The 69605-nt window shown below is 37.5% G+C and overlaps 9 protein-coding genes and 1 non-coding gene across 17 annotated transcripts; 4 read left to right on the forward strand and 6 right to left on the reverse strand.

The window, feature by feature from the left end:
- Positions 1 to 1994: 1994 nt before the first annotated feature.
- On the forward strand, positions 1995 to 9447 carry LOC147491140 (MAC/Perforin domain-containing protein). The gene is made up of 7 exons (XM_086565262.1): positions 1995 to 2458; positions 4817 to 5055; positions 5869 to 6052; positions 6653 to 6721; positions 6833 to 7019; positions 7168 to 7334; positions 8364 to 9447. Exons 1-7 carry the CDS (start codon positions 2192 to 2194, stop codon positions 9042 to 9044), a joined length of 1794 nt encoding a protein of 597 aa, XP_086421388.1. The 5' UTR covers positions 1995 to 2191; the 3' UTR covers positions 9045 to 9447.
- Positions 9448 to 9790: 343 nt separating this feature from the next.
- Positions 9791 to 12250, reverse strand: LOC147491141 (uncharacterized). The gene is made up of 4 exons (XM_086565263.1): positions 12064 to 12250; positions 11454 to 11520; positions 11123 to 11381; positions 9791 to 10898 (listed from the first exon to the last, which is right to left on the reverse strand). The coding sequence occupies exons 2-4, from the start codon at positions 11486 to 11488 to the stop codon at positions 10749 to 10751; spliced, it is 444 nt and encodes a 147-aa protein (XP_086421389.1). The 5' UTR covers positions 11489 to 11520; positions 12064 to 12250; the 3' UTR covers positions 9791 to 10748.
- Positions 12251 to 21673: 9423 nt separating this feature from the next.
- On the forward strand, positions 21674 to 24696 carry LOC147491142 (protein CYSTEINE-RICH TRANSMEMBRANE MODULE 13-like). The gene is made up of 3 exons (XM_086565264.1): positions 21674 to 22056; positions 22134 to 22311; positions 24298 to 24696. The coding sequence occupies exons 1-3, from the start codon at positions 22005 to 22007 to the stop codon at positions 24341 to 24343; spliced, it is 276 nt and encodes a 91-aa protein (XP_086421390.1). The 5' UTR covers positions 21674 to 22004; the 3' UTR covers positions 24344 to 24696.
- Positions 24697 to 25279: 583 nt separating this feature from the next.
- TRNAT-AGU (transfer RNA threonine (anticodon AGU)) lies at positions 25280 to 25353 on the reverse strand. Its single transcript has one exon. It is a non-coding gene; the product is annotated as a tRNA-Thr (tRNA).
- A 347-nt stretch (positions 25354 to 25700) lies between these two features.
- On the reverse strand, positions 25701 to 27744 carry LOC147491144 (putative glycosyltransferase 7). Its single transcript, XM_086565698.1, has 2 exons — positions 27066 to 27744; positions 25701 to 26581 (listed from the first exon to the last, which is right to left on the reverse strand). The coding sequence occupies exons 1-2, from the start codon at positions 27692 to 27694 to the stop codon at positions 25894 to 25896; spliced, it is 1317 nt and encodes a 438-aa protein (XP_086421824.1). The 5' UTR covers positions 27695 to 27744; the 3' UTR covers positions 25701 to 25893.
- A 1685-nt stretch (positions 27745 to 29429) lies between these two features.
- MC9 (metacaspase 9) lies at positions 29430 to 30725 on the forward strand. Its single transcript, XM_086565839.1, has 2 exons — positions 29430 to 29824; positions 30002 to 30725. The coding sequence occupies exons 1-2, from the start codon at positions 29479 to 29481 to the stop codon at positions 30580 to 30582; spliced, it is 927 nt and encodes a 308-aa protein (XP_086421965.1). The 5' UTR covers positions 29430 to 29478; the 3' UTR covers positions 30583 to 30725.
- Positions 30726 to 31122: 397 nt separating this feature from the next.
- LOC147491146 (F-box/LRR-repeat/kelch-repeat protein At2g27520-like) lies at positions 31123 to 32554 on the forward strand. The gene has a single exon (XM_086566798.1). It carries the CDS (start codon positions 31338 to 31340, stop codon positions 32415 to 32417), a length of 1080 nt encoding a protein of 359 aa, XP_086422924.1. The 5' UTR covers positions 31123 to 31337; the 3' UTR covers positions 32418 to 32554.
- Positions 32555 to 33369: 815 nt separating this feature from the next.
- On the reverse strand, positions 33370 to 38546 carry LOC147491147 (TATA-box-binding protein-like). Its single transcript, XM_086567191.1, has 10 exons — positions 38533 to 38546; positions 37826 to 37906; positions 36398 to 36485; positions 35317 to 35388; positions 34917 to 34970; positions 34593 to 34637; positions 34372 to 34464; positions 34004 to 34105; positions 33760 to 33912; positions 33370 to 33648 (listed from the first exon to the last, which is right to left on the reverse strand). The coding sequence occupies exons 1-9, from the start codon at positions 38544 to 38546 to the stop codon at positions 33835 to 33837; spliced, it is 627 nt and encodes a 208-aa protein (XP_086423317.1). The 3' UTR covers positions 33370 to 33648; positions 33760 to 33834.
- Positions 38463 to 42771, reverse strand: LOC147491148 (serine carboxypeptidase-like 18). Of its 7 annotated transcripts, none has more exons than XM_086565538.1 (14): positions 42504 to 42765; positions 42218 to 42363; positions 41843 to 41919; positions 41641 to 41763; positions 41451 to 41553; positions 41085 to 41122; positions 40810 to 40911; positions 40412 to 40498; positions 40130 to 40312; positions 39620 to 39691; positions 39303 to 39418; positions 39100 to 39213; positions 38816 to 38861; positions 38463 to 38719 (listed from the first exon to the last, which is right to left on the reverse strand). In XM_086565538.1, exons 1-14 carry the CDS (start codon positions 42602 to 42604, stop codon positions 38636 to 38638), a joined length of 1392 nt encoding a protein of 463 aa, XP_086421664.1. In that variant the 5' UTR covers positions 42605 to 42765; the 3' UTR covers positions 38463 to 38635. The 7 variants fall into 7 exon arrangements, with proteins under 7 accessions (XP_086421664.1, XP_086421661.1, XP_086421660.1 ...); XM_086565535.1 differs by having other exon boundaries at positions 39096 to 39213; positions 42476 to 42764; XM_086565534.1 differs by having other exon boundaries at positions 42476 to 42752.
- A 1292-nt stretch (positions 42772 to 44063) lies between these two features.
- On the reverse strand, positions 44064 to 51531 carry LOC147491149 (serine carboxypeptidase-like 7). 2 transcript variants are annotated; one of them, XM_086565542.1, is made up of 14 exons: positions 51049 to 51531; positions 50815 to 50960; positions 50636 to 50716; positions 50426 to 50544; positions 50228 to 50330; positions 50107 to 50144; positions 47161 to 47262; positions 46724 to 46810; positions 46447 to 46626; positions 45597 to 45668; positions 44978 to 45096; positions 44765 to 44887; positions 44518 to 44563; positions 44064 to 44416 (listed from the first exon to the last, which is right to left on the reverse strand). In XM_086565542.1, the coding sequence occupies exons 1-14, from the start codon at positions 51210 to 51212 to the stop codon at positions 44333 to 44335; spliced, it is 1464 nt and encodes a 487-aa protein (XP_086421668.1). In that variant the 5' UTR covers positions 51213 to 51531; the 3' UTR covers positions 44064 to 44332. The 2 variants fall into 2 exon arrangements, with proteins under 2 accessions (XP_086421668.1, XP_086421667.1); XM_086565541.1 differs by having other exon boundaries at positions 50426 to 50548; positions 50640 to 50716; positions 51049 to 51330.
- Positions 51532 to 69605: the final 18074 nt, after the last annotated feature.

The following is a 69605-nucleotide window of genomic DNA, read 5'->3' on the forward strand; positions in this document are numbered from 1 at the left end:
GTACGAAATTTGTAAACCCTAAACCCTAAACCCCAAACCCCAAACTAGTTTATGATTCACAATTGAAAAAATAATAAAAAATAACAAGTTTAGATATAAAATAAATTATTATTTTAGATTTTAACATGTTTGATTACATTATTTTAGATTTTGGCATGTTTGATTATATGTTTTAACTTGGTTATATAGATACTATTTCATAACATATAAAGAGTGCAGATTGCATGTAATTGTGTTGGTGCAACTAATTATGTTGTTCCTAACCCAATTTTTTTAAATTAGATTTCAATTTTGCTAATTCAATTGGGATGTGTTTATAATTGATTATTACTAATTCAATTTTACATATCATTATTTAAATAAATTATTATACAATTATGATCGATTAATGATTTTGTATTATAAGAAAAGTGTTCGGTGTTTATGTATAAGAAAAGTGTAATTGGTGTTTATGTAATCAATATTTATTGATTGATCAGGCTAATAATTGGTTAATCAGGAATTTCCTTGGTTTAAAACTTCTTAATTAGTTTAGTCCAAACGACTCCCCCAAGTTGCCCCATAGAAGCCCCAAACAACCCAGCGTCATACCGCTTGCATATGATACCAAACAATATGTTCAAGTTATTTGAGTGTACACTCAAACGACATGATCAGACCATTCCATGGAGATTCGAGGAGGCAATTCTCAAACGACAGGCTCAGACCACGTGGATGCACACTAGAACGACATGGTGGTATCGTTTGAGTGTATACTTAAACGAAATGGTGAGACTGTTTGAGTATACACTCAAACAACCCGGAGGTTTCGTTATGGCGAGACCAGTTGAATTGGTTGTTGGGCTTGGGCTTTAATGGCAAACTTGGAAAATTTCTTTTTTTGGGGTGCCTAATCCAATTTGATGAGTGCCTAATTAAACTAAGTGATTTAATCGGGCACTCATCAAATTGCATTGGGCAACCTCCGACCCAAGCCCGATAACTAAGTCCAACAACAATAGCCCAATACACCCCCCCCTCCTCTCTTAACGCATACCGGCCGCTACCATTTTTTTCAAACCTTTTGTAGCCGGTATCATCTCTCTCGCGAGAATGAACCCAAAAAAAAAAAAAAAAAAAACTTTGAGTTTTCTATCATGTTCATACTTCGAGTGTTGAGTTGTGAATCAACAATGGAAATTGAAGTTGACGATTTCACCCAATTCGAGTCGTGTCCCATTTGAGTATATACTCAAATTTGGTTGGGTTGATTAAACTCGATTATGTTGATTAAATTTGATTGAGTAGAAATTGGATTGATTAAACTTGATTGGGGTGGAATATTGGGTTAATTAAACTTGATGATTTCAAACTTGATATTTTTTGTCTCAAAAGCGACACGACAGACTACTGAGACTACTTCAAAACTACATATGGTGAGGTCGCTTCATTGTACATGGACTTTAATGGCAAACTTTAATATGACGAGGGTAAATATATATATATTTTTTGGGTTGCCCAATCCAATTTGATTGTTGCCCACTTAACTTTAATGGCAAACAAACAAAATGACAAATTTCAATAATATATATATATATATTTTTTGGGTTGCCCAATCCAATTTGATAAGTGCCCACTTAAATTATCATATTTTTCAGTCAAACACAAACCAAACGCCAGTATCGAAATCCAATACTCTATCTATTCCCAACCACCACTTTCCACTTAAAAATAATATATACTAACTTAATAGTAATGGCACTCACTACAGTATAAGTTAATTGAGATTTGAGGCACAAACCAAATATCTACCACTTACTACTCAACATCTATTAGTCAACCACTAGTTCTTTCGGCTGTTCAATCCGCTTTCTGTCTATTTGTCGGTGTAATAAAACGTGGTTTACAAGTTCAAAAAAAGTCAATTAATCTAGACATTTGACTTTTAATTGGTCAACTTAAGACAGAATAGCCTCCGGTCAAAATCGATCCCACTCAAAGTGCGGCTTCAACATATGTCACAACTTGTTAACTTGTAAACAAACACAAAATTTTAAACTAATAATTAAACTTAACACTGTCACCAAAACCAACTTGCTTTCATTTTTTCCACTAAACAAAACAAATAAAAATAAAATCTAGGGTTTCATTTTCTACTCAAAATTGGTTTTCAAATTTCACTAATGAGGGAAGTGATTTGAGTTTTAATAGGATGGCACTTAAAGTATCAGCATTAGAAGCAGCTAAAATTGCTATAGATTCAATAGGTTTAGGTTATGATGTAGCTGAAGATTTAAGATTGAGGTATTGTAAAAGAGATGATAATGATAATAATCCACATTTAATTGAGCTTGATAGAGATCAAGGTCGAGATGTTGTTTTACCTGGTGGGATTTCGATACCCAATGTTTCCAAATCGATTAAGTGTGATAAAGGCGAAAGGATGCGGTTTAGTTCTGACGTTTTATCGTTTCAACAGGTATGGATTGTTTTCTTGATTTATTGCATGTTTTGTGCTTCATTTGTGAATGCTTAAAGTAGATTGGAAATTGTTAGAAAGGTAAAATGTGTAGTGATAGCTACATATTGCTAAGTGATTAGTTTTAATAATTTATGAGTAGAAGATTGAATAACGGCTCGTGGAAACTTGGTAGTTAGTTCATATGATTTAGCACCACCACTTTGTAGGAAACAATTGGGAGACAAGTCAGAGGACTGATTTTGAAGCTTATGGAAGCTAAGGGAATAGTTCATGTGGTTTTAATTTATATATTGACTTCTCTCTAGTTGAATTGCCTGTAAAAGAAGTATAATGGTGGTTCTACAATGATTGACAGACGTGAGGAACATGTATGGTCTACCCAAAGGCCCTTGATTTCTCTTGGTTTGGTTTGACCTGATTTTGTTTCTAAATGTCATTCCTTTGCAATGGGATTCTGGTTTTACGGCAAAGCTATGTGGTGGCAAGCTTCCTACATACCTTGTTTTGATTTTCAGTGGTTACAAATGAAGCAACGACCTTTGGAAAACAGTTATTGGAAGTGTTATTACTGGAATGGCAGGTTAAGATACTGGTTTGGTCATTAAAGGAGGTTATTTAACGCTGGTCATAAAGATGCTCAGAAGTTTGCAGTCCTTATTCAAAGAGACTATCTGATCCAATATGGAGAACCATAAATAGGCTATTTAGACGGATTCCATATGCCTTGTCTTTCGATAAAACCAAGGTTGTGTTGACTTTAACCATGTCCATCTCATGAAAATGGCCTTTCCTGAAGGTACGGAAAGAAACAAGGAGCCTATGAGTCGAATGTCTATTCTAGAGGAGTATGCAAATTCTTCCTATAGGTGGAGCAACAAGGCTTGAGGAATTCTAAGAGTCTTAGGAGGAGGCGAGGAGCATTTTCTGTACACTGGAGGAATTCAAGAATGCCAATGCCTATCAATCAACTTCGGACTATTCTTTTGTTAGGATGAACAATGAATTGGTTTTACACCTTTAGTTAGAATCTATCTAGGATATTGACAGCGCTCCACTAGTCAGTCTATGAGGCACATCTTTTAGTTCTTGAGGAATATAAACATAAACTCTTCATTAATGAAAATTCTTCCGTAACCATTAACATGTATTGGGACAATGGAGGTCATTACATTATTTAGAATGTATCCACTAGATGAGAGGTCCCCAGTTGGAAGAATCATGACTTTTTCATGTTGTTTGGGATCATCAATGGAACTACTAGCATGCTTAGGAGTGAAGACTCTGGAAGATGTAATTGGAACCCAAGTGGAGAACTTTTGGAAGACCCTGTGTTATAGCACTGGATTTCGATTTTGCAGAATTGTAGTCATTCCACTATTGCAGGCGGCCTCTCACTCTTACATCTAAAAGATCTGGATCTCGATGACAGCAGTCTTGGCTTCCCAGCAAACAGAGTATGCAAAGCACCCATTCCATTCAGAAAGGCTCTTATTCTTTTGGACGCTACACTATCTTGACTCAATTAAATATTGCTTTGTTGGGGTATGTACATAAGGCATATCTGCTTACTGTTCCATATTTCTGGAAGAAGCAAACCTTGTCTTATTTTACTTGCCTAATCATAGTTGAGATAAAACAGATATAACACCCGGGAACTGATACGCCTCTCGACCTTGTTACATCCATGACTGTTTTGTTAAGTTGGAAATTGAGAGCACTTTTTCTCAAGAACAGGTTGGCTGTGGATGATATCCCCATGGCATTTGTTGGTTTCTTTGGATTGCAGACATTCCCACGTTCAAAATCCCATAAAGTAGTTGGGAAAGGTCAATATATCATTGAAATCGCTCTCTTTTATTGGGGTCTAAGACGATGGCGTTTTTCAAGGAATTAAACATTTAGGACTTATTTGATGCATTAGCGAGTGTTCTCACTGTTTACGCCGTCATTCAGCAGAGGATTTGATGTACTCAAGGTTGAGGTATCTATCACACTGTCACATGGACACGCCATATTTTGAAAAAAAATCCGTGCGGATACATATCCATGTGTCCGTGTCGAACACATATTGTATGTGATTTACCTCAATTTTTAATATTTTGTCGTGTCGGACACTTCATATCCGTGTCAATGTAACTTAGTATCATAGGGTTCACAGGGTATGGGGTACTCATGATTTCCCGCCACGTTTCACATTCCTTGGATTTATTACCTTCTTTATACCCTTTTATTAGACAAGTGACTTTTTTTTTTTAATTTTTTTTTTCTGCTCCACAATTTGGTAAAATTGTATTAATATTCACTTACTACCCATATTTGCTCTTGGCCTTTGATACTTAATATTTGTTGTTTCAGATGTCTGAGCAATTCAACCAGGAAATATCCTTGTCTGGTAAAATTCCATCAGGCCTGTTCAATGCCATGTTCAATTTTTCAAGTTGTTGGCAGAAAGATGCGGCCAACACGAAGACTCTTGCTTTTGATGGGTGGTTCATTACACTATACTCGATAGCGCTAGCAAAATCCCAGATAGTACTACGTGATCATGTTAAACAAGCAGTCCCCTCATCATGGGATCCTGCTGCATTGGCAAGGTTAATTCTACACTCGTATAGTAGAACTTGATACTGCACGAACAGTTAAAAGTTGTCTTTAGTTGTTGGGTTCTGGTGAATCTTCTTTGTGCTAGTCACTGAAAAATGAAAAAAGAGAAGGAAAATTCTTATGTTGATGTGTAGAAAATAGAAATATTTATTGTTGTTTGCTATCACTGAGATACATGCTGACTGCTGCTGCAGCTCTCTCTCTCTCGCTCGCTTCTCTCTTTTGTTGTTTATTGTACTTGAATATTTGCTTGTTGAAGGTGTTCTTAGGAAGAGAACATGAATGCATTGTATTAAAAGCTGTTTTCAGCATTATCAAAAAAAGAAAAAAGAAAAGAAAAGCTGTTTTCAGACAAGCAATCAAGTTGGCAAAAGAACTAAAGAAAATTAGAATAGCTGTATTAGTTGGAACCCAACACTCCGTATGAAGTACTTTGCTTCTGTCTCCATCTTTTCTTTATATTTAGCACTAAGAATTAAAGAATAAGGATGCATTTGTGTGTACCATACTCTTTTATCTGGATCCACAGTTACTGTGTAGTCATGGATTCACCATGCTGTGTAAAAGTGGTTAAAGGTGTTTTCATGTACAATTTCAAGAATTAGCTAATTATATCGTTTTCGATTATAATTAGTCCGTTTTCATTAATTTCTCTCCGATGTCATGATACATATCTTCCATGTATCATTAATCTAGTTTTACTGATTAGAAAAAGGAATGAGGGAAGAATTAGTTGTCCTTTTTCTTACAGTATCTATAATTCTTCCGAGTTCCTTTGGTTGTAACGTATCTACTGATTTCAGGTTCATTGAAAAGTTTGGTACCCATATTATTGTTGGTGTGAAGATAGGAGGAAAAGATGTAATATATGTTAAGCAGCAACATTCTTCCAATCTTCAACCTTCTGAGGTGCAGAAAAGGTTAAAAGACATGGCAGACAGGCGGTTCAAAGATGCAGACCCTGAAGAAATTTATGAGCAGGGCAAGGTGTGTCCCTGAAGAAACTCATTAGTTCCCCCCCCTCCCTCTCAAAATAAAATAAAATAAAATAAAGGAAATTAACGTCCAACTTTGAGAACTTGAATCATAGAAAGGTGTTGATTGGTCTTAATTGTGCTAGTGAAATGAACCTTGAATGAAGCTATGTATATAATTTACTATGTCAATTAGATTAGCATGTTTTTCAAGCTACCCAGCACTTGCTACCTATTTTATTTTGAATCTTTAAAATGGGTCAGCAGTCAGTTGTGGTTAGTAAAGTGGATTCCCAGGTTTAACTTAATTAAGTGGGTAGGATTCGATTCAACAACGTAGTAGCTATTCTGGAATGTATATGGATCTCGATATACTTGCTATCTTCGAATCATTCTTTTCCTCGGATATGCGATTTGATGGTAATATATACTGAGAAATGGCGGTTCATTTTGTTAATATAGAAGTTGTTTGCTCCTTAAATTCACCACGACCAATAAGACATGCTTTCTTGTCAATTTAAGAAGTTGTTGGTATCTATCTTTGTGTGTGCCTGTGTAGTTGGATAAATTAACTCTTACCTATCTTATATTTTGTTATTCTTTCTTTTCTCAGTTTGAGATTCAGAAGCAGCGACTGAGGTTTGTGGACACTGGCCCATCAGACTCTTACTCACACAAGGAGGTATGCTGATAATATCTTGCTTATACAGTTTGATTTTGCTACTCTCGATTTATGTCTATTGCCTTCAAAACTCTCACACAGTTGTTTCGGTAATTGTTATTTTGGTTGCAGGATATTGTAAGCACTTACAAGAGAAGAGGAGGAAATGAAATTACACTTCTTTCGCATAGTGACTGGATACACACGGTTCAGTTAGAGCCTGATGTGATCTCCATGGCCTTTGTTCCAATCACGTCTCTCTTGAATGGAGTTCCCGGGAGTGGATTCTTGAGCCATGCCATCAATCTCTATCTACGATGTAAGCAATCTCTGACGATCTATATGAGATTTTTGGCGCTGATATGTTTCCAGGAATGCAGTTCACCCTTTTCTTAATTTTGTTTGAGGTGCATATCAAATTTAGGTTGTTATTTGTATCTAAGTTGCATTTTGGCATCTGGTTGCAGATAAGCCACCAATTACAGAGCTCCATCAATTTCTGGAATTTCAACTTCCGCGGCAATGGGCACCAGTGTTTAGCGATCTTCCTCTTGGTCCACAGAGGAAGCAGCAAAGCATTTCATCATTGCAGTTTAGCTTTTTGGGTCCTAAGCTTTATGTCAACACTAGTCCGGTAAAAAACCTTTTCTTTTTCTTTTTTTTCTTTTTTCTTTTTTTCTTATGGTACATATAGTTATATGTTTGGCTTTCTGGTCTAAATATCAGACATATTGATGATGGAAACCCTGTTACGCTCCATTTCTATGAGAATCTTGTAGTGAATTCTTATAGCAAAATGATGATGGAAACAATTCCATATTTATATGTGATGAACTGATGATCTTGTCGTAAATTCTTTGACTAAACTCATCTGGACAACTGTGTGTCCGTGTCTTAATTTTGTAACTTCTGCCACGGTAGATTTGTCCACCCTCTGCCATCAGTAGTGCATTCGTCTAATAGCTGTTAGTTGCAGACCTGTTACTGAAGTTCAGTGGCAGTGTTTGTTATAGGTAACAAAATCGTGTTGGATTGTCAGCAGGATTGATAATCCTTTTGTTCTAGAGGTTGTTTATGTACTTCCACAGCGAGAGTACAAGTGAAGAGGACATGTAGGATGCTGCTGCTATGCCCTGGCAGTTAGTAGATACATTTGAATGTAGGGTGTCATTTATAGAAATTTTGTTTCCTTTTATGTTTTCTATGACGTTATTAGTTTTATCATTAAGCTTAGACTCAGGTTGTATGGCATGACTCCCAGATTATGGTGTCATTTGCAAATATATTAATCTCTATACGTGCATCCATTTCCTCGATTATGTTAATGTATTTTGATGCCGATCAGTATAATAGCTTGGTACCCCCATGCTGGCTGAGATGTAGGATGTCCCAAAATTGTTGCTTGATTCTCCCTACGTTAGTTACAATAAGAGAGCAAGTTTTAGTGAAAATAACTGTAGAAATTCAAAGCTATAGCCTATAGGAGCAGATTTATTGATCTCAGTTTGACCACGACTTTGAGATCACCATCATGCATAAACTGACTGACCAATAAGAAATGTATAAATCATGATCATTCTCTACCTATCCCTCCCTCTAGTCCTCCACACACATTCAGTTCTAATTGGAACTTTCTTTGTCTTATTGATCAATTACGTGACAGGTTGATGTGGGTAAGAGGCCAGTCACAGGGCTCCGACTCTATTTAGAGGGAAAGAGAAGCAACCGCTTAGCAATACACATGCAACATCTTTCCTCCTTACCCAAAATTTTTGAACTGTATGACGATCCAACTGGTGATTTTCAGCGTGAACCCTACGACCGCAAGTATTATGAGAAAGTTCAGTGGAAAAACTTCTCTCATGTGTGCACTGCCCCCGTTGAGTCCGATGAGGATCTATCTATCGTGACAGGGGCCCAGTTCCAAGTGGGTGACTTCGGTCTGAAGAAAATACTCTTCTTACGACTTCGCTTCTCAACAGTTTCAGGTGTCACAGCGGTCAAGAAGCCTGAGTGGGATGGTTCCCCGGGCCTGGCTCAGAAGTCTGGCCTCATTTCCTCTCTGATCAGTTCTCACTTCACAACAGTTCAAAAAGCAATGCCACGACCAGCTGATGTGAACATTAATTCAGCAGTATACCCAGGGGGCCCGCCTGTGCCTATCCAGGCACTTAAGCTACTAAAATTTGTTGACACAACAGAGATGACTAGGGGACCACAGGAGACACCTGGGTACTGGGTTGTCTCTGGGGCAAGGCTTCTTGTTGAGAGGGGCAAAATCTCCCTCAAAGTCAGGTATTCCCTCTTAACTGTGAAGTTGCCTGATGATGAAGTGTCAGAGTAAATAGAGCATGCTCAATGGAAGTCTGATCTAAAGGAACAGAGCAAGAAATGGGAAGAGGAAGAGAAAGAAGGAAATGAATGGAAAGAAACAAAAGGGCTTCAAAATGCACTGTGCTGTGATTCTGTGATGAATCAAATCCCTCCTCTATCCATTGGTGAACCAAGTAGACATTAGAGGGATAAAATGAAGACCCGTGATGTATGGGAACGATGTTGGAGGGTTGTTGATGGTTTGTAACATAAGTTCTTATTCCAGTGTATTCTCATTCGTCAGTGTAGATTATTAAAATTTCTGATTATATTTTGGGTCGTTAGAGTGTTAACATTGTCAGGCAGATGACTTTCAGGTTCACAGGAAGCTAATATCAATTCCATAGGGGCAACCGCCTACTCTTTTAAAACGATACTTGAACTACTCGTCTGGTGAACTTTGTGTGGAGAATTTTTTGACCATTCACGGGAGATTATGACGGTGTAGTGTTGCTTTGTTAATGGTTGAGGTTTTGTTTTGGTAGAATGTGCATATATTGGCCAAACTTCATTTTAGCAACTTTTGGTATGCAACTGCAGCAGGGCTACCAGACTATTGGGCTTCCGTGTCACCGAGCCTGATATCCATCTCCATGGAAGAGTTGGCAGGATTGCAGAAAGCCTCTCAATTGATTGTTTTCAGCCAAACGGGAGTATATATTTGTGTGAATTTCATCCATATGTGCCAATGCTTCATGATAATGCAATAATAAACGGTTGATTAAAAGAGAAAAACGTTTGATTAAGGTCTCGATAAACTTCTTAGTCCTACTTGTTGTAAGGAGATAAAAGAAAACAATAGAAGACAAGGACAGAATAATAGGTAATAACCAAGGCGCGGATTAGACTGTCCTTAAGAAAGATTTCGTTAACAGCAGCCTGATTTTGCATTAGAACAGACTACTCTCTAGAATAGCAATATAAGTCTCTCTGGCGGCTGACAGTAAGAATAGAAGAAGAAGAATAAGACAAGTACTGGTTTCTATATAGGGTGGATAGAAGGTTGTCGATTTCTGTAATCTCTATGCGTCTGGTCTGTTACCAGATGGGAGAAGGACACCTCGAAGTAGAACTTTAGCTGAAACTTGCTGCAAAAGCAAAACAAGTTTAGATAATTGGTAAGCCACTAGACAATAAGCCCAAGCCCGACGTGACTTGGCTCGGGGCGGGTGGGTGTGGCTTTGGGTGAGTCCTCTCTCCTAACACAAAAACCTTTGTACCCTAAGGGCACACCCTTATGATGGAGGGATTTCTCATATACCTCACTTGCTAGTGGTGGTTCACCAATGTGGGACTAAACACAATGCACTAAAGTGGAGAGAACACACATAGTTCATCTCCTCCACTTTGCACACACACACAAGTATTTTGAAATACTCTTGGAGATTCCAACACTACTATCCTCGTATTATATTATGAGGTCGTCTTAGACCGAGCTGGTGGAGTGGAAGTTGGGTCTGCAGCATCTTTGTTGGTCTGGTTGGTTGCGATTATGTCTATAAAAGGGTAGCTTGCAAGCCAATCATGCATGTTGGGGGATTGGGGCCTTAAAAAGTACTCGTATTTCATATTGGTTACTAATCATCAAGCATTCAAACATGAACATGGTGAAATTTCTGGGCTAGTTTAAGAAGTAGAACTTTTTAATTATGTTCCTTGGAAGGATTATGCTCAACTACACTGATATAGAGACGAAGTCACGAGTACGTAAAGGCCAATGTATACTCTCTCTGGAGCAAGGGAGAGGAGCAGGTTGAGCAATGAAGGTGGCACAGTCTTGCCCTGGCATAACAACTGAGAAGTTGGTCGAGTGCAATGCTGACACCTGCACCAGCCCCATTAACACGTGAGCTCCCAAATTTTAGTAAAAGGGAATGAAATGAGACACAGAAGGGGGAGTCACAAGACATAATGCTCCGAACCACAGTGTTGTTTAATTAACGGCCAAAACAGGAACTATCATACTGGACTTAGGCAAAATGTCGAAAGGAAACTATCATAACGAATGCAGTTAGCTACGGGTGAAATAGTATTTACAGAAAAACTTACATTATATAGATTTCTAAGTTTCTCCAGTATATGAACTTGATCTTGAGAAGGATTTGACTGCGGTGATCCTTCTGCTTCATAATGCGATGGTAATATTCTAGGCTTTAGCAAATGCTCAAATATGCCCATTATAAGAAACATGGCAATTAAGATTGCTGTGGCAATAAAACCAAAAGCAATAGCATTTACTGGTGTTCCAAAGTTCTTCAACGTGGTTGCTCCTCTATCTGCTGCTGCGTGCGGCGGGATCAAGTAGGTGCTGAAATAGAGAATACATGGGTTCAACAGAGTAATCTAGGATTATGGTCAATGTGTTAAAAAACTAACTCACCTGTCACTGCTGCTGCTCAGGGGCATGTTTTCCATAGCTCCAACTTTAATTATCTATTCACTATCACCTACAAGTATGTTAAGAATATTCATGAACCCTATGAAGTCATTAGTACATGACATCATATTAAGAAAAGAAACGAGCAAATCATTTTCTATCAGGCAAGTGGGTGAGGGTTCTTTAACCCACACTAACCAACCGGGAAGTTGAAAGTGATGTTGAAATTGTGAACTTGTTCAGAATGTCAATGCTTTTCCGCGCTAATTATTTTGTTATTGCTAGCAGTCTCTTACTAGCATGCTCTCTTTTCATATTATTCTTGCTGATAAGATAACGGTTATTAATCATGTTCTCCCTGATCAAGGCAAAAAACTTGCAGGTATCGAACTTGAAACAGAACGTTGCACAAGAATACCATCATACATGCCTCGTATTCTTGGACAGCAAGAGACTTATAACAAGCAATTCAATGAAGTAACTCACTGCAACTGCGTGCATGCATACTCTTGAAGCTCATAAATGCTAAATCTAAATAATCAGAATTTGAGTTTTGCAATACAGCTGTTTTAACAGATACCGAAATCTAAATAAAATCAATTGAGAGGCTCACCTTTCGGCGCTTTTGCTTATCTGATCTGAGCTGAATAGGTTGTTATAAGCAAGTGATATAGACTGAAAGCTAGAAGCAAATGCACTGATCTTTTATAAAGGAATTATATCTGGACTTGCTTGCATCAACCTTAAAGAGCATCAGAACCCAAGTAGCTGTGCTCCTTCTTGTGACTGGCCAATACCATAAAACACACACTAACATATGCAACACACACACTATCAACCATGTATGTAAAGCCAAAAAGCAAAGATATATAGAATATTTTTAAGTAGTACACTTTTTATGTTTTCCTGTTAGCAATTATCATCATCTATTCATCATGCATAATTCAAAATGCATAAGGGATGATAATGAAAAAGAAAACCAAATTCTAGGCCTCTAACTCTTGCAAAGAGAGTTGGAAAAACAAAAACACATGTGTTGATACTTTGGCATTATAAAAGACTACTGTCTGTTTCTCCTCTCTGATGAAAGCAATAGCTGTAAGACCATTAAGGTATTATCATGTAAAGGTTTGGTGGGGTCTTGTATAATCTCCCACTACATGAAAAGCTAGCTGCTTAAGAAAGATAGTAATAGACAGTACAACAAAGGCTGCTGCAAATAGTATGTACAATCATCTTACTTTTAAGTTGGCATTCAAATTTTGGACAAGAATGTGGTCCAAATCCAACAAACCAAAAAAAAAATGCACTGATGAAACAGAATCAAGGTTAGATTTCTCACAGATAGCACAATCAGATCTACCATGATTTGTGAGAAGACAGTACACTATAGTAAAAAGCTCGTGTTTTGTTACCGAAGTAAAAATTTTAAGGTTATGTCTAGCATTGCAAAAATTTAAGTGACTCTCTTTTAAAAAATATGTAGCTTATACCACGTTGCAGAATTTTCATCTCCTATCTCTGTAATATGCGAATCACAGATCAACCAGCTTAATTGTCACAATATTTCTAAATGAAATTAAAGATTGCACGCTATAAGTTGGAATTAATTTAGTAGACTAGCTAACATTGATGTCGTCCATATTCCATACAAATATACAATACAATCTTCACTTTCAAAGAATCAAACCATGAAGTCGAAAAAAAAAAAAAAAAAATTCAATATAAGCAATTATTGCGGACTTGCAGTTATAGGTACTAAAAAGTTATATAGGGCGGTACCAAAGTTTCTTAAAAAAGGAGAATACACTTTTTTTGCTCTCAATGCAATGTGAGGTTTTGTCAACCAAGCAATCGGAATGTCTGCAGAAAGAAAGAAAAGCATTACTAGAAATTATCCTAAGGCAACCAACTGATACTCATGACGACAACCGACAAACGCACCTTGTGCCAAATTTGCATGTGTAAATGTGTAATGTGTTTCTCAGTTGTCACTCATAGTCTCATAGGAACCAGAACTGGCTAGTGAAAGCCGATTGTATTCCCACCAGTTGTTAGTTCTTCCATAACTAGCTACTAGTAAAATGTGCGTCCAACTCAATCCAATTGGCAGCGAGTGCAGCGATTCGTGTGTTGAAGTGATTCATTTGCTTTTCTGACAAAGCTCTTATGCTTACTTCAGTTCGTCCTATCATAGGGTTCCTTGCCTAACACTCTCTGGTTGTTGCTTTCCTACTTGCGTCTAATTTATCACGAACAACGCCAGCAGCCACACCACGTACAGTTCCTATCTTCAAGAATGCAGCATCATACTCAGGTTTCTCCAGCGCAATGTTTGGGATTGTCAGGTGACACAATCAATTTAGTCTGAAGGACCCGGCCAGCAGCTTCCCAATTTAGAATCTAGATACCCAAGGACACCAGAAATATAGGAGGTCATATTCGTTGATGTTACGCTAATTATTGAGGCATTCTAGTTTATACTTGTTTTAACTTTTAAACTGGTAACCATGTAATTGATGCATATATGCACATATTCAATTTTGGACAATTAGATTAACTTAGGATGTCGAATAAAGTTGCACAACTTGAGACAACCCGTAGTTGAAGACAACCTCAGGGGTGTGTTCGATTGGCATGGGATAGCTACATTGGAAATCCACCTTTTAGTTTATAATAATATGAACATCAGAACATGCCACAGAATTTTGTTTAAAGCTAGATATTATGGTGTATTCCCAAGAAATATTGTATGATCAAAAGAAGCCGTGGTGTGTAAGTCGAGATAGATAAATGAATTTTAATTTGCAAGATGTTGCATTGCTGCTGATCTAATTCTTGTTCAATTTCTTAGTCCAAACGTTGACCTGTTCACCTGAACATCATAAGCATCCACTTTTAGATGGAACGAAATTGGACTGAGCCACTGAGCTGGAGGAAGAGACTAAGATATAACTAGTATACTGCATAGCAGTAGGGGTATGAGCAGAGAATTAGAAGTGCGTGGAGAGTGGAGAGTGGAGAGGGAGCAGGCACAGAAGAAGAAAAGAGATGAGGACATACATAAACCAACCAAATGACATTTTGGCCAAAAAGCCCCTGGCCTACGTACGCCACAAATTTAGGCCCAAATATATAAATTGACTGATAATTTCGGTTTTAGACATAGTTGACCAATAATTACGGTTTTAGGACAAAAACGAGCTGATATCACCATCTATCACTAATAATTTCGCTATAATGACATTTTCGGGCAGACCCGTGAGCAAGTTATTTTTTATTAATACCAATTATGACCTTCTTCTCCATCTAGCAAAAAAAAAACTCAAACTTGAAACTTGTAAAATACTTTTGAGATCTAAATGTTTCCATCTTTGAGTTAGTTGATTTGTATATGTGAACTTGTGATTAGTAATTTAAGATATGAGAAAACATTTATCTTTTTCTCCATCTAGTAACTTGTAAATTTTTTTGAAATCTAGTTGTTTCCATATTTGAGTTAGTTGATTTGTGTGTTGTGATTAGTGATTTATGTTGGAATCTTCATGTGTATTTCAAATACTTGTGTGTTGTTTAGTCCCACATTGATGAGCCACCACTAGCAAGTGAGGTATTTGAGGTGAACCTCTAACATAAGGGCGTGCCCTTAGGGTACAAAGGCTTTTGTGTTAGGAGGAGGACTCACCCAAAGCCACACGTTTGCCCGCCCGCACCGAACCGAAGTAGATTGGCGTGGGCTTGGGCTGTTTTGACTAGTGGGTAGTGGATTATCAATTGCCTAAACTTGTTTTTGCTTTTGCAGTTCTACTTTGATTAGGTTTTGTGAAACCGAATTAAAGAGGTGTCCTTCTCCATCTATGATTGATCATGCCTCTATATAAACACAGCCTATGTTCATTGGGGATGCATCACGAACGAGAGAGAGAGGAGGGAGAGATAGAAACGCTACTATCTCTACACATCGAGTGCAGCGTGCATATATCACGCCACTATAGAACCCGGTAAGCGAAGTTGAAGTCGCCCTACACCCTTCTCTTACCTCGAAAGCGGATAAGGATTTTATTGCTTCAATCTTCTTTCTCTTTCTTCTTCTGTCGGCCGAGAGAGAGTTATATTCATTTCTAGAGGGGTAGTCTATTAGTGCAAAGTTACTTGTTGCCTTTTCGCACCATTGGAAAGGGCGAAATCTTTCCTTAAGGGACGGCCTAATCAGCGCCTTGGTTATTACCCGTTAATATGTCCTTGTCTTCTATATGTTTTCTTTTATCTGCATACAACAATCTTAAGGAAAGATCAAGATGTCTACACTGTTGACACCGCGCCCGATCAAAGAAACTAGTGCGAGTCATGGAAGTAACCGTCTATGAGAGATCTTTGCACCTATTTGAATGCTTTCGCAATTTACCCAATGTGTCCAAGATTGAATCCTTCAACGGTTCACACTTCAAGAGATGGAGAGAAAGGGTGTTCACCCTAGATGTACTTTCAACTCACGCTAAGTATCTCATCGATCAAACACCCGTGGAGGTTCTAATGATTTGAAAGAAATCAAAGCCGCTTGGCTCAATGGGAATAAGGTATGTCGTCATGCTATTTTTGAGTACCTTGTCCAATGAGATTTTTGATATTTATTGTTCAAATAAGAATGCACATGATATTTGGGAGAGTTTGAACAAGAAATACATAATAGAGGATGCTGGTACTCAGAAATATGCTATTGGGAATTTTCTTAAGTTCCATATGAGAGAGGATAGAGATGTAACGTCTCAAATCCATGATTTTCATGTGCTGATTAATGATTTGAAAACTGAGGGTATTAATTTACCCGAATCCTTTGTTGCTGGATGTTTGATTGAGAAACTCCCCGAGTCTTGGAAACACTATAAAAATAGTATGAAGCATAAGCGTAAGCAGATGACTCTTGAGGATGTGATCATTCACATTCACATAGAGGAAAAGAACAAGACTCGGGATGAGGTGTTGTCTAAGGAATTTCATTCTAAAGCCAATATCATTGAAGGTAATCCCAGCAAATCTAACAAAACCTCTAAGAAGCAGAAGTCCAAAAAAAAATAAGAATTTCAAGGTCAAAGGCACTTCTTTTAAAAGGAGTAAATCGCAATGGAAATTGTTATGTTTGTGGTAAACCGACATAGGGCTTTTCGGTCTGGACACAAGAAAGACACCGATGATCCTCCCAATGCTAATCTAGTTGAGGGAGATGATATTGTTGTTGGCTAATGTCGTGTCACAAGTGTTCATAGCCTTTGGGAAGAAGGCTGGGTACTAGATTCAGTGCCACCCGCCACGTCTGTGGTGATGTTGAAGCCTTCTCAGATTACATACTAGTGAAAGATGAAAAGGTCTATATGGGTGACTCTAGGGTCTGCATTTCTGTTGAGGGAGCAGGCAAGGTTCTTCCGAAGTTAACCGGGGAAAACCCTTTCACTTAGTAATGTTCTTCATGAGAATCTGATTTATGTCTCTCTGGGAAAATTTGGCGTCAAGGTGACTTTTGAGAGTGACAAGTTTGTTCGACAAAGAATGAGGGTTTTGTTGGTAAAGGTTATTGTAATAACGATTGGTCTTTTCATGTTGAATGTACTTGACAACATTATTATTAATAAGAATGAATGAATACCTTATTCTTGACTCTTTTAATATATGGCATGGTAGACTAGGACATGTGAATGTTCAATATATGAAAAGGATGAAAGCATGTGGTTTATTGTCTAATATTTCGATTTTTCTAATGATAAATGTGAGATATGTCTTTGAGACTAAAGCCACGAAGAAACCACAATAGAAGCTGTGTCTAGAGATAAAACCTGAATTACTAACTCTTATTCATCTGGTTTGGGTGAAATTGAAGTACCATGTCTAGAGGGGGAAGTTTTATTATATTACATTCATAGATGACTTCTCTAGGTACACCATGGTATATTTACTTAGACACAAGCATGAAGAGGTGAGATGTTTCTCAAGTACACTTAAGCTGTAAGATTAAGAGACTTGTTCGATAGGGGTGGAGAATATGAGTCTAACCCCTTCCGGGACTTTTGTGACAAGAATGGCATTATTCATGAGACTACTCCACCATACTCTCTCGAGTCTAATGGAGTAGCGAACGGAAAAACAGAACACTTAAAAGAGATGATGAATGCTATGCTAAAAAGTTTGGGCTTCCACTGAACTTGTGGGGAAGCAATCCTATCTGCTTGCCATATCTGAGAATAGGATACCCAACAAGAAAACAGGGAATAAGACACCATATGAGTTATGGAAAGGTCATGTAACCCCGACATACTTAAAAATGTGGGGGTGTCTTGCTAAGGTTCTTGTGAACGAACCTAAAAAAAGAAAAATTGGGACCTAGATGGTTCCATTGAGAAATACAAGGCTAGACTTGTAGTCAAGGGGTTCTCTCGGAAGAAAGGCATTGACTATTTTGATACTTATGCTCTGTAACTAGGATTTCTTCTATAAGAGTTCTAATGGCTCTAGCTGCTATTCATAATTTATTTATTCATCAAATGGATGTAAAAGCTGCATTTTGAATGGTGATCTTGATGAAGAAATATATATGATGCGACTGAGAATTGATAGTGTAGGGGAATGAGCATAAGGTATGCAAGTTAGTTAAGTCTTTATATGGGTTGAAACAAAGCGCCAAAACAATGGCATGAAAAGTTTGTGGTGTCATGATGTCTAATGGATATCACATAAATGATCTTTGATAAATGTATTTACTTCAAATCTTTTGATGTGAATTCATATGTGATTATCTGTCTATATGTGGATGACATGTTAATCATGAGTCCTAGCCTTGATGTTGTGAGAAACACCAAGATGTTTTATCCTCCCAATTTGAAATGAAGGATTTGGGAGGTTTGATGTGATTCTTGGAATCAAAATCATCGAGAAAGCGATGATGGCTATACGCTTTCACAAGAGCATTATGTTGAGAAGTTTTTGAAGAAGTTTAACTTTTATGATAGTAAGCACATTAATGCGACACCTTATGAGGCAAATAGTGAACTTGGGAGAAATGCTCAACATGGTGTACTTCGATCTAGATATGCCCAAATTATTGGTAGTCTCATGTACTTGATGAATTGCACTAGACGACATTGCTTATGCGAGTTAGCGGCTAGCGGATACACTCATTGTCCTAGTGAGGAACATTGGAGTGTGTTAGAGATTAGCCAAGTACTTGAGAGGAACAATGAATTACGGCATAAGGTTTAGACAAACTCCACCGTGATAGAGGGTTATTGTGATGCAACTGGATATCGATTCTCATGATATCAAGTCCACTAGTGGTTATATTTTCACCCCTTTGGAAATCTTCTAAGCGGACCTTGATAGCTCGTTCAACCATGGAGTCGAGCTTATTGCTTTAGATAAAGCAAAACGAAATTTGAGTGGCTTAGAAACCTCTTGGCGGATCTTCCTATTGGTACAAAACCGCCTCGGTACATACCTATGCATTGTATTTGTCGGTAATTTGATAGCAAAGGCAAAAACAAATTGTATAATGGGAAGCGGGGGCATATTAAATGCGAGACTACGATCTATAAAGCATTTCTTTGGAATCTGGAGTTGTGGCTCTAGATTATGTGAGGTCGAGTTAAATTTGGCCGATCCTCGACAAAGCCACTTAACGGGGAGACAAGTGGTTGATCGTCGAGGGGGATGAGACTTTTTGCCTTAGATAGAGGCTTACATCGACGGCAACCCCACCTATGTGATTGGAGATCCCATGAAGTAGGTTCAAAGGAAAAACAAGTCACCTAGTAAATCCGGTATGCTATTGTCTTTATTTGAGGCGAAATTTTATTAGATAGCATTTTTGTATACTTTGTATAACTTGAATAGCAATGAGAAAAAGGATGAGTTATTTTACTCTTAATGGAATCCATAGTCCATTATTTTTATGAGATAGTGTATTTTAACTGCTATGTACACTTGATGGATATCCACCTACGTGAATGTAGAGGCTGGGTCGGTTCTTATGGGTATTGTGCAAATACTCTAGAGCATTCACTTAAACGGGTATTTGAGTTTTCATGAGCGGGCATATAATGAAAAGCAATGTGGGTGCATGTCTATTTTACTACAAGGGAATGTTGGTTCAAAATTTTTTAATCCCCACTTTCACGTATTATAAGACATGTTACCCTATGACCGGTTGGCTTAGAAAAGCACCGATATCTTATGCATTATTTTTTCGATTCTCTCGGCATTTCGTTAACCCGTTTCTTTTTGTAATATCTATTCCAAAATAGTGGGGACTATAAGTATTTTGAAATAGTGGGGGATTGTTGGAATCTTCATGTGTATTTCAAATACTTGTGTGTTGTTTAGTCCCACATTGATGAGCCACCACTAGCAAGTGAGGTATTTGAGGTGAACCTCTAACATAAGGCGTGCCCTTAGGGTACAAAGGCTTTTGTGTTAGGAGGGAGGACTCACCCAAAGCCCACCTGCTTGCAGCGCCCAAAGTCGTGGCGTGGGCTTGGGCTTAGGCTGTTTGACTAGTGGGTAGTGGATTATCAATTGCCTAAACTTGTTTTTGCTTTTGCGACAAGTTTCGGCTAAGCTAAAGTTCTACTTTGATTAGGTTTTGTGAAACCGAATTAAAGAGGTGTCCTTCTCCATCTATGATTGGTCATGCCTCTATATAAACACATGACTATGTTCATTGGGGGATGCATCCGAAACGAGAGAGAGGGGCTTGAGAGATAGAACTTCGTGTCTTTGCTACTATCTCTACATTGAAGTGCATATCTTCTTTGCCCACTATAGAAACAATAAAAGCGAAGTTGAAGTCGCCCTACACCCTTCTCTCTTACCTCCTAAAGCGGATAAAGGATTTTCTTGCTTCAATGAATAGGAGAGTTATATTCTTTACAGAGGGTAGTCTATTCTAGTGCAAAAAGTTAGGCTGGCATTAACCATTGAATCCGTGAGGAAGGCGCCATCTGTTGCCTTTCTGCACCATTGGAAGGGGCGAAATCTTTCCTTAAGGACAGCCTAATCCGCGCCTTGGTTATTACCTGTTAATCTGTCCTTGTCTTCTATAAGTTTCTTTTATCTAATTACAACAATTTAAACTATAAGAAAACATCTTATTCTCTTATGACAAATACTCTTTTCATTTTTCAATTCTAGATTATTGATAATTGAAAAATAATTGGATCGATTTCGACACCGGTTCGACAAATAATTGAACAACAATTGAATTTCTTTTTCAAATTCTCGAATTTTGTGTTAATCAATTGTGTGATTTATCTCGATTTCAATATTGTTATTGTCGATTATATTTTTAAGTTTGGAGTAGTAGTCCGATACACATGCAAATACCACTATGCATATATACAACACACATGCACACATCATTATGCATGTGTACAACACATGCAAACACACACTATTCATATGTATACCAACATGCACACACTATTATACATGTGTATAACATACATGCAAACATCATTATGTATGTGTATAACACATATGCAAACACTATTTATGTGTATACATGTGCAAAACAAACATGCAAACACTACTATGTATGTGTATACCACACATGTACACACCATTATGCATGTGTGTAACAAACATGCAAACACTAATACCACACATGCACACACTAATATGTATGTATTCAACAAACATGCAAACACTATTATGCATGTGTACAACATGAAATAAATTAAAATTTTCATGTTAGTCATACCATAAAATGTGAGTGTATTTGAAAAGTCACGTGGGAGTTTTTTCCACTAGACACAACATTTTGATTTTAATTTAACTGATAAAAACTTAAATAAGGATAATATCATTATTTGCAAACTATATACGAAATTAAAACGCAATTTTGTCTTGGTCCGTTTTCTGTCGCTACACCCACTTGATGATTATTGGATTTGACAGTATGGGCCAGAACCTGAGGCCCATTAATGTATCACGGAAGGCTGTTTTGAATAGGTTGGGTTGGGAACCAGCTGTCACCGTAGTCCACACTCCGCAGACCTCAATTTCGGTAGATTTTTTTTTATTTTATCAATTTGGGTAGAATTGGTACCTAAAAGAAATTTTCCAGTGTTGAAATTTTCCACAAAACTGACTTAACTATACTTTAATATTGTCTTTTTGAAAAGATGATGCTACATTCTGGAAATTTTGTGCTTTTCTTATTGGAAGTCAAGATTTTCGACACTGTTTTAGGTGGATTTTTGGCTTGTTCCATTCGGCTACAAGCACCCAGGCATCCAGCCAACATCAAATATAGCGGTGGCCTGAGTTATCAAATTTCAATATATCAATACATTTATTTTTTTTTTTTTTTCGATATTTCAACCTATTTCACACATTTCCACCACGCGTTAACAACACCACGACGTCTTCCTATTAAAGTAAAAGCGCGTTAAAAAAAGTTATCAAATCCTTTGTTTAACTACCCCTCTCCTCTCTCAACTAAATTTCATCTTCTTTTTTTTTTACCTATAAAAACTTCATTTCCAAATATCCCATTCCAAACGTTAAAAAATGAGTTATTACAATCAACAACAACACCCAGTTGGTGTTCCTCCTCCTCAAGGTACCCTCTATTTTTTTTTCTCTATGTTTCTAGATCTCATTTTACATGTTTTTGTGATTGTTAAATTTTTTTTTTAGGATACCCACCAGAAGGGTATGGTAAAGATGGAGGTTACCCACCACAAGGGTATCCACCACAAGGGTATCCACCACCACAACAAGGTTACCCTCAACAAGGTGGTTACCCTCAACAGGGATACCCACCTCAATACCCACCACCTCAACAGAAGCAGAGCAGTGGTTGTTTGGAAGGATGGTAAGCATTTTTGTGGTTTATATGATGAGATCTGTTGTAGCATTGAATTAAATGTTAGATCACAATATTAGATTGTTTTGATATCTGTTATTGGATAGAGATTGGTCATAAAAGTAAAAAATTGTGTGTATTAAGATAAATTAGTTTTATTTAATTTTGGATGAGATTTGGGAGGTTGTCGTGTGAGTGGAAGTAAAGATCTGTTATGTTAGGGAATATATTGAATGTTTTTTTTAATGCTTGCTTTTGCTACCTACAAGTTTGTTTTAAATTGGAGATGGTTAATTAATTTTTAGAAACGATGAGTTATTTGGTACAAGATGGAGATTTAGTTGGTAGGAACTAAGTAATGTTGGATTTTGTTCGGATTTTTGGAAGTAATATTGGGATGTGGAGCAGTTGATGACTAGCAAAGTCAGTAAAACCTTTGGGTGATGATACCAGAGATCTGGGCATCGAAGAGTTACTAATCTCATTTAAACATAGGCTTACCAATAAAAAATATATATATATATATATATATTGGGATGTGGAGTGCAAAAGATTGTGATTATGTTTGAGATAAGAAATAACTTTTGTTGCATTTTGAAATTAAGGTCAATCTATATCCAACAAAATGATACCAAAATTTGTTGGGTAGAATGGTATCTTTTGAGTAGGCTATTTGTATTGAAATTGGAATAGGGTAGTTTTTAAAACACAATGGTTATAATATAGCTTATTGCTTTGTTAAAAGGATCGCTGATCAATGTAAGGAATATTTACTTTAGATCCCTCCAATATAGCAGTATTTAATGAAAATGCGTCTCTTTAACAGCAGAAAAAAAAAGTATTTAATGAAAATAGTATGCGGAAGAGTTTAAGATATGATGTGTGAACAAAAAACATGCCTTGGACCAATTCCAGCCGACCTGCACTCTTCAATTTTGACATTTCTGGACGTATATTTCCAATTGGATGTTCATCAATTACATAGCCTAAAGGAATGGATTTTGTCTTCTGTTCTCAAATTGTGTTGCATAATAAATTTTCTCTGTGGTAAGCATATAATTAAATGATTCTTAAATAGATCTTAATGAACACTGGAAACTGATACATGCTCTGCATGTCGCAGACACTGGCATGGAAAAGAAACTTTTGAGGAGCATTAGAGTGGTACCTGAAAATGAATTTTGTTATTTGAAATGATATGATGAGATAAATTTAGTGTTTTAACCTTGAATTGTTTTTTTTTTAACATCAAACCCCATACCTAAATCTCAGTTTGTGCGTTAGAAGCTTTGGACCTCGTGCCCTTGCTATGAAATTGATTTTGTATAGTATAGATTGGAAATGTGTTGGTATGGATACTAATATTTCGTCTGACTTATTTATGGGACGATTTAGGGTGAATATTCGTACACGTTGGGATGATTGCCTAGTTATAAAATTCTTTTTGGTAAATTGTTTAACACCATTCCTTTTGGAGGGGTCAAACACTTACAGTGCTTGTCTGTTTCAGCATTAACATGATAGGAAGTAAATCCAATAAGATCTAGGCATGATGTGACATAAATTGCATCACTTGACCACCATGACACATTATGCTGGGCTTGTGACCAGATGTTGACATCATAAGCTCGATAAACTTGAAAGGTAGATGATCTTTTGCCTCATATTAAACAAGGCGTTCTTATTTTGTAGAGGCAGAAACTTAGACAGTGAGTTGGTCTACAAACAGTGAAATAGGCCCTATGTCACTCTGCTATTTGTTCTTTGCTTCTGAGTGTGTATCTGATTGTTCAAAACTACTGTATACAGTATCAAGTGTTCTGTTTATTATTGTTTAAAATAAACAGAAAAAGAAATATCCTTTTATTCCGTCGATCAAGGACAAATACTGTTGGGCTTGAAAATGATAGTTGAGCAAGTATGTGGTGTGTTCTATCTTATTAATAATTAATACGTACATTTACTAAACAATTATTCATGAATGTGTCTCTGCAGTTTGGCGGCTCTTTGTTGCTGCTGCCTTCTAGATGCCTGCTTCTGAGCGTAACAAGATGTGGAGAGAAAGCTTGCAGAAACTAAATCCAGTTTGAGTCTTTATATGATGGATGCTCTCCAGTTGTGACATATTGGTCTTTATCATTTGGAAGTCCATCTCTTGCGTAATCTTTCCTTCATGTCTTATGTGTATCGGACTTTGTTTTTACAGATGAGAAAATGACATTATTACTTGTGAATGTTATGTTACTTGACTTTCTAGAAAACTCATCTTCAGTTGTGACATATTGGTTTTTATTGTTTGGAAGCCCATCTCTTTTGCGTAATCTTTCCTTCATGTCTTATGTGTATCGGACTTCGTTTTTATAGATATGAGAAAATGACATTATTACTTGTGAATGTTATGTTACTTGACTTTCTAGAAAACTCATCTTTCAATTATATGTTTATTATCCCGTAGTGTTTAGCTAGTTCATGTATTTTTTCGCTAATATATGTAGTTTTTAAAAAATAAAAAATTGATGGGAACTGCAGTTGGATTTACATCAGTCCCTTCAAAATTACGTTCCTTTATTTCTTCCATCTATCTATATGTTCGCGAGACTGTAAGAGACCATATCAAACAGGGACACACAAAGAAGGGTCTGAAAGTGTCTAAAAAATAGTTGGCATCTGATCTTTCAATACAGGAGGGTCGACTCTTATAGTTTTTTTTAAAAAGACCATTTATCTTTCCTGGAATAAAAGAAAAGAATTGTCAATTTGTTAGAGTTTGCTGGACAAAACTCTTAAAGCTTATTGAATATAATTTTTGGAGTGCGTGGATTTTCGATTCAGTAATTACTTGTTTTTAGTGATTACGGCCCAAGGGCAAAATGAGCTAGTGAAAAGATTGGTTGGGCAAGTAGCTCCATTCTGAGATGTTCCCCAACATGAGCTAGTGAAAAGATTGTTGGGCAAAAACAAAATGACAAAGAAAGAATGCTTTCATTGAGAGTTGAACTCAAGACCTCCCGCTTACTAAACGGGTGCTCTAACCAACTGAGCTATGAAAGCCACGTTTGTGCTATATTAAACAACTTGTTCATAGTAGAGTTGCTAAATTCAAAAGGGAATTTTCCCAGGTAAAGTAATGGAGACGTACTTGTTTGTGTGATACATCATACATTTGATGCCTAAAATTTACCAGAAACTCGGACTCAATACATAAATGTTTGATACTCAAACACTTTCAATTGGACTGATTCTCTCTGACTAACCCAAATTTTATACATAATTGTTTGATGCACAGTCATTTTCGATTGGACTGATTCTTTTTTGTGTGAATATAATGATGTTCTAAACATATTAAATTGATCAACAATTCAACATATAGATATTCTAAACAAAAATCACCCCGTAAATTGTTTTCAAGGCCTCAATAGTCATATTTAGTCTATAGTTTAATATATTGTGGATCGTTCATCTTCACAGTTAAATTGATGACTCCACATGATAATCAAACAGTCAATAATTACATCATCATACACTAACAAAAGATATAAATAAAACAAAACAATAAAATTACACCACACGTCACATACTGCATTCTTACTCTCATGATGGAAAATCAAAAGGCAGTGGAGACACCAACGAAGAGTCCAACAGATCATGATGCGTAAATCCGAAATTGTGCAACACTTGGTTATCAGCAAAATTTAGAACTTTCTGCATACCATTCGAACAATTTTCCCATGAATACATTTTACTATGTGCACCACCACAAGGTTGACACCCAGCGAAATGTGTTATAAATGGCCTTCGCCAACTTCCTCTTCCATAACCAGCTTCTTTAAGATACTTCTCCCTCAATGCACCATAAAACTCACTGACCTTTTCTGCATGTCTTCTTCTTGACTTAGGCACCCTCTTCTCTATGTCCATATACTTCTTGTTAATATTATCTAGTGTTTCAACAATCTCAACCCAATATCCTTCAAAGTAGTACTCATGTTCTAAGTAAATCTTGCCTGCCCATTTTTCTTTTTCTTTTAGTAGTAAATAAACGAGAGCCGATTGATCGCATGACTCTGGGAAAATCTTTTCTTTGAAGGTTGACTTGAGGATTTTACCCCAATTGTCATAGTTAGGACTTATTGGGCCCATACTAGCCCACACATCCATGAAGTCCATGGACCATTGACAGTTGCGGATTAAGAAGATACCCGCATTCAGGGCGACCCAACTCTTCTTTTCGTAGATCAAGTGTGGCCATCCGTGCACAATAAGGTTGTGGTTTTTGTACCTGATTCATAGAAAAAAGCTAATGGTAAGACGTCCAACACACACAAAGGGAGACTACAATTAAATGTACTAGTAGTTTGGTGCAGGGTTAAACCAGGGCCAGCCCTGAGTTTCAATGGGCCCAATGCAAGATCCACAAAATGAGGCTTTTATTTTCTTTTTCTTTATCCGGAAATGGGCTTTTGTTTGGGCTTTTAATGATATAGTGGGGTTTTTATAGTTAAATGGGGCTTTTTGTTTTGCTTTATTTTGGAGGGCCTATACAAGGGCTTAGACTACATAGCCTTAGGACCGGCCTTAGGTTAAACACACGCAATAGAAGGGAAAAACAATCATAAAAGATTATCAGGGCAAAACAATTATTAAATTAAAAAATTAGAAGCAAAATTGTCACAAAAAATGAACGAAGAGTCACATATAAAAAAATATTATAATACTATTGCAGTACTGGATTGGAATTTTTAAAATAGTTAAAATTGTATTACCTCTGCAAGGGTAGCTTGAACTCCATGTCGGTGAAAGCAGCGTCCGAATCTATCCACCAAATCCATTCAGCCTCTGGGTGAGCGATCATTGCAGCTCTAACAAGCGGAATTTTGGACCAAAATGTGTGCATTTTTGGATGAAACAAAACATTATTGTAAAAAATATCATACCCATGAATTCTACAATAATCAACCTTATTCTTAAAAAATCTCAATAGTAAATGATCACCAATAGGATTTTGACACGGCGTTGACTGTGATCCGGATAAAAGTAGTATTCTATCGTGTACACCAGCGGCGTATGATGGATGATGCTTCAACCAATCACTTCTTTTCTTATCCCAATTCTTAATGGGCTTTTCAATGGTGTAACTAATGTTGGGCTCATCATAGAAGGTTGGGTTAGTAGGGTCATGGAGTTGGTTCACACCCTGATCACTTTGGTGGGTGCAATTTAGTGACGGGAAGCTGTCTAATTGACTGAGTGAGTGAGAGAACGTCGTTGGGCTTGAATTGGGATTCTGATTGATATAGAACCAAAATGTCCATAGAAGTAAGAGAGCAACCATTGTTACTCCAATATATAGAAAGCCATCTGTGGGTTTTGCATGTAATGAAGTTTTGGCCATGATCAACTATGTTATCAGTGATGGTAGTGGTGTTTGGTGTTGCAATGGAGATATAGTTGCTTGTGGAGAAATGGTTTTTAAGGGAGGTTTTATCTTGGTTCTTGAATGAGGTGGTTTTGTTTGGTATTGGTAATTGCTAGACATCTGTAAAGGACGATCAAGTTTGCATGAGAGTTGTAGACGAATAATGAACATGGCAACTACAAATTTTAGTGAGAGTGAGAAGGACAAAGTGATAATAGTTCCAAAAGGTGCAAGTAGGTTTGCTTGGATTGTGTGTGAATTTGATGAAGATAGGGCACTTCCTCTGAAATGGAAACAATTTTTAGTCAATGACCTTGCATCATACTAGCTAGCTTGAGATGAGCTTTGCTTGCTTACTAAATTAGGAATGATACAGAATCAAGGGATCAAAGAGTTGCACTGAGCTAATTCATGTCCTATGGAATCTGACACAAACAAAAATTCGTGATTGTTGACACACTTAAAATTCTGTGTTTTAGTGTTTGGTTGAGTTTTTGTGAGATTGATCTCCGAACTATATGAAACATGTCTCCAAAAGATCGATAAGCTAAATTATCCTTAATTTCTAGCTCCCTCAAAAAGTTGTATATATAAGTTAAAGAATTGTGGAACATAATTTTTTTTTTTTTATATAAGTAAATTTCATTCAATTGATTGCAAAATGTGGTACAAGTGAGAGAGAAGCTCACTTAACACCTCCTAAGACATCTTAGCAATACTGTAAAGCTCTTTTAAAAGAGAAATTACGCCCCAATATTCCACCCTATCACTAGCAACAATGTCATTGCTAGAGATGCACCTAGTTAGTCAACATGATCATCTTCATGTTCCTTTTCTAGGATAGACTGAAGCCCTATTGTTTGTTCATTCCACAACCCTTAGTGTTATTCCCATATATTTTCCCGAAAAGCTTTTCAAGGCCTATTCTTCCTCATCGGGATGTTATTCTCAAGTTGGTTGCTAATGGCACGACCATGTATGTATTTGATCCAATCGCGAGACATTAGGGAGTTTTGGCTTGGCTGATGCGTAGATAGGATATTGAGAACATTATATCTGCAAGTAAGCGAATTTTGAAAATTCTAGGAGTGTAAATGAACGGGACTATGACACTCTATCCGCTAATAATGAGTCAATTTTAGATGTCTCCGGCCCAGAACCCTTCGGTTCCTACGTTTATTTGATCAAAAGAGAACATAAAAAAAAAATTGTTTGGCCACGCAGTACATGTGTCTAAAACTCAAAAATGTCCAGGGAATCCGTTATGCACTTACGTGTGAGACGCCTTTTTTTTATGACTTCAACTCTGTTAGCATTCCGCATGCGTAATATATTCTCTATAGCATTACGGTATATATTGGTATAAGCTTGTAGGCTAATCACATCATAAGACCACTCTTGTGATGTCAGTTCTCTTTTATAATTAGTTTTCTCCCCATAAATGTGGAGAGTACGTTTGGTATCTTAAGGGGAATAATTAAACACTCTACTTGTTTGTTAAGTCTTTTGCAAAGTTTTGTTTGAAGAAATTGTGCACGTTTTATACTTGTATAGAAGTAAAAGCTAAGATCACCAAAACGCAATAATGTGACTCATTTATACGGGAAAACAATACGAAACCACTGCTTTTGCTTGTACGCAAAGCCTCAACTGTTACAAAATATGTCAATCCTAAGGTCCTACCTTATAAAAGTATAGGTGCTTAGAACTCATTTTAGTCATTGAATTACGAGAACTCTGCAATATCCTGCATACAAAAAATGGAGATGGGAAAGAAGAGAATGGCTATATTGGTTGGATGCAACTACCCAAATAGCCCAAATGAGTTGCATGGCTGCATTAACGATGTTTTGTCAATGCACGATACACTTGCAAGTCGTTTCGGATTTGAACCGAAGAACATTGAGGTCTTGACCGATGCACCGGATTCATTGGTCATGCCTACAGGTGCCAATATAATGAAAGCACTTAATCGAATGATTGATCAGGCTGAGCCAGGGGATGTGCTATACTTCCATTATAGCGGTCATGGAACAAGGCTTCCTTCGAAACATGGAATTTGGCACGACGAAGCCATTGTTCCTTGTGATATGAATCTCATCACTGGTATGTACCCTGTTCACTATAATTCTATATGCTAATATATATACCACCATACCGGTTATAGTATCTGTGGAAATGTGGAATGTTTACAGTTAAAAATTAACAAAATATGATCCGTTTTTGTTTGAAGAAAACATTCGTGTAAAATGAATACTCGGATAACCCAAACTCACAATGCAGATGTTGATTTCCGACGTCTTGTGAACCGTTTGCCAGAAAAGTCCAGCTTCACAATTATCTCGGATTCATGCCATAGCGGCGGCCTCATTGACAAGGAGAAAGAACAAATTGGTCCTAGTGCTACAAACTCGACATCATCGCTAACTGCCAGTTGTCCTAAAATCATTCCAATTGATAACATTTTAGATCATCTAACATCTCTCTCAGGCATCCAATCACCGGATATTGGAGCTCATTTGTCACAGATTTTCGGAAATGAAGCGAGCACCAAGTACCTTCAAAATGATGTTCAATTGGGCCTATCAGGGCCCATACATCCTGACTCGGGCATCCTTCTTAGTGGGTGTCAATCGAACGAGACATCAGCTGATATGAATCCAACATTGGAGGAAGGAGGTAAAGCTTATGGAGCATTCAGTAATGCTATTCAAACGATTTTAAAGGAACACGGCACTTCACTTAGTAACAGAGAATTGGTCACCAAGACAAGAGAGCTCTTACAAGCACAAGGTTTTTATCAGCACCCTTGCCTATATTGTAGTGATGACAATGCTGATGCACCATTCTTATGCAAAACTTAACAAGGACCATCTAAGATGATATTTGATTGTAATTAACTTCCAATAAAGCATTGTGCCTTACCAATCAAATGTCCATACTTTCATAGACAATATTGTTAAATTATCCGTTAATAAAAGTGTGCCTCATGTGGAAATTAAATAGATCCCTCTTGATTCATATCCTTCCATCAATTCCGTTGTGAGCCAATAAATTTCTGAAAGATTGAATTCTGTTTTGGATAACTCTGTTGAATATGACATATAAGAACTCCATCAATAAATAATACAATTGTGGAGGATATGGTGGATGAGCCTAAGCCCTTATCGAAATGCCCATGGAATGTCCAGACGTGACAATGCCCATGTAGTCACTCATATATGAATTTGAACCATATTTTGCAGCCAGATCTTTGACAGACTCTAAAACTCGAGGTCTAAATCGCAAACTATCCAATCGGATTTTATGAATTCGGATCTAGCCCAGACCTTTGTTTGCCGGCCCTATCGCAAAAAGATGTATAGCTGCCATAGGGCACCTTAACGCAACATGGACGTGTGTCATATTGCTATTTCGATGCGGCCAGGCATCGAAGTAGAATGCCAGAGGATTAGATCAAGAAATAAAGCCCATATTTAACCAGATTTCTGTTACTGACGCCAAGAGGAATTCCTAATTAAAACCAAGCAAACTAACAGAAGAAGAAAAGTTGGTGATGATGGCAACCCGGAATAATAATGAAAACAGGATCATGCATATCTGCTGATGGAGTGATGGTATGAAGAAAAGAAAATCAGTTGTGCCACCATATTTTGATGAAAGAATCATGCTCAACATACTCACAAGGCTTCCTGCAGCCAAACTTTGCGAGTTGAGGTATTGTTGCAAACAGTGGTATAAGTTAATTAGCAGTTCACTTTTCATTAATGCCCACCTTAAACGTCAATCAAATCCTTGTGTGATTGCCATACCATCACATGATGATGGACTTGCAAGTTTTGTGACCATAAAAATTAAGGAAGAAAAGGCTACTGTCTGTAAATTGTACACAAAATTGAGACACTTCGTCGGAAGTAGTTGCAATGGTTTACTTTTAACGGAGAATATGTTAGGGAATTTATCTATATGCAACCCCGTTACCGGTCAGCTGCTCAAACTGCCTCCTTCTACTAAAAGGAACAAAGACTACGTACAAGGGATCACGTTCGTTAATTCTACTAGGGAATATAAAGTGGTGTCTATTTTCATCACTAAAGCTCATTTGCTCGGATGTGAAGTGCTTAATACATTTGATGCTAGTACATGGAGATCGGTAAGTTCATCTTTCAAGCACCTACACAATTACAAGTTCTTAGGCAATAATTCCATTTCAATTAAAGGAGTTTTTCATTTTATTATTTATGCTACTTCTACATTGAACCGTGAAAGTTCTTTCTATGTAATTTCTTTTGACGCCACTGAGGAGAAATTTTACAAATCAGAATTCCCATACTGTTGGAGAAGATATGAAGTATTACACGAAATAGACGGCTGTCCATCTATCGTGGCGCCAAACCTACACACATCTTCTCAATGTGATATCTGGGTTTTGAAGGATCTTTACAGGGGGGAATGGAGTAAGAACTACAGTTTAAACATGAAAGATTTAGGTAAAAGATTTTCTAATGCATGGTTTGTTTCGGTGGCTACTCTTGAAAATGGTAGATTCTTGATACTAGATCTATATGAAGATGGATGTAAAAAGAATTTTGTATATGATGTCCAACTGCAGCAACTGAGGCCTTTGAAGGTTAATCAGTGCACACACTATTATTTCCAACCTTATGTTGAGAGCCTCGTCCCTTGCCCAAAGCCATGAGGTCCTTTTCAGGTCGACTGCTTTATCTCTGTTTTTAATGCAGTCTTTACGATTCAATTATACTCCACATTTAATGCAGTGTAGTGTTCAAAATGCTTCAACACGAGGACTCAACTCAGAACTGGTTACTGTTGTTCGATGGATTTGTCATGCCATTTTCACACTATTACACTTTGTTTTTTCTTGTACTGTGTCAATTAGTTCATTTGCAAAAAGACTTGCAGGGCAAGGCAGTCAGAGAGGCAACTTAGGTGATTGCCTAAGGCTTCTGGTGTCTGCAATTACTTTGTAAATCCAACTATTTATCCCTCCCTAGCTCAAATTATTGGAGACATTTATAGTCACCTGGATCGGAGCTTTTAGGACCAGAAATTATTGCACACCCCTGTAGTCTTTGGCTGGCTTGCCTTTGCTTAAGAGAAAAAGCAACAAAGACTTGCCTTCCAAATTTATGTAGCCCGAACGCGTCCCTAACTAGAATTACTGCATAGCAGTGGGGAAGTGAGCGTAGGAGATGAGAGGAGGAGGAAGATGAAGGAGGGAGATGAAGAGAAGAGCTGGAGATGAGAGGAGGAGGAGGAAGATGAAGACATAGAGAAGAGAGAAACTATTTAGGGGGGGGGGAGACAGACAGACAGCAGCCAAGACTCATTTTAGGCCCTCTCAAAAAAAGCCAACCCAAAAACGTTCGCATAGCTCACTTGATTATAAATAAGCATGCTTTTATTAATTATCGCTCTTAATTCTGCTTTCCTCAATCTCTAGTACTCAACTTATCGCTCTTAACTCTGCTTTTACTAATTGCTAAACCCTTCCACACAAGTACTTTTATCAGATTATTTGGAACTCTTAGACACTAGTTTGGGAATTTTGTATGAGGTTTTTATTATTATTGTTGTTAGTATTGTTAGAACAAAAGGTCACAGAGTGCATTTAGCAGAGTCGACTCACACATAGCATTTTATTCTTTAATAGATATATGCACATGAATAGAGTGTGCATCACTGCATCAGCATATTTACAAACTATGTGGTCCAAGGAGCTATATATGTTCCATTAATAGTCATTAAGGCATCGTAGCTAGCTTTGCTTCTTTATAGTTTATATTATAATTAGTCGAGATAGATAAAGATCATAAACCACTCGAGCCTCCTTCCATCTACCTATGTAGAATTGCAAACTCCCTTGGCAGAACCAACTCCCTTAAGTAGTTTCTTCTGTTAATAGTTATCTGCACATAACTTGAGTACTAGAGATTAGCCTTTACTGATGATAAATCCAGATGTTTTTTTTTTAATGCCATCGGGAACTCCTAAAACATATGATCAATCGACATTATTACCTTAATTCTACATGAATTTTCTTTTTCTACTCTCAGAGCAGAAAATGCGATAAATTGCTCAATTCAAAAGAGCCCTTACCATTGCTTGTGTCTCCTAAATCCACAAGCAACTGGATATATGTTTTCCACGGCTGCATGAATCTCATCTCTGACCTGAAGAGGTATGGAACAAATGAAGGGAAACTAGCCTATCCACTATAATAACTACTTTGGAAACTACAAACTTCCGTAAATCCTCTATTACCTTTGCCCCAGTTAGAACAATTTTCCCTGAGGTGAATATGATCAGAACCATTTTTGGTTGCTTCATTCGATAGATCATGCCTGGAAATATTTCAGGTTCATACTGCACGAAGATGATGCAACTGCATTCAGGATAAATAAGAATCCCATTTCCAAAGCCCAGAATATTGCATCATACCAAAACCAGATTCCTTTTGCCTATCTACGAAAGTCTTATATGAATGGACTGAATGGAAAATATGTACGATTTGATGATTGGACTAAGTATGCAATGATTCTCAACTACCGTCACTGAGGAAATGCGAACTATTAGCAGACGCAACTCTACGCCTATACTATAAATCTTAGGAATGAACAAATATCACTTACACTTGCAAAGTGTCCGTGAGAAGATGCAAGGCCTTCAAGCCTAATGGTGAATTTCACATCACAGAGGGCAACGAGATAATGAATCTTGAAGTCCTACATAACAACATTGACATTGAAACTTACACAAGCAGTACTATAACAAGAAACAGAAAATGAATTATAACATGCATATAGAGAGGTCTAAAATAAAAATAACTAAGAGAAGAAGAACAACAAAGTACCTTAAACTTTGCTGGAAAACCAAGCTTCTGAATAATTCGAGCGAACTGAAAGCAATGACATTATGTCAGATTGGAAAGCAGTTAAATGCTGGAGACATGTATATTTGATCGTAGTGACTGCTGTGAATACCTTTTCGCACTAATAAAGAAAGAAAAAACTCTTTATCTTACCCATTTCTCTTTTTTTTTTAAGGAAAATACTACTGAAAGTAGTTTCCGTGGTCAAATTTGTGTATATATCAAGAATGTTCTACCTTTCCTCTAAGAAGAAAGAAACAGGACCAAAAATTCAAAATTCAAATCTAAAATTTCAATAGCCATTACCACCTTCCTAGCTGACAGCTTTGACTCTTGTTCACTCTTGGCACCAATGCAGACCTGTAACTCTGTAAGGATATCATCATCGGGTTAACCATAAAGAACTGTGACTGATAAGTTACTCATCAATTGTGTGCAGCATGTTGGCCTCCAGTACATTTTTTGCTGAAAACAGGATAATTATTATGTCACCCTGATTAAAATAGCCGTCTTACTGTACATAAAAAAAACAGGGATCGCCATGTCAGATTGTTCATCCGTGTAACTACACCAAGGGGTGGGCATAATAATCCACAATACAGGAAAAGTTAATATATACACGATATAAGCAAAACTATGGACAGACTACTCTACAGGATAGCGCAAGTCAGCAAGAGATTTTAGATATCATTTAGGACCTACTCACCATCTTTCCGGAAGCAAATATCAAAGCAGTTGTCTTGGGCTCCCTTATCCTCATAATAACAGAAGCAAAATGCTGTGACAACGCATATGTGAAGTTAGGCGATAACAAGTTCCGAGCAACAGAAGACGCTGAAAACCACTAAATAGCTTGTACAATATCTTAGCCTAGTCATCTAGTCTGGCAACTATATTAACAGTTCAACTAATCCAATTAAAACTCGCTAGAGTTTTTTATTAGGACTAAGCTCAGCCATACTAAAAAGAATAGTTGCAACTTCTAGATTAGGCATTGCTTAACAGATTATTTTGCCTAGCATTTGTAGGAAGAAGAGGAAGAGAAACAGGTAAATGAAAGGTATCCGGTGGCAAACCTACATGCAGTATGGCTTAAAAGACAGATAGCAGTGACTACTCATATAACATTAAAAGATGTCCAGCAGGAGATACTTTAAAAATGAATTCTCTCTCTTGTGTTTTCATTATGTATTCCATAACCAAGCTCCCTTATTGGGATGTCTGAGTTACTAAATACCAACATTTTAAAAAGTGTTTGAGGCGTACGCCTCGAGATGCGTACCAAAAACACCCTAGAAGCGTTGAGTAATGCGTATATGCATAGGAAGCGTACGATTCAGTGTGTGAGGCGTTCCCAAGGCATTGAGGTGTACGCCTCAGTTGCAAGGCATAAGCCTACATCGCACAGACTTTAGGCAATATATTTTTATTTTTAGGACATTATTGACATCAGATCTAGCCATAACCTCAAGCTTTTTTCAGTATTCCCCATTAAAAGTATGCTACTGAATCACAACAGCCCTCAAACTAAACCCCCATCTTTCTTCAAAGCCTTTGAAGAAAATGAGCAGAGATTCAACCTCTGTTCCCTCCCTTTCACACCACCAAACGCCACTTTTTGACAGTGTACATCATCAGGCTTTCAAATGTACAAATAACAGTACTGTGAATAAAAAAGTGGTGATTTGTCATGTGAAAGCAGGAGAAGAGGTTGAACACCGTTTCCAGGAGCAGAGATGATTGAATCCTATTGAAACTATGCCGATCCTCTTTTATTAATTACGTACCATGGGATTATACTCAGCGTTACGAGCTTGGAGAACAATTTTCTTAAGATCCAGTTTACAATCCAAGTCGACCGTTGACACAATGTTCCTGCATATGCATAGAAACCGTATAAATTATCATTAACATCAGTAATATAAGGCTCGTATAATGGTACAAGTACAGCTCAACATCATATTTCCTTCAAAACATAAGCGAGGGAAAGAGATGGTTTTTAGTGATACAATAGATCCAGGTTGATACAGCTAACTGACAATGGTTACTGAGAAAGGTTTTGAACTGTCAAAATATGATCCAGGTTGAGCAGCATTTAGAGGACTTAACCACTCTCATTGAGCACCAGAATAGCACAGAACAATACCATAGTTATTCAACTGCAGCTGACATGTCTCCTGATGCTGCAGTTCCAAGCTCAGCTTCTGACAATACTATAGTTGCGATCACTGACATGTCTCCTGATGCTGTTCCCCAGCTTTACAATACTGCAGTGGTAGCCCCCTTTGAGTTCACTGCGGAATTACATGGAGTCACAACTGGTCGAGCAGAGTCAGCCCCCAGTAGCAGGGGCCTTCTTTAGCCACTCCGACACTCCTTGTTAGGAGCTCAGGAGACTTGGTAGCGAGAGAGCATAGTATACCTACTGTATTGGACCTACCAATACAAAGGCACCAGCAAAGAGTTACTCCTCTTAACCAACTCCCAAATAGTAGAGAAATAAACATGTATGAAGGGTTAGTTGTTGGAAATGAGGATGTAGAAGACGATCTCTCAGAGAGTGAATCTGAGTTGTTTGGGGATACGTATATAAGGGCTCCAACGCTTGCATTGCCTAAGAGCACATCAAAGTATGCAGCGTCTTCTGAGAATCAATGGACTACTGTGAAGCCAAAAAGAAGCAAAAGGATCCAAGAGCGTTCTTCAGGAGAAATAGAGCCTACACTTGCAATGATGAAGAAGGTTAAGTCGTTAACCAAAAACAAAAAGATGAGACATCTTGAGGACTACACAAAAGAGTTTTGGGATGACACTTTGGGACTTACTTATGTGTGTTGTGCTTGCGAAGGTTTCTTTTGTAACTATGAGAAAGCGCAAACTCATCTTAGGAAAGATCATCCTAAGATTGTAAAGAAAATCATGACTAGGAAGTAGGATTCCTAGCTCTACTTTCTTAGGGTTCGATTGTAGCATGTCTAGTGATCTCAGGTATGTTAGGCTTATAGTATGTCGATTTGCGTCTTTGTGTGCCTCCTTTTAATGATCAAACTCTTAGGGAGGCTTGTAAGGTTTACCCTTTTGCAATATAAACCGGTGGGGTCTGACTTAACCCCATAACTTTTTCAAAAAAAAAAAAAAAGTTATTCAACTGCTTAGCACATATTGGTACCACACTAGGCATCTTTACATACAACAGTATCAAGTAAAACACTTACTGAACTTCAGGAACAACACCAGAAGGATGAACAGAAAGATCAACCGGGTGAGTCTTTGCCAAGTTATGATCACTCCTGTTCCTATCAAATCAAATTAGTAATCTTTTTAACTAACAGTTTACAGTTTACTCCTAACATAATAGACACAGAATAAGACAATAATTTAAGACAATACAAGTATAAGAAAAAACAACTTGGGAAAGGCGAAGTGAAGAAAAAGAGACGTACCTGAAGCTGGGAATGTAACAGGGAGGAGTTTAGTGGGAGGAAGTGGTGGGAACGTAGGAGTTCGAGAAGGTTTTGTACTTTTTTAGGTGAAGCCATTACGTTTCTGTTTGCCAGTTTCTGTTAGCTTCAAATTTAACAGCTTATATACTGTTGAGGGTAGCATGTGAAACTGATGAAGTGGGAAATTCAGTTTCTGAAACTCCCTCCTTGTCCTTGGTTCAAAGTTTGACTTATCCGAGTCTAACTCAGACTCAGCTTAGAGGAGAATTAACTAACAGAACTATAAGATTTGCTAGCCAAATCTACTATAGATTGTATTGCGATAACACACACATAATCACTCCACCAATAGCAAAAGTTGTTACGTTGCTGTGCTCTTAAGAGCTACGACAGGGAGCAAACAGAAAACTTAGCCAAATGAGCTATATAATTAAAGTTCTTGTTCAGAACATATTATAATAATTTGTTACAGTAATTACATAGGTCTAGCCATCAAACTAATGAACAAAAATCATCATAGTCCACTTCACTGCAACTGCATGAGTTAGGCACTATTGGATTCTTTTGTTGCCGTGGGGGTAATTACAAAGGTTCACTAGAAATCCACCTCTTGAACATTGCAAAACATTCCTTTGGCAGGTACTCTGGAGCTGTGTGACCCCCACCCTGCATAAACAAATAGTGATCACATTTTTACCTCTATCTGCACTACCAGTTTTTACATAAATGAACCAAGGAATGCAGAGTAGCTAGCTGTCTTGCCTTTATTGTGGCAAATGTCATGTTGTTGGAGTATGTCATTGTGAATCTACATCGAAATGAATAAATGAGTCCCTCAGTAACAGAACATCAATGTCAAATTATTACTGATAAAACATCTCTAATACAGCTCTATCATTTCAAGTTAATTCATAGTTTTGCCCACATAAAGACGAAAGTGCTCTCAAATGGGGCATTTCTCTTGAGCAAAACTAATATGAGAATAGTTTTTTTCCAGTAAAGATGCTCTTGGTATAGAAGTTAGAACCAGACACAAGTTTACCAACCCTCCAACTTGTCCATCTACTAGCCAGGGCCTCCAATCATCAACAATGGAATAATTAAGCGAGCGTATCCATGCTTGAGTGGCCAAGTAAGGGACAATCATGTCATGATCACCACTGTTCACAGAAACATAATAGCTTTAGTTTTTTAATATCGTTTGTTGGACAAACCAGATTATGGCAGAATCAATGTCTGCTAAACATACCTATAGATAAGAGATGTAAAGCGTCTTGCACTAAGGTTTACATGATATTCATAGCTGCTATCTATTTCATGTTTATATTGCAAAAAGGAACATCTCTGCCAGTCAGAAACTGATCCCTGCTCATGATACATATGATGTTGTTATAGTCATCTCTAAGTCAATACTTCACAGTCAATACATATGATTTCAATCATATTCCTCAAACAAAAAATATTCTTAATATCTTTCAAAAACAAGAAATTTAGGCATAGGATTTTATTTCCAACTGTTTTGTTTCTAACAACATTTCTATTTTTTCTAGTCACACATTTCAGTACCTCTTGGATCTGCAGAACCTTCCGCACACGCCTGTCATTAGCCCAGTAATATGAGAGCAAATCACCGTAAGCCTATAGAATGTTGGTTACTTTAACACATTAACATGAATTTACGAACCGTAAACATATAAATTTCTTTTCTTTCAAAATTTCTTAAATAGATTCGCAACAAATAGTATTTATTTTCCAAAATATAAGAAACCAGACCTACAGTACATGGGCACGCCATCTTTCAGAAGTAATCTATGTCAGATACGTATCCACATGTCAGACACATTGTATGTGATATACCTCAATTTTAATTTTGATATTTCACCGTGTCAGACACTTCATATCCGTGTCAATGTAATTAGAACCAGACTGGTATTTAAGGAATTTGGGAAATCTTACACACTTCTACCAACAATGTGTATGGATCTATGCTGAAACCTTTCCCTGGAGTTTGTGAGAAAGCTAAAAAGAAACTATTGTTTAGTTAAAAAGAGATACAAATAAGAAAAGAAGACTCACTCTACAGTTGAGTGCAGGAATACTAGGGGGTTGTAGATCAAGCAAAGAAGCCTGTTTTGAATCAATTAAGCGTCTACAGTTCTTGCGAAGGTATCTTCTAATCTTGTGCATCTCTTTTGGCTTCGGTGAAACGAAATTACACAGTGGTTCCAAAATATGGCCAGTATTGATTCTTGAGACACACTGTAATTAACAATGCAAAGTATCATATTCTCACCTATTGTCAGTAATTAAAGTGATTTCGATATGAAACACTGTGATGTTGAGTAAACTGTAGTTCACCTTGGAGTAAGCCTCAAGGCTCTTTAAACACTCTCTATTGCTGGGATTTACATTAATGTACTCCCCGCCACAACTCCTTTTGGCTGACTGCATATTGAAGGTAACATATAAGATCTCTCCTAAAAAGTTTTTTTTCCTGCTTGGTCGACCGGTAAACTTGAAGGCCCCAGAATCCATCATCAACTAAAACTTTAAGGAACTGTGCAAGTAATACCCTAGAAAATACAATGTAGTGGGTGAGAAAGAAAGGATACAGATGTACTTCTAAGAAAATTGTTTTGTTTTGTACTGGATCTTCTTGCAGCTTGTCATTTGTGAGAGGTCAACCAAGCAGGGACTCATGGAGGACATCGGTAAACATACAACAAGAATGATGAAGTTGATGATGAACTACTAACCTCATATATTTCATCTGATATAAGTCCCATGCGATGGGTATATGGAAGTATTTTGTTGTTATCGAGACGTGAATCTGTTACTGGATTGCCAAGCAGATAACCCTGTCACCATATCAAACATTACTATTTAGAAATATTTATGTCTAACAACAACAACAAATGACACATACAGTTGTTCATTTTTACTACATGGACAACAAGAAAGAGTTCCAGGTGCTCTATTTGCTTCAAATTGGTAATGCTAGCACTTAGTTTAATGTCTATGTGAAACATACTTTGAGATTGATGAATGGTTGAGTCCCTGCTTCATTACCTGCAGAAAATTTGTAGCATTAGAAATTATAAATTTATCTATCACATTGACTTACTTGCAACACTGGTCCAAGGGAGTGAATCTTGTGCCTACAATAAAGACATTAAGATACTACCTAATACCTAATACCTAAATCCTAGTCAATGGTTATCGCTCATAGTGATAACAACAGAATGAATTAATATAATCCTTGAAAATTCTATTCTTTTGAACAAAAAATACTAATATGAGTGGATTTTACCCTACACACTTCAGAATGACTTGTTTCTGGTGTTGTATATTCAGTTAATAACTTTCAGGCTCTTAGAGAACTTTGATTCAGGATTACCCAGTACTATTTCTTGAAATATAAGTGGAACGGTCTTGCCCGAATATGAATCACCGCCAATGTAGACTGGATTTGAGAGGAACTCAGGATGATCGATGAACCACTGCAAACTCAAGCAAAGAAATATAATAAAAGTGTAGTGTTCTTGTGGGAGATTGAACTCTGAAGAACATGTAGCTAGAGTTTGTACCTTTCTTAAAAATTGGCGGGCATGGTCACATGATTCTATATCGCCTGGCATAGAACCTTCTTTTGCTTTCGAATATGAGAATCCAGTTCCAACAGGAGAATCCAGGAAGATTATGCTGGCAACCTGGAAAGTTCACCTCAGCCATCATCTTAGATAAAGGCATACTTAAAAAATACTACTAAGAGTATACAGAAATACATATCTGTGTCCACGAGTAGGGATTCGTAACCAAAGTTGGCAAGCTCCCATTATATTCTTGCACGAAGAAGTTAACTGGACCTGCACAACCCACGGCAGTAGGATATAGTCTGTCCATAGTCTTCATCTTCACATGCTTTTATGTAATGATTATTAAGTTATTAACATTTTTCCAAATAAAATTTGGGCTCATACACCCAACATATAAGCTCAACTGGACAGATATTCCTCAAAGAAATAGATTAATAATTTTCTTTTTCTATCATAACCGACTTGTAGACTCCAGGCTTACAGGCCTAATACCCGAAGCATATATCCTCTGCTTACACCTGATCCTTTTTTGGTATAGTGGTTAAGTTAAAAATGAAAAGAAGCTTACCGATTTCATAAGCAAATCCAGTTAAACCTGAGCAACCAGGGCCTCCAGTGAACCAAAGCATAATGGGATCATCTTCTGGATTGCTCTCTGACTTAACAAAGTAATAGAACATCTGCACATCCCCTGACTCACCCACTCCTACATACCTGAACAGATACGTACATCAAATTCTAAGAGCACTAGCCATATGTACGTGACATTACATATATTATTTTTCGCGAAACACTAAGCACATACATAAATTGACTCTTGTTTTACCCAGTTTCTAGCTGAAATGGGAGAGAACCTTTGAACCCTGGAAGAGATGTCACTGTTGAGTAAGAGAGTGCAGGAGGTGGGCAGACCAGAAAGAGAAGAAGATGTAGCAGAGCTAATATGGAACAACATGAACTAAGCTTGTTTGAGTGCTGAAGGTGTTGTCTTGCCATCTCTAGCACTGCTGGGTGGTAGTGTTCTGAGTGGATTTCCATAAAATTGTTTCATTAGGCTCCAAGGGAGAACTTAAAAGGAGGTGTCTGTATGAGCATGTATGATTGTATTAATGTACTGTAGAATGTAGATATGTGAATTTTGTCCTTTAGACCATATTAGGATGATGTCAATCCTCTCGATTCCTTTGAGCCGATTTTTCATCCTGTTGTTATTGTTTCACTGTAATTCCCTTGGTATTATCGGGGGAAAAAAAAAAGTAATTCCCTTGGTACTATATGGCTGGACCTATATATACTAACGAAGTGTGCATATTTTGGCCTCATCTTCATTCCTCTTTTAGTGGGGAGATTTTCGTTAAGTCAATTATTTGTTTAACAAAGAAGAAACTGACATCTTTTTAGATGACAACAAACACGAGACAAATTGCATTTGGAAATCAGTTCTTAACATAAACAGCCATCATCGATCATCATCACTTAATAAAAATGACCCAGGAATAATAAGGGGATCGGAGTAGGGAATCATATTGGCTTTGTTTCCTAGGACTAAGTTTTGAGTTCTTGTCTTTCAGAAACACCATGAGTATGAAGACAAAGGTGGTGTGCTTTCAAGGACAAGACGCCAGTACTCATTTGCCGGTTTGATGTTCAACTGGGATGCAACACTTGCAGGAAAGGAATTTGTTCAGGCAGTATTATTAAACAATCTACAATAACATGTTATATTGCAGTTGAACATCTTTAGAATGACAATATTGCAGAACTCGATCGGGCCACCTTAAGAATTGGTCGAAAAGCTGTTTACCAACTGGCTTTGATCCTATATTTTTGGTGAAAAGCTAGGGGCGGTTTCTCAAAATTCATAAAAACAATGGCATGCATTATCTTAAACAAAAAATCTGCACATATTCCAAACCATTACCAGCATCAGCAATTATCGCGACGCCAGAAGGGCAAACAAACTTAGTGCCATTTCTGGATGCCTGGAATCAAAATTGAAACAACGGGGGTGGTAAAATAACAAAGTTCCAAGAAGAGAAGCAGTGAGAACGTGACCAGAAATAAAACCAGTACTGAACCCGGTTATCTGGACAATGGCAGCATGCAGAGAGACCGTCATAGCCACCAAGAATCAAGACGGTTCCTTAGTCTTCAATCAAAAAGGGTGCCGGGGGATAGGTACTTATTTGGTGCATGGAGCACGTTTGAACGGATTGATTGAGTTTGGGTTTTGGATCGACGGTGGTCTAATGGCCAACAGTGTCTTTGCAGAGTGAAATCAAACCACTTTTCCATTTTAACAAGAATAATGCTGCCTCAGTTTTTTTTTTCTGTTCAGTCTTTAGGAAGAAAGAATGTGATTATGTTAAATTTCATTTTTATAAAAGCGAGGAAGGTGGCGGGGTCAGATTCCATTCAAATAAAATATGATCATATAGATATCAAGTTCTGTGTCAAATGCCCAGTCCTAAGACACATACAGAGCTAAGAAGGATAAAAGAAGCTCCACGACGTACAGTTATACAAATGTTTATCATTACTCTTAGGTCTTAGCCTCTTACACATAACTAGTTTCAGATGACGAGTATGGCCTATTGAATCAACCAAGTCCACTTGACCAACTTGCTGAGTTTATGAAAGAATGAAGTATTGCATAGTTTTGGTGCTCTACTAATGGAGATGATCACAAAGGTTCCTCTGAAATCCATTTTGAGAACATTACAAAGCATTCTCTAGGACGGTATTCTGGAGCCGTGTGACCTCCACCCTGCATAAACAAAGGTTGAATCACATTATTACATTTACCTCCACTTTAAATTTGTGGATAACAGCATAAATGAATGAAATGGGCAGAGGAGCCAATCTTGCCTTCACTGTGGCAAATGTCATCTTGTTTGAGTATGTCCATGTGAGTCTACATTGAAACCAAAAACAAGAATCAATTGGTAATGCAAAAGAAACTTCAAAGTACTTATGATAGAGCATCTCAAGCGCTCAAGCTTTAAGGAGGCAAAAACTGCCCCCAAGTGGATCCCTGGCATAGCTTTTGCACTGGAGATGCTCTTTACGTTCAATGTAGGATTATACGCAATTTTAATACATGTAAGAAACTAACCCTCCAACTTGTCCACCAGGAAACCCAACAAGCCATTGCCTCCCATCATCAACAATCGGATAATTAAGTGCTTGTATCCATGCTTGAGTGCCCAAGTATGGGACAGACATGTCATGATCACCACTGTTCACAAAATATAATAACGGAGTTAGTTGTTTAACTATTTTTTGGATGTACCATATGATGGAAAAATCATTTGTGTGGTCTTCTTACCTATAGATAAGAGATCGATAGCCTCTTGTGCTAAGATTTACATGATACTCATAGCTGCTTTCTATGTCGTAGTGATATGGTAAGTCATAGGAACACCTCTGCCACTCAGGTACTGATCCCTGCTCAAAATACATATGATGTCAGTCATGTATTTCTAATTATAAAACCATTGTTCTTTTCTTTGTACATGAATTTAGTTAGATTAAATGTAATTTGAACAACATTTCACCGGTACTTAATTCATTCACATCCTTTTCTCTAAATCAAAGATGGATTGGATATGATTATATGAACAATCAATAAAAGCATAAACTTGATAGGTTATATATGATTTTAGGAACTATAAATCCCACAGAGGCAAAACAAATGGACAACCAGATTGTATACCATAGATGCTAATCGACGCAACTGAACACTTGCTATATTGAACTCTCATTGCTTCAGAATCACATATATAGTGTCATTTAATTTTCCAGAATATTTTCATATTCATCAAATGAAATATTCTTTTCTTACAAAAACACAAACTGCTTTCAGAACATCATGAATTTAAATTTGCTGTATCATTTACTACTCTCCTATTCTAACATTTACTCTATATGTGTTTGTCATTTTGTACCTCTCGGATTTGGAGAACCTTCCGCACACGTTTGTCATCAGCCCAGTAATATGAGAGCAAATAAGCATGACCCTACGTAAAAGAAAAAAATCATTAGTTGAGCAATAAGTAACAACGACGCTCCATATTTTAAAACAAAAATCTATGTCAGATACATATCCACGTATCTGTGTCGGATAGGACACGTCCACAAACTGACTGTAATATACCTTGATTTGTGGTATTTCGCCGTGTCGGATACCGATAAAATGTCACTTGGGTTAAGCATATAACTTCATCTACAAGTGAGCTTGCATTAGAATGAATGCACAACACTTGATTTTCATAAGCCTGTAGTTCAAATTTACTTGAGTGCATTGTGAATAAACACTAAGAGATCTTGTTATATTCCAAGTCTGCGACTGCAGCTGTTCAAAAGAACTTCAATACACTTGGGATGCGTGTTGGATATACTGCAATCTAAGCTCTTTCTCAACCGACTTTCACATCAGATTGTATCACCAACATTACTTGTAACTTACTAGCATATATGTAAGCTGTTTACAGTATGCTAAATTATACTGCTCAAAACTGTTGTTAATTCAACCGAACTGCTAACAATTTTGATACCACCAAACAGAGAACTATCCTTTGGCTTACCCAGCCTATGCAAGACTTAATGAATAGACTTTATATTTTCAGAAGAAACAACTTAGGTCAGATCAGTTGACTGAATTAGCCGAACTTGTTACTTCTCTAAAAATCTCCAACTATAGTCATAAGTTCTAAAAGTCTAAACTAATAATCATCCCAAAACAGACTGAAGTAGCTGTTAATAGTCTAACAGAGATTATAAGAGGAAGACACTCACCCTACAGTTGGCTGCAGGACAGGGGGGTCGTGGATCAAGCAAAGAAGTCCGTTTTTGATCAATCACCGGGTTGAAATTCTCGGCAATGGATCTTCTATACTGCACCTTCTCTTGCGGCTTTGGTGATGCGAAAGAACACACTGGCTCCAAAATATGGAAAGTATTGATTCTTGAGACACACTGTAATGCAAAACGATCATTTCTATTTCTCCCTTTTTATTCACATTGTTTGTTAAAATATTAAAGAAAGTGATGCTCAGAGTAGATAGTAGTTTACCTTATCGTAAACCAGGAGATTCTTCAAACATTCTCCATTATCAGGATTCACATTTATGTAGTCCCCTCGACAAGTTCTCTTGGCTGACTGCATGCACAATTAAACTAATAAGACTTTCCAAAAGAAAAGTAGTATTCCTGATTGATTCACCCAAAATCATGGAAGGCTCTCCAAAATCCTTCACATATTCTAAAGAATGGTTCAAGAAATACACTACACTGAGAAAAACAGTGGAGTGAGAAACAAGGGATAAAGCTGTACTGCTAAGAAAATCACGGCTTGTAAAGAAATTCCTTAGATCTGCGCCTTCCTCTTGTATTTTGCTATTGGCCTTATTGCAGCATAAGATTTTTGAGGGGTGCACCAAGCAGGGTTTTAAGTGTTCATTAGTACACAGGCATCACAAAATGATTAGGAAGTTATGATGAGCTACTGACCTCGTATATTTCGTCTGATATAAGTCCCACTCGATGTGCATATGGAAGTATTGTATTGCTGTCACGATTACGATCAGTTACTGGGTTGCCAAGCAGATAACCCTGTAACCATTTCAAGCAAAGCTATTTAGAAATATGCATGATTATTGGCTCTATCCAAATGTATAGGTTGCATTGCCTAAGCAAATTCTCAAAGAATGTCATTACATTCACATCTACGTACATTTAGAGAGAGGGAGAGCAATCAAACACTGGATGGTACTTTCACATGAATTTGTTATTATGTATGCGATGGGGCAGATACTGACAATAGTTCTCTGCAGTTATGTTAATCAATGTGCGGTCGATATTTAGACAGAGGACGAGGTTACCAGCAGTAAGCATTTGTGTAAGATCCGGACATAATCGACAAGTCAACCTCTTCGATCTATAGTAGTGATTTTATAACTATAGTATAGTTTTTTTTTTATATATATAATCTAGGGCCTGTCCTATGGATCTTTTTAGTTTTTACTTTTAAATTTGGGATATTTAGGTCTGGGTCCTAATAATAGTTGGTTTATTTGGGTTTGGTAAAGAAAAGCTTGAATATTAGGGTTTAGTCCTAGTTCTGGTTGTTGACTGTTAGTCAACTAAGTTGACCGTGGTCAATCTGCTTGTATTTTTAAAATGTCAATAATACCCCTCGCGTGCAACATCACATGAATATATAAGTTAGACTTTGATACAAAAAATAAGGTCATCTTCTAGGACTTGGTCCCTACTGTTATTTGACAAATTAGAGTTTAGTCCTAATTGTTAGAAAATATTGATTAAATTTGGCAGAAAATAATCTTGGAACGGGGGAGGCTAATGATTTGAGTTTTATCACTTCTTTGGCAAAATTAAGTAACCTGGTATGGATTCAAATGATTAAACACATAGAACAAATCCTGAACCTTAATCCCAACCGAATAACCAGTCCACCTAAGATAATAACCTTCTTTCCTAGTATACCTTATCACTGGCAAATTATCAATAAGCAAATTCACCTGATACATCTCATCAATCCTTTCCTTCAAAATCTTGAAATCATTCGCATTCAAAGGATCAGACCGACACACAAAACTCGGTCTCATTCGTGTACATTTTGAACTCATAAGGCGAATTCTCAATCCCATCACCCATCAAAAGCTCACCAAGATTCTCAACACTATCCTTAATACCATCCAAAGGCGTACACAAAGGAAGACTATAATAACTATAAGGTATTTCTATATCAATTGAAGTCAAAGAATTCACTTTCACAGATAACGAACTTATCACCCACTTCATATTTATGTAAGATAAAACAGCAAAAAATGTAAGTGACTCAGTTATACCTGTTAGTAGGGGTGTAATACGGGGTGGGCCAACTGCAGGTCAAATAGTGATGGGGCGGGGCGGGGCGGGTCTAGGGGATACAAATCCAATGGTCCCTGACGGGGCGGGTTGAAGTGTCATGTTTTAGTACCATCACCCGGCCTGTTGGGTCATCTTATGGGGCGGGTTTTGGGCGGGTCATTCGGGTCGGGTGGAAATTATCATTTTAACCCAATTTCACCCAAAAAAAACTTTCTAATTTTGCAAGTAATATATTTTCAATTCACAACATAGAGAAAAAAATGGAATCAATCAATAAAAAATAAACAAAAATAAAAAAACTTGAACTTGAACCCAAAATCATATTTGTAAATTTGAAACTTTTTTCTCGTGATTTACCATTTGTAAATTGATTGTTTTCCATAGCATGATAAAATAAAAATAAGAGCGAGGATTTATGGTACAAAACAATAAAATATAAACTAAAAAAATTCGAAATTAATATAAGAATGAATGATTCATCTTTTCCAAAATTCGAAAGTTGAATTTGAACTTTTGATATTTGCCTAATGTTCAAACTTGAATATTTGAAATTGATATTGAACTCATAAGTTTGTGTTCATATCTCCCAAATTCTTACAAAAGTTAACAGAAAATATAAACAACATACAAAAATATTAAAGTTAGAGTCTTGAAATTGTGCGGGTCAACGGGGTTGGGTCAACGGCTTTTGACACAATGCGGGTTGGGCGGCTTGACGGGTTGGGTTTGAGCATAAAACCTACACCCATAGCCTGACCGCGTCGGTGGCGGGGCGGGGCGGGTCTGTTTTCGGGTCGGTGCGGGTTTGGGTGACGGGTGAAGACTGGATACCCTACCGGATAATGGGTCAACGGTTTTTTTTTACACTCCTACCTGTTAGTGTAGAGACATGGAAAGTTATGAATGAGATTTTATGAGATTACTACATGATTGTTGAAGAAAACTCCCCTTCAAAGTCACAAACTCAGTTTTTTTTTTATGGAGCTATCAGAGTTTTTTTTTTAGTCAGGATTCGTACTATGTGTTTAATCATGTAGGTTTAGGATCCTAACTTGTTGTTCTGGTACGGATTTCAAAGGTAATGATTTCAAAGCACTAGTTTTTCAGTTCATGCCAAACGGAAGTTGAGACTGGTTTTTTAATGGTTGACAAGTAACTCTAATTTGTCAAATAACAGTAGGGACCAAGTCCTAGAAGATGACCTTATTTCTTGTATCAAAGTTTAATTTATATATTCACGCGATGTTCCACGTGAGGGGTATTATTGTCATTTCAAAAATACAAGCAGATTGACCACAGTCAACTGAGTTGACTGACAGTCAACAACCAAAACTAGGACTAAACCCTAATATTCAAGCTTTTCTAGACCAAACCCTAATAAACCAACTATTAGGACTATTAACCTAAAAACCCTTTAAATTACATCTCACTTGTGAATGATACTAGTAGAAGGTCCAATTTATTACATGGACGAGGAATTACGGAGCTGGGTGCCAAAGTTCCTAATATGTATTGGCTTCAATCGAGAATTTTCATACTTAAAGGTACTTGTGATCCACATACCTTGAGATTAATATATGGTTTACGCTTTTCTTCAATACCTGCAGTATTATTTATTGGACAATAAAGTATCAATCATCTCATGACTTTCTTGAAGAAATAGATAATTTTGATTGAAAATTACCAAATGCTATGTTTTGAACAAGAAGTGGAAGCGTCTTTCCCGAATATGTATCTCCGCCAATGTAGACTGAATGTGAGAGGAACTCAGGGTGACTGAGCAACCACTAAAAACTCAACTCAGGAGGGAAAAAAAATGAAACTTCAGTGTTTTCTTTTTTATATTCTAAAGAACTCAAGAACTTGTAGCAAGATTTTGTACCTTTCTCAAAAATTGGTAGGCTTGGTCCATTGATTCTATATCACCTCTCTTTGAGCCTTCTATGCTTTTTGAATATGAAAATCCAGTTCCAACAGGAGAGTCTATGAAGATTATGCTGGCTGCGTGAAAAAAAAAATCCATCACTGTCATCGTTACAGAACAAGATACACTTACCTACACATACTAAGGAAAAAAAAAACAATGAAATACATATCTTTGTCCATGAGAAGGGATTCTGAACCAATGTTGGTAAGCTCCCATTATATTCTTGATCCTTGAACTTAAGTGGACCTGCACAATAACATGTGGCTTAGCTCTACTCCAAAAATCAGCACAGGGTAAATGACCAGAACCATGCAGCGATCAATAAATTTGAAAATGAAACTTACCTATTTCATATACTAGTCCACTGAAACCTGAGCAACCAGGGCCTCCAGTGAGCCAAAGCATAAGAGGGTCAGTTTCTGGATTGCTCTCTGACTTAACAAAGTAATAAAATAGTTCCACATCCCCTGACTTGCCCACTTCTATATACCTGATGATCAGATAAACAGATATGTGATCGTATATACTATATATGTAACAAAACTCGAGTATAGTAAATAAATTTACACTTGTATTACCCAGTTTCTAGCTCAAATGGTAGAGGGCCTTCGAAGCCTGGAAGATATTTCACTGTATTGTAAGAGAGTGCAAGAAGTGGGCACAACAGAAAGAGTAAAACTATTGATGAACAGCAAGAAGAAGTAAGATTGTTTGAGTGCTGAAAGTATTCTCTTGCCATCATTGGGTTTGGGATTACACCTGGTTCTGTTTTTGAGGAAGGATTGAAATATTGAATACAAAAATAAAGTTGGTGGAGTATATGGACTACTGGGATTGGAAATGAAAAATATAAGTTTATCCACACAATAACCCCGTGTGTCAATTCCACACTATATTTATAATAATAATTGATTAGTTGAGTGTGTCAATTCCACACTACATATAAATATATAATAATAATTGATTAATTGAGTGTGTCAGTTGACTCAGTATTGCTGCAAGATTTGGGCTACCCCGAAGATATCCCTATAGGTCGCTGTATAGAGATTAGAGGTGCGGTCAGTTGCGTGTGATGGGTGAGGAGGCTTAAAGTCCATTTTTCCGGAATACATGAGAATTCCAATCCAAATTCTAATCTTTATTAAAAAAATAATAAAAAAAAATCCAAATTCTAATTTTCCGGAATTCTATTATGGAAAATCGAAAAAAAAATATATTCGCCCAAACTCGGAGTTGGATATTTTCGGCAATAGATTGTAAGTAATTTGTGTAATTTGTAAAAGTATTTACAATTCTTAGGAAAAATGTGAATAATTTTGGAATTCTCGAATTAGATTATGATCGGATTATTTTCTAATTATTTGGAAATCAAAATTTTGAAAACCGAAACTTAAAAATTACTTATTCATCAAATTTTTGGACCGGATTTCAAAAAAATTGTCACAGTGTCACCCCAATAACAAACAATGAAATCCAGTAAAAACATAAGTGCTATAGACAACTAGACAAATTTAGGCTTAAAGAGTTAGAGTATCATCAACGCGTTGTTAAAAAAAATTGTGATACATCAGTTTTTTTCGTCGATTAAAATTGTTATTTTCGTGTCAAGTATCAACACATTTTCGACAAATTTGGGGTTTCTATTTCGGACGGGAATAGTTGTTCCGTCCAATATCTTGGGCCCAAAAAAATATAGTTGTTTTAATTTGTTAATTTTAATTTTTTATTAAAAAAATTTGAAAAAGTTATGAACGGCAAAACTTGTCCCGTCCAACATCTTGGGCCCCACATGCAAAATCGAGAAGTTTTAATTTTTTATTAAAAATAAAAAAAGAAAAAATGTTGGATGGTAAAACTTGTCTCGTCCCACTCTTGGACGGGACAACTAGTCCCGTGCGAGTCATTTCTATATTTCTAACTAATTTGGTATCGGATTTGACAATTGTTAAAATAAAAACGGTGTTTTAACCGCGTGGTGGGGACGAAAATTGCCAATTTTTTTGTCAACTATCACATTAGAAATGAATTATAACAATGCGTTGATGATGCTCTTAGGGACACATTTCTAAAATCAAACAAACCTTTCTCGATCTAAATAAACCTACTAGCCCAAATCTTTTACTAATTTAAAAATTCTGATCCTGACCTACAATGTCACAATAGTGATTTATATTAAAAAAATGTGACTTTTGGTCACTATTTTCGTAACTATTTTGCCTCTGTAATTTTGTTATAACTACAAAATTATCTCTACACCCAAATCAAAATCAAATAAGTAAATAGTACATATAAAAAAATTAAATTAATAATTGAATTTTTAATGATTATTTTATAGATAGAATGGGCCCGAGATGGCATAAATAGTATATATAAAAAAATTAAATTAATAATTTGTTAGAATTAAACCAATTTGGAGAGAACACCACACTAACTTAACATGTAGATGGAATCAATAAAAGAATGAGATAGAGAGAATTCTTATTCATTGAGGTAAATCTGAATGGGAGGAGGTTACTTTTATATACAACTATGTAACCTCTTTTCTAAGATAAGGTATTAACAGGATAAACAGTAAGATAGAGGATGATCAGGATAAACACCAAGATAGAAGATTATCAGGATAAATACCAAGATAGAGGATTATCAAGATAACACATATCAATGGTGGGCATCCATATAAGCCCATAGATTTCATAACACTCCCCCTTAGATGTCCACCATTCTTGTGGAAATTATGGTGGATGCATCTTTTGTAGCATTCTTCTGGATGCTCTATAACTATCCAATGACAGTTGCTTCATTAAAACCTTACTAAGGAAAACCCAGTGGGAAAAACCAAAGCGAAGGGAAAAAGAGTACAACATTACTCAGAATCATTGTGACTTGCTTTATACTGCCTCATTAAAACCTTTACTAGAAAAATCCAGTGGGATAAAACCTAGATAAGGGAAAAGAGTACAGTGCATATGTCCTGGGACACATTCTTCAGGATGCTCCCCCTGTTCTATTACTCCCCCTAATAAAGACAAGTCTTTATATGGTGTGGTGGTGAACTCTGCGCATGCCTATATATCCCATATACAAACTTTTGCAATGTATACTTCGGTAGTGATTTAGTGAAGAGATCAGCAAGGTTGTCACTGGAACGAACTTGCTCAACCTTAATATGCTTCTTCTTCTGAAGTTGATGAGTGTAAAAGAATTTTGGCGCAATGTGTTTTATCCTGTCTCCTTTTATAAATCCTTCTTGAATCTAGGCTATACAAGCTGCATTATCCTCATAAATAATGCTGGGAACACCTGTTATAGAAGGTAATTGACAAGAACTACGAATATGTCCAATTAATAACCTTAGCCATACACATTCACGACTAGCTTCATGAAGAGCTAAAATTTCAAAGTGGTTAGAGGAAGTTGCCACTAAAGTTTGTTTAGTGGAACGCCAACAAATGGCAGCATTATCACTAAGAAATACATAACCTGTTTGGAAGCGACACTTGTGAGGATCTGACAGAAATCCTGAATCTACATATCCCACAAACTTAGAACCTTTAGAATCCTTTGAGTAAAACAAACCTAAATCCGTGGTTCCACGTAGATATCTTAAGACATGTTTTACACCATTCCAGTGTCTTTTAGTAGGCACTGAGCTGTACCTGGCTAACAAATTTACAGAAAAAGAAATGTCTGGTCTAGTGCATTGTGCTAGATATATTAATGCACCAATTGCACTCAAGTATGGTACTTCAAGACTCAATACTTCTTCATTTTCTTCTTTGGGGCGATATGGGTCTTTCTCTGTATTCAGTGACCGGACGACCATTGGGATACTTAATGGATGTGCCTTGTCCATATGAAAATGTTTCAAAACATTCTCGGTGTAATTAGTCTGGTGGACTAATACATTACTAGAACTTCTCTCGATTTGCAAGCCGAGACAAAGTCTTGTTTCCCCAAGGTCTTTCATCTCAAATTCCTTCTTTAGGTATTGAGCAGTTATCTTGAGCTCTTCTGGAGTTCCAATCAAATTTATGTCATCCACATAAACGGCTAGTATTGCAAATCCATTTAAGGATTTCTTTATGAAGACACATGGGCAAATTTCATCATTGTTTGCATACCCTTCCTTAGACAAATATTCACTGAGACGATTGTACCACAATCTTCCGGATTGTTTCAAACCATACAATGAACGTTTTAGTTTAATCAAGAACGTACTCCTTGATTTTGCTTTAGGCAAACCAAATCCTTCAGGGATTTTCATGTAAATATCTTTATCTATGTCCCCATACAAGTAGGCAGTCACTACATCCATGAGTCTCCTATCTAAGCTTTTGGAAACTACTAAACTTATTAGATATCTGAAAGTTGTAGTGTCCATAACAGGAGAGTATGTTTCTACAGAAAACCTTGTGCCACAAGACGTGCCTTATATCGAGAAATTTCATTTTTCTCGTTTTGTTTCCGAACAAACACCCATTTGTAACCTACAGGGTTAACACCTTCTAGGGTTTGTATTATAGGTCCAAATACACCACGTTTATTGAGAGACTCTAATTCTGCTTTGATAGCAACTTCCCATTTTGGTCAATCAGATCTTTGTCGACATTCTTTTATACTACGTGGTTCCGTATCATCATTGCCCTTGGATATTTCAGTAGCTACCGTATATGTAAATACGTCATCGATGATCATATCCTTTCTGGCCCACACTTCTCCCGAATACGCATGGAATATTGAGATCTCATCATTTTCTGGTACCAGTTCCTCTTCAGGGGTTTCCATAGTTAATTCGTTCATAACCTCTTCTGGGGTTTTAGAGGAAGTGGGTGTTCCATGCATAACCTATTCTGGAGTGTTGTGCACAACTTCTTCTAGAGTATTATTGGGGCATAATTTTTCAGTGGACCTCCTCTTCCGGGGAGCCGAGTCTTTGAAGCCTATAGGTGCGCCGCGCTCAAGGCAACATGATTCATTTGCAGCTATATTCAAATTTTGTCCAACGGAGACATTAATCTTAGCAGGTGTATTTATAGCTGGAACATGTGACCTAGTCACTTTTTCTACATCATTGAATGCATCAGGCAATTTATTTGCAATTTCTTGTAGATGTAATATTCTCCTAACCTCATATTCACACTGAGGAGTTCTGGGATCTAGATGAGACAGAGTGGGAGTATTCCACTTCAATTCTCGTCATTCTTCTGGAACGGGTTGTCCTGCTAGGACAAGGCGTTCTTCAAGAACTTTATTATCTCCCCCTAACGGCGGGAATACTGTCTCATCAAAATGGCAATCTGCAAAGCGTGCAGTAAACACATCTCCAGTCATTGGTTCTAGATACTGAATAATAGAGGGCGAGTCAAAACCAACATAAATCCCCAACCTTCGTTGGGGGCCCATCTTAGTGCGCTGAGGTGGTGGGATGGGGACTTGAACCGCACATCCAAACTTGCGCAAGTATGAGATATTCGGTGGATTACCTGTGACAGTAGGCCTAATCCTTACTAACATTGATGCATGCATGATAGCATGTCCCCAAGCACTAACTGGTAATCTAGATTGCATAAGTAGTGGCCTTACTATAAGTTGAAGGCACTTAATGAGAGATTCAGCCAAACCATTCTATGTGTGCACATGTGGAACAGGATGCTCAACATCTATCCCTATGGATGAACAATAGTTATCAAAAACTTGAGAAGTAAACTCAGCAGCATTATCAAGTCTTATAGACTTAATAGATTGGTCAGGAAAATGAGCTCTAAGTTTAATGATTTGGGCCAATAGACGAGCAAAAACCATATTTCTAGAAGAAAGAAGGCTAACATATGTCCAACGTGTGGAAGCATCAATGAGGACCATGAAATACCGAAAAGGGGGACCGTGAGGATTTATAGGGCCACAAATGTCACCTTGTATCCGTTGAACTAAGTTTCTGACTTAGCTTGAGTTTCTGACCAGATTTGAGCTTCTGGCTCATGACGGAGTGTGATTCCACATATAATACTTTGGTATAGTATAATCCCGAGGAGAAAGCACGTAGTTTTTCAAGTGTAAATTTCTGGCTTCCCACACTAGTGATGATGCATAAATATTCATTGCTTTCTTCACTTATGGTTTCCATATGGTACCCATTCATTCTGATGTAAGTTTCTTCTGAAACTACTTGAAAACAATGCTTCTTTGATGAATATATGAGTACCATTTGGTAACATAATATGGGCTTGCCTTTCAAAAAAAAAACATAATATGGGCTCTTTCGGAGCCTTCAATGATTTGTACCGGTCCCGCTATGGTGGATACAGTTTGTGGATTAAAAACCAACTCTGAGAAAAACTTATGGTTTTTCAATATTGTGTGTGTTGTGGCACTGTCGACTAGACATAAGTTATTATTACAATCATGCATTCCACGATCCATACCTTTTATAGAGAAAACCATAGAATAAAATAAATTAACGTAATTAGAGAATGACATAATAATGACTAATACCATCTAATTCTAACTCAAAATAATATAGAAAAAAACAATAGTTACCATTACCTAATAAAGAAAAATCAAATTGAAAACAAAAATAACTAAGTTGTCTACTGTTTTACGCGACTCCGGTGAAACAAAACAGTTTAAACATGCACTAACAGAAGAAACATATATACTGTTCAAATCAATTTATGCAAGTGACAATCAACCAAAATATTGATAATGCATCCATTTTGCATGGTTGCTATAGCTATAAGCCACACTATCAATAAAAGTGGAGGAGAACGAAGATAATCCTTTGGCCTATCCTACATTAATACTTTTCTGCCTCAATAAAAATCTGACTAAAGTTTATGCAGATCTTTTTATCGTCATTTATTTAACTATCAAAAAGAAATTGAAAGAAAGACATTATGCACATATTCACTCTTTAACTCGACAACAGTAAATCAAGAGTAAAGTTAATTGGTGTATATCCATTGCAGATACTGTTATCATTTTTATTAAGGTTGTCTTATTAAGGTGATTTTGTTTAGTTGGTCACTAATCATTATTCAGAAGCTGATATTCAACAGAAAAATTTGACCAGCAAGTATGCATGATGTATATATAGACTTAGTTCCACAAACCTTAACTGAACAGGCATGTTATATTAACCTTGTATATAAGCACACTAATCTAGCCACATAAATAAAATTTATGCTGTCGATTATACTCAAGTACTACAAAGCTAACTCATGGTGGTTATTACTAAATAATAAGCATGCAATCATATCATTCATTTGTGGAATAAAAAGCTAAAGCTTTTTAACAGTGGCTTAACAGTGTTACATGCAATCTTGAGAAAATTTGACATGCGTACTATTGTTACAGCAAGATTCCTCTTGAAAGTTCAAAATAATATCCAAGACATGTATATATTAATATACCACCCTTCCAGTATAGATTGGAATAAAAGCTTTACTTTTTCACAAAGAAGAATAATTGTTAAAGAAATATTGCATATAACATGCATTTAAAACAAAAACAAAAACGCATGGCTGGATGGCAATGAGCAACTCAACTATTCAAAATAGAGGTACTGCAATGTTCACTAACTCTTACTAGGAACGTGACTCCCATCCAATAGTACATAAACTTGATGAAAGCTCATGTTATATCATACCGAACCAAAACAACAAAAAAAAAAAGAATCGGAACTAATAAAAACTATCGGTTGATATTTATTTCACAACCTTTTGATTATGACATAATCAACAATCATAAAAAAAAACTTTTGATACGATAATCATGCTTCAACAATCAAGATATGATATCTTTAACCATTTTGGCTCATGATACCAATGTAGACAAAATAGTTCACGTATCTTTTTGTCGAAACAAATCAATAAGCTCGGCAACAGAAGTGGAATTGGAATCGATCAAAGATATGTGTTCTCTCGATGTCGTAGCTACGATTGCTAGAAAGGTAGTTTAAGTTTTCACACCTTTAATCCAAAGCTAGAGACTATCGTGCTGATAACGTGTTAGAATTAAACCGATTTGGAGAGAACACCACACTAACTTAACATGTAGATTGAATCAATAAAAAATGAGATAGAGAGAATTAGAATTAAACCGATTTGGAGAGAACACCACACTAACTTAACATGTAGATTGAATCAATAAAAGAATGAGATAGAGAGAATTCTTATTCATTGAGGTAAATCTGAATGGGAGGAGATTACCTTTATATACAACTACGTAACCTCTTTTCTAATATAAAGGATTAATAAGATAAACAGTAAGATAGAGGATGATCAGGATAAACACCAAGATAGAAAATTATCAGGATAAATACCAAGATAGAGGATTATCAGAATAACACATATTAATGGTGTGCATCCACATAAGCCTATAATAGATTTCATAACATAATTGAATTTGTAACGATTATTTTATAGATAGAATGGGCCCGAGATGGCATATCACCTGCATCAGACTAGTATCTCTATTATGTCACAATCTAAGGCGAAACAGTACTAAAATGTGGAAAGTAGCTTAACCACCTATATTTCATAATCTTGATCCCATACTCCCATTATTGCATAAAATTCAATATTGAGTCTTAACTCTTAACCACCAAGTAGCTATGTCATCGTTCGATTCTTTACTCTTTAACCACTAAATAGCTATGTGATCGTTCGATTCTTTACTCTTTAACCACCAAGTAGCTATGACAAATATAATTGTACAAGTTTTTTATTATCAAAAGTCAGTAGTCGAATTTGCATTTTTCTAAATCTCCACTAATTTATCAACGTACTAGTACTAAGAATCTATAAATAAAGATGAAGGAAGAAGACAAGTGATGAAAATGAAAAATGTTATGCATTAAAGGTTGGTGTGGTATGCAAAGATGTAGATCTATCCACTGACCATAAGTTCAAGATTTCAGAATCCTCTTAATTCTGCCCAAATCCAAATACCGGAATTCCCACCGAATTCTGGAATATACCAAATAAAATTTGGAATTTACATTTTCCAACATTTATTTTATTATTTTGATTTCTTCAAAAACCAAAATATTCAACAGAATTCCAGAATTCCGTTCAAAATCAAGAACTATGTCAATGACCAATGTTTCGACCCCCACCTACGTGGCAAACGTCCATTGGTAGGAGTCTCCACTTTATTCGTTTAATCGACAGGGCTAAAGCCCAATTTGCAATACCATGGATCAATGTATAGGCCCATTAACTCATGTGTCTAAGGCTGAACCTTAGCCACATGGCTTGCCACTAATGTACATTGATTTATGTCCAGATTCATTTCTTATCAAAGAGATAATTATCAGTTGAGAGTTATATTCTATCACAATGACTCAAACTACAAGAATACTTGATCTACAAGGACTCTCTACTCTACCTATATAAATACCAAACTATTTTTCATTCAAAACTACGTTCTTGAGACTTGATCCCACTGATAATTTGGGTACGTAGGCAACCGCAAGGTACAGTCTCATCATTCCCTCGATCACCATCATTTTTCTAATTACTTTTCTACATTCTTCATCTTTTTCATCAACACTTAGTGTTTTGATCATATTTGGTCGAAACATAATTGGCGCCGTCTGCGGTTCTTATACTACACCCTCGATCACGCTCGCGAAAGTTATGACGATACCGAAGAGCTCAAGGTCCCGATGTGATTTAACGGCGATCATCACTTAACATGATGGTCAAGGACAACTTATACCGACAAAGATAATACCTTCAAATTGTCGTTCCACCAACAAAATTATTCAGCGCGGAGGTTATTGCTTCCGACGATTCTCCAAAGATCGATCGCGGATAATGTAAGTCATATGTCTCGAGAAGCACTTCTTCAAAAGTTAAAGACCGTCCAAAAACGGAATAATTACTACAAAGCGCCATCTTAAACGACGCTCCACTTGTAGATGATGTTGTATCTGTCACACCACAACAACGCCACACACGCCAACGACATAATAGTGTGGGATCGTTTAAGTGGTGAGGATGAGATTCGCAATATTCGCAAAACAGCTATCAACAAGTTAAGAGTAATGGCTTATTTAATTCCCGACCTCCACCGAGAAATCTCCACCCACTTGGTCACGCGTTCTCGGTAGGCAAGGTAATCGCTCATAATCGTCCGATCGCACCCCACGGTCCTACTAATTTTCGCAAGTCCCGAGGAATTCAAATGGCTTAACAGAATAATGATCGCGACTCATGATCGTGAACCATCAAGATGGTGAAACACTTCAAAGAACGCTGTTCTTATCATTCAACATTATCGCATCGAAAGCCCAACGCACCATCCACAATCATCTCGACATGGAAACGATGAATCTTTTTTTCTTCTCGCTCGTTTCACTCCCATAGCGCCATCGCGGACTATGATCACGATCAAACAGATACTGGATCGATGACTCCTCAACGTGTTAGAGAAATGATTAAAAAGCTCTTACCGACAAATGATCCTTTTGAATCGACACTAGAAAATCTGGCGGTTGAAGATGGTATTTTGGACAAATTTTCTCTCCGTCCAAAGGGCTACTCATAACAAAGACTTCAAACAACCAGAGTTTGATCAATATGATGATGTCGAGGGTTGCCCTATGCTTCATGTGATTAATTTCACAAACAAACTGGTTTTATCAGGAGGTGATGATGCTTTAAAATGCAAACTTTTCCTTCTACATTAAAAGGGGAAGCGTTGGTATGGTTTAGCGAATTACCTCCGCTTCTATTCGTCGATTCAAGGACTTAACTGAAAAGTTTTCAAGGCGTTTTCATCATAATCTCAAACGCCCAAATGGAGTCCGAAGTTCTTTTCAACATCAAGCAACAACGGAGGAAACTCTCCAGTAGTTTTATCGCGTTTCCGCCTAAGCCGCAGCGGTGAGATTTCGAGCAATCCGATCTAATGGTGGTTTACGCTTTTAAAGAAGCTATCTTGTTTGATAAAGATGGGTTATACAACTCTCTTGTTCGATATTCCATCTTCCCCGACGTCGCGTTATACCAGCGAAGTTCAACAATTTATCAATGTTGAAGATTTACCTACCGCTTTCGAACTTTCGTGACAAAGATAATAAAGGAAAGGATTTCAATGATCGCTGAAATAAACGGAAGAATCCGACTTTTGATCAACAGCAACCCAGTCAGAAGCCTTCGTATAAGAAAGAAGACTCCACGAGCAGGACTGGAAAGCCTTTTACTGATTTTGAATTAACTCCGCTTAATACCAAATATGCGGTAGTTTACGACAAAATCAAGGATAAGAGTCTGCTCACTCCGCCATTTCCCTTGCGCGACGACACTAAATCAACTCGTGATAAATCATTATGGTGCAAATTTCATAATGATTATGGTCATGAGACGGAGAATTGTCGGTCTTTGCGGGGAAGAATTGAAAAGCTTGTGCAGAATGGGAAGCTTGATCAATATGTGCAGAAGAAAGTAACAACTCAAGCTTTAACTATCACTGATCACAATGTCATTAAGGTTGGACATGCCATCATTGATTCATTGTCCAATACTCGGAAAAACCGCTCGCCGCTCTAAAGTCAAATATCCGTCTAATTTGTAATGGGTTAACGGGATCAATTTCGTGGAAGGTTTTCGATGACGGAGACTATTGAAGATGAACCATTATGTTTCACCGACCAAGATCTAATGGGTGTGCATGTTCCTCATTATGATGTTTGTCGCGGATAATAGCTGCATTATATCGCTTGTACGCGTGTACAACGATAATGATCGACATTAATCGGTAGTTCAGCTAGCGTCATGTTTTCTCGGTGTTATCGCAAAGATTCCTTTTATTGATAACTTGGTCACCCCGAAAATGCCTATCGTTGGTTTTGATGGTACCGCTTACTCATTGCGTTGGAAAGGTGTCTCTCCCGGTCACTCTTATGCGTATGAAGTCAATATTGATTTCTTATTGATGGATTGTAAATCCCCTTTACAATGTCATCCTTGGTCGAGATTGATTCATTATATGGAAGCCGCCGCCTCAACATATCATCAAGCCATCAAGTTCCCATTCAATAAAAAGTATGTAAGGTCTTGCCGATCAACCGGCATCTCTAATTTGCCACGACAATGTTCTCGATGATTATAAGAAGTCCGAAGTTGTTGGATCTAACTATTTCGAAGTTCCAACGCCGTCAAATAGCAATTACAAAGATCGGGACCTTCAGGTTTACTCTCGCCAATAGAAATGTTGAAGGACCCCGACGGTCGATCCACTTTTAGAAGTTCAAATTGGCCAACTCCCCCTCGAAGAGACTACTTTTATTTCAAAGCCTAACTTCCGTAAGAGGAGAGACAAGAGCTTATTTTGTTATCGCGGAAGAATAATCATGTGTTTGCTTGGCTTAATAGAGCAAATGCCTGGTATAGATCCTTCGGTGGTTTGTCATAAACTCGACATTGATCCTAATGCAAAACCAGTTCGACAAAAGCCCCGGAAGGATGGCCCCCGATAGAAAGATGAAAGTGAAAGACTAAATCGACCGCCTCTTTGTCCGTTAACTTTATAAGGCCCGTGACTTATCCAACATGGATGTCAAATGTTGTCGCATTGCCTAAAAAGAACGGCAAATTACGCGGTTTGTATCGATTTCACAAATCTCAATAAGGCTTGTCCGGTTCATCCATATCCATTGCCTCAGATATCCGAAATGGTCGATGCAACATCCGGTTTTCAGCGTTGTCTTTTTGGATGCTTATTCCGTTATCATCGATTCCGTTATTCATTGAGGACCAAGAGTTCATCAGCATTCATTACGCACCAAGGCATTTATCGTTACTGTAATGCCTTTCGGTCTGAAAACGCTGGAGCCACATATCAAAAGCTAGTCAACACTATTTTTCCGACCTACTTGGAAAGATCGAAGCATACATCGATGACATGGTTGTCAAATCTACAAAAGCACTGATCATCTTATCGATTTGCAAGCTGTTTTCGATGGACTCTCCAATGTCAACATCGCGTTTGAATCCGCTAAGTGTTCTTCGGGTTTATCATCCGTAAATTCTTAGGATACATGATGACTAGACGCTGAATTGAAGCAAAACCGATCAGATTCGAAATGTCCTTGAAATGCCTTCTCCGACGCCAAAGAAAGAAATTCAACGACTTACGGGGCGGACGCTTTGGCTGCCCTAAATCGCTTTATCTCGGTATTTCGATCGATGCCGCCCTTTTTCCAAACATTGAAAGACGATCAATTTGGACGAGGAGGACTGCGGAAGTTGCATTTGGCCATTTGAAAGCATACTTAGTCCAACCTCCGTTTCTTGCCATCCAAAGAACGGGCAGCCTATAGGTTCAGTATTTAGCCGCCATCGATCATGCCGTAAGTGCCGCCTTATTTGTCAACGGTGGCGATGATGGGCGCCCTATATTCTTTGTTAGCAAGACTCTTACAACCTGCTGAAACAAGATATTCTCGAGTGGAGAAAATTGCATTGGCTTTGGTTCATGCCGCCCGACGCCTTAAACCTTATTTCCGTGGACGAAGTCGCCAAAGTTTATAATGAATATCCATCGCGAAAGCTTTTTTTCGTGAATGCTCGTGAATCAAGTCGCCTTCGAGAATGGGAAAGTTACCTTAGCCGCTTTTTATAGCATTGTGTTTGAAACTCGCACGGTGAGAAAGGACAAGCTTTGGCTTCGCTTAATGGCTGATTTTCCAATTGAGGATATTCTTATGTCCGACGCGTTATTAGACGTAAGAGAATGTCGTCGACAACACGCCATTACCTCTCGGGGATGATGATTTGCCAAACTTATCGATGTATCTGGCGATTGTGGATTGTTTACACCGATGGTTCGTGATAATAATAAATATGGTCCGTATTGGGTGTGTAATCTTGCAACCGAATGGAGAAAAATTGAGAAGTCGATACGTTTGGGTTTTGACGCTTCAAATAATGAGGCCCGAAATGAAGGCTGTCATTTGCGGCTTCATGCGACCGCTTCTTCACTGGGGGGCTTACTAAGCTACAATTATTCACATGATTCTAAGTTAGTCGCTAGCCGGGTTTGGTGGATCGTGATGCAGCTCGTGGACGATAGAATGGCGCTTATGTGGACTTAATTCATCGGATTGCTCGAAATTTTGATTCTATCAAGATTGCGGCGTCGCGCGTCATGACGCGGCGACATGCGGATTCTCTTGCTTATTTATCCGCGGCATTTTAAGTCGATAAGCCTCGCCAGATAACCATTGAATTTCAAAAGGAACCGAAAGTATCGACCGTCCATCGAGGATGTGCGCGATATGTACATCACTGAGAGTTGTTTTTTCATCAAGACATTTTTCGAGGAATCACGTTATGCCAATTTGATATCTCCCGCGGCCGACTCGAAGCGCGTTGATCTTGATAATCAAGTCGCCATTGCAGAGAAAACGCTTTGATCCACAACTTATGCTATCGATGACCACAATGATCCTATTAATGATATTGTCTCGGTTCATACCGACGAACATCATGAAGCCGATAATGCTCCGAGGTTCCCGATATAGAGCTAAGTTTTCCACTTACACCTTGTGACGAAGATGATTGGCGCCTTCCTTATATCACATATTTACATGATCACATCTTGCCTCCCCGATCATAAAGTGGGTGATCGTAAAACGCGATGCTTGGAAATATTGTCTCATATCGACTTGAAACGGCGATGCATTTTAACTTTATCGCAAAGGCACAAGTCTTAACCCTATGCTTCGTTGTCTCAGCCAGAGTGAAGGTTTGCTCGCCCCGGGCGGAAATTCATTCAGCCTATGTGGGAACCACTCCTCGGGGCTTAAGTCTCGCCATAGAGCAATGACACAAGGATACTATGGTGGCCGTACATGCAAAAGGATGCTAAGCGCTTGTCCGAGAAGTGTGTTCCTTTGTCGTAAATATGCTAACATGGGAAATCTTCCAAAGAACGGAACTTCATCCAATTTTGAGCCCTTGGCGTTTGCAAAGTGGGGTCTTGACATCGCCGGTCCCTCTTCCGAAAAGCTCCCCGGCAAGTGTTCGTTTCTTACCGTCGCGAATCGATTATTTTACCAAGTGGGCGGGAAGCTATGCCCTTAGCCCGCATCCATGCTTCAGATGTTAAAAATTCTTATGGCGAGACATTGTTTGTCGCTTCGGTATTCCAACATCATTGACTTCCGACAATGGCAAACAATTTGATGTCAAGAAATTCGACAATTTTGTTCGACTTGAAGATTAGTCACAATTTCGGCACCATACCATCCTCAAGCTAATGGACAAGCCGGGCTACTAACAAATCCATTCTTGCAATGCTCGCTTTACGACTTCAACAGGCCAAAGGAAATTGGGTTAAGGAACTTCCGCGCGGTTATGTGGGCTTATCGAACCACACCTAAGCATTCAACCGGATTTTCTCCGTTTAATCTTGCTTTACGCAGACGGAAGCGGTCTTGCCTACAGAGTTGATGACACCAACCACAATTAACTTCTAACGTGGAATTAGAGTCAAATGATCAAGCACTTTGCAAGCCAAAGCCTTGATAGATGAGACAAGAGATGTTGTCTTCAACAGTTAATTCGCTATCAAGCGATATGAAACGAAAATATGACAAGAAAGTTCGACTTAAAGTGTTTGAGAAAGATGACGGGTACTCTGTCGAAAAGACGAGGTTGATAGATTCCGTAAATTTGAGAAAATTGGACAGTCCATACATCATAGATCGCCCGCCACCAAAGGATCTTATTTTCTCCGAGATTTAGATGGGAATGTTCTCGATAAGCCGTGGATCGCGTTTCATCCGCAAGTTCTATAAGTAGATTTTAGTTGTGTTTTTCCGCTATCCCGAGAAATAAAATAATACAATATTTAGTTTGTTTCCAGTTCAAGCATGTATTTTCCGTTGTTATCTTTGCATTTTTAAGACTTGGTAATCAATAAAGAAGCGTTCTTTCACTTCGGGCCTAAGTCTAATGGTTTAATTTGATTTGGTTTAAGTCGAACGTTTTTTTTTAGCCGTTACTATCGCCATAACAAAATCCGGGCGAAATTACCACGTTTAATTTCGGTCGCCTAAGTCGAACGCTTGAAGATAGCCGTTACATTATCGCTACAACAAAATCTGGGCTAAATTACCACGTTTAATTTAAATCCGGGTCTAAGTCGAACGCTTTTACGCCGCTTTTAGTCGTTCGTTTATCGCTATTAACAAAATCTTAGAAATTACCACGTTTAATTTTTCCTAAGTCGAACGCTTTTACGCCGCTTAGTTCCTATCTCTACAATAAAAAACCGGCGAAATTAACACGTTTAATTTATCGATCCTAAGTCGAACGCTTTTACGCCGCTTTAGTCGTTACTATCGCTACAACAAAATCGCAAAATTACCACGTTTAATTTTAATTCGGTCTAAGTCGAACGCTTTTACCAATTTTAGTCAAGTTATTATTATTAACAACAAAATCGGGCGAAATTATCACGCGTTTAATTTTTCGGTCTGAAGGATCAAGTTGAACGCTTTTACGCAGCAAAGTCGTTACTATCGCTACAACAAAATCCGCGAAATTACCACGTTTAATTTCGTCACATCTAAGTCGAACGCTTTTACGCCGCTTAGTCGTTACTATCGCTAACAAAAAATCGGGCGAAATTACCACGCGTTTAATTTCGCCGATCTAAGTTGAACGCTTTTACGCTCGCTTAGTTCATTACTATCGCTACACCAAAATCTGACGGCGGACCGTTTAGCTTTGTGTCATCCTAAGTTTGAACGCTTTTACGCCGCTTTTAGTTTACTATTATCGCTATGATAAAATAAAATTAAATTACCACGTTTAATTTCGTCAGTCTAAGTTGAACGCTTTTACTCTCGCTTAGTCGTATTATCGCTACGACAAAATCTGACGAACTTACCACATTTACTTTCGTCCGTCTAAATTGAACGATTTTACGCTCGCTTAGTCGGGTTATCGCGTTATGTCCACATCTGATGAAGTGCCCCGTTTCGTTTTACGGGTTCAGATCGGAGCATTTTTTCGCCAATCTAATTTTGCAAGCTTAAAGTTAGCATTGGGGCGCTTTCATTCTATTTCGTGGTCATCCGTATAATTCAACAACATTGTCAGTTTTCCATAGGTATGTTATTTGACATCACACTGATATTCAATAGCCAACACATACTTTATTTTCATAAAAATAATTTTTAGCTCTACGGTATTACATACTCGCAATCACATGTTCATTGGTTTGGGAAAATCCAATGGTTTCTTCCCAACTTTTCGTGATATACAACTCGCATAAATCTTTGTAATTCATCTTCTCACGTTCTAGTTCATCTCCCGTTTCTATTAAAGTCTCTGTCAGTTGTCTTACGGACGATTCACAGTGTGCCATTTGCACATGATCTTGGCCGAGCCGCTCGTTTAAATCTGTCATTCGCTTGTTATTTTTCTCAAACCTCTTTTTGCGACGTTTAAGTTCGATCTTTGGTCGCCACGAAAGTGACTTCAATTCTATCACATCTGCTTTTAAGTGTTTGTGTTCCTCCGCTATCTCAAAGCTTTCCCAAATTCTTCAGACGCCCATCTCCTCTCGCTTCTTCCCGTCCGGTTAAGTTTTTGTTTTCGTCTTCTAACTTTTTGATGGTTCCGCTTAACGCTTTGTTTGCCTCTTCCAATTTTTGGTTGAGTATCTTCGCTTTCTTTATTTCTTCTAAGGCATTGACTTCATTCAGAACGATATTTTTCTTCACGACTTTTTCATGAATTTCTTTGGCCCGTACTACCGCCGTTTTAACCTGCAAAAAAAAATATATATATATATATATATCTGAGTTCATCATTTTTTTGACTTAAACACAAGTTTGCAATAACTGATAAAAATAATACTATCATACCTGGTTTATACTATCGAAGATCATTGACATTGCTCTATCATATTCTCCGATGTTCTCCGTGATTCTCGTCATATTTTGATATTTTTGAGCCCTTTCATTGGCGTAATCCCGGGATACTTCTTCACTTCGCTTTTTCCGGACTTGAACATCTCTCGCTTCAACTACCAATTTCATCGGATTAGTGTTGGACACTCAATTTTTACCGGCCCTAAAATAATAATAAAAATCAACGATCAACTTACCATTAACAGATTCTGTGGTTTTCCTCCATGCGTAGTATTACCCCTGACGCCACTTGCCAGTGGTTGTTGGATTCGTTGCTCCTGCATTTTGCTTTGCCGTTTATTTTCTTTCACCGACTTTGTGTTCATTGCACTATCTTTTGTCCAGATCAATCGCTTTGTTTCATTCTTTTTCCTCAGATATACCAAACCAGAACGAGATATTACATTTCACCACACTTTTACATATCTATGTTTTCTACGGTGCATACCTTTTCCTCTTGGTGTTCCGTATGTATTATATTTCGTCTGGGATGTTTGGTGCATTGTAGTCTCGTCCCTCGAGGCATCATACATTGTACCGTTGGTTGTCTCTCTTGGTCTCCGTTCGCCCGTTTTCTTGTGGCACATCTTCTTTTGTACAGTTCACTTTTTTTGCTTGGCAAACTCAAAGACTAATTTCGCCGTGTTAACTCCGTTCCATCTTCTTTTTTCACTATCACCATTGCGCGCCGAATATTGCATTTCTGAGACTCTTATTCTTCTTTGCCATTTCGCTTTGTGTCTCCTTGGACCTATCGGGCCGTTGTTCGATACCCCCATAATTTCGGAAATCGACGATATCATCAAAGTAGCTCAGATCTACCAATCTTTCATCAGAGCATTCATGAAAGAAGAACCGAAGATTGCTCTCCACTTCCTTGTCCAATTCAATGTCTGGTAGTATACTCGCGTTTTCTGTTAGACACAAAAATAACTCGTGTTAGTCAACAGTTTAATCGTAGTATAGTTTTCAATACTTATGTTTTGGCTTACCTCGAAATTTGTTCGGCACTTTAAACTCTGTCGGATTCCACTTCCCTCGCAAGCGGTACAGAAATCTATCCCATCCGGCGTATACTTTTGGAAACCCTTTAAAACTTCTATTTGAATCCTTGAATTCAATTTCAAATTTTATGTACCCTTTCGTCAGTATGGCTTTCGGTCGTATCAACGCGAAGAGTTCTTGAGCCCCGAACCTTCTGTT

This window comes from Coptis chinensis, chromosome 6 (genome assembly GCF_015680905.1).
Source record: "Coptis chinensis isolate HL-2020 chromosome 6, ASM1568090v1, whole genome shotgun sequence".
In the NCBI taxonomy this organism is placed as follows: domain Eukaryota; kingdom Viridiplantae; phylum Streptophyta; class Magnoliopsida; order Ranunculales; family Ranunculaceae; genus Coptis; species Coptis chinensis.

Bases quoted from the DNA above. Each gene is read 5' to 3' on its own strand.
- LOC147491146 (XM_086566798.1), top strand. From the start codon at position 31,338: ATGAAGAAAAGAAAATCAGTTGTGCCACCATATTTTGATGAAAGAATC.
- MC9 (XM_086565839.1), top strand. From the start codon at position 29,479: ATGGAGATGGGAAAGAAGAGAATGGCTATATTGGTTGGATGCAACTAC. The intron at 29,825-30,001 runs GTATGTACCCTG...CTCACAATGCAG, and splicing joins TGATATGAATCTCATCACTG to ATGTTGATTTCCGACGTCTT.
- LOC147491148 (XM_086565534.1), bottom strand. From the start codon at position 42,687: ATGGAAATCCACTCAGAACACTACCACCCAGCAGTGCTAGAGATGGCA. The intron at 41,920-42,217 runs GTAAGCTTCTTT...TGGGTTGTGCAG, and splicing joins TGGATTTGCTTATGAAATCG to GTCCAGTTAACTTCTTCGTG. The intron at 41,123-41,450 runs GTAATCCTGAAT...AATTTTCTGCAG, and splicing joins ATTTCAAGAAATAGTACTGG to GTAATGAAGCAGGGACTCAA.
- LOC147491149 (XM_086565542.1), bottom strand. From the start codon at position 51,212: ATGATGGCAAGAGAATACTTTCAGCACTCAAACAATCTTACTTCTTCT. The intron at 50,961-51,048 runs GTAATACAAGTG...TCTGATCATCAG, and splicing joins CCATTTGAGCTAGAAACTGG to GTATATAGAAGTGGGCAAGT. The intron at 44,888-44,977 runs GTAAGAAGACCA...TTTTGTGAACAG, and splicing joins TATCGATCTCTTATCTATAG to TGGTGATCATGACATGTCTG.
- LOC147491140 (XM_086565262.1), top strand. From the start codon at position 2,192: ATGGCACTTAAAGTATCAGCATTAGAAGCAGCTAAAATTGCTATAGAT. The intron at 5,056-5,868 runs GTTAATTCTACA...TACTGATTTCAG, and splicing joins GATCCTGCTGCATTGGCAAG to GTTCATTGAAAAGTTTGGTA. The intron at 7,335-8,363 runs GTAAAAAACCTT...ATTACGTGACAG, and splicing joins TTTATGTCAACACTAGTCCG to GTTGATGTGGGTAAGAGGCC.
- LOC147491147 (XM_086567191.1), bottom strand. The intron at 35,389-36,397 runs GTACGTAATTAA...GCGTTGTCACAG, and splicing joins ACGCTGAGTATAATCCCATG to CATTTTGCTTCTGTTATTAT. The intron at 34,465-34,592 runs GTACTTTGTTGT...GTTGTTATGTAG, and splicing joins GTTTTCCAGCAAAGTTTAAG to GACTTCAAGATTCATTATCT.
- LOC147491141 (XM_086565263.1), bottom strand. From the start codon at position 11,488: ATGGAAAACATGCCCCTGAGCAGCAGCAGTGACAG. The intron at 11,382-11,453 runs GTGAGTTAGTTT...TCTCTATTTCAG, and splicing joins CTGAGCAGCAGCAGTGACAG to CACCTACTTGATCCCGCCGC. The intron at 10,899-11,122 runs GTAAGTTTTTCT...GGGCTGGTGCAG, and splicing joins AACTTAGAAATCTATATAAT to GTGTCAGCATTGCACTCGAC.
- LOC147491142 (XM_086565264.1), top strand. From the start codon at position 22,005: ATGAGTTATTACAATCAACAACAACACCCAGTTGGTGTTCCTCCTCCT. The intron at 22,057-22,133 runs GTACCCTCTATT...TTTTTTTTTTAG, and splicing joins TGGTGTTCCTCCTCCTCAAG to GATACCCACCAGAAGGGTAT. The intron at 22,312-24,297 runs GTAAGCATTTTT...GTGTCTCTGCAG, and splicing joins AGTGGTTGTTTGGAAGGATG to TTTGGCGGCTCTTTGTTGCT.
- LOC147491144 (XM_086565698.1), bottom strand. From the start codon at position 27,694: ATGGCCAAAACTTCATTACATGCAAAACCCACAGATGGCTTTCTATAT. The intron at 26,582-27,065 runs GTAATACAATTT...TCTATGAATCAG, and splicing joins TTCAAGCTACCCTTGCAGAG to GTACAAAAACCACAACCTTA.